The sequence below is a fragment of the Physcomitrium patens genome, chromosome 3 (genome assembly GCF_059467195.1).
Source record: "Physcomitrium patens ecotype Gransden chromosome 3, ASM5946719v1, whole genome shotgun sequence".
Classification (NCBI taxonomy): Eukaryota; Viridiplantae; Streptophyta; class Bryopsida; order Funariales; family Funariaceae; genus Physcomitrium; species Physcomitrium patens.
Genome location: NC_143412.1, coordinates 13,669,301 through 13,741,389, shown reverse-complemented (window position 1 = coordinate 13,741,389; position 72,089 = coordinate 13,669,301). Strand labels below are relative to the sequence as shown.

Below are 72,089 nucleotides of genomic sequence, written 5' to 3'. Positions count from 1 at the left end.
CAAGAATTCCTTTGTTTTATATACAACCCAGCTCAACACTCTCAATTCTTCCTAAGTAAGCATCAAGAGTTGTAGGAGTGTGGTGGAGAAGGGCACCGCCTTAGCAAGATCTAATTTTTTTTTGAGATTTTAATTACGAATTATATTTTTATAAATTTATTTTTTTTGAGATTTAAAAAAAATTATGCTTATAATTAAAATTTGTTAAAATTTAAGATCAAAATTTAGATTTCATCTAAATTTAAGATTAAGATTTTTAGAATTGCATAATATATATTTAAAATAAATTTCTTTGAATGAATAATAATTGTGAATTAACAAACACTTTTAAATTAATGTGCATAGTGAAATTTAAATGCATTAGGATTCAATAGTATTAAAGATGTTTTATTACATTTACATTAAAGATGGAAATTTTTAAGTTACTAATATATATAGCAAACATAGATACCATTTAATAATTTCTTATAGAAATATATAAAAGATAAATTTATAATTTGATAAAAATTTATATAAAGAGACATTTTTTAATTCTAGGTTTATAATAAATCATCAAAAATCCTATAAAGATTTAATCTTTAGATATAATAAAAATAATTATTATTTTTATACAATTGAAGATAAATATATATATATGAATAAATATTAAATAAACCTAAAATTTTATTAAATTGACCTACCCATCTTAACCATTATGGAAAAAAATAAAAATAAATAACCTCTAAATTTATTTTTTTACTATTAAATTTGTAACCAATAAAAAATAAATATATTTATTATAATTACCATATTCTTTATTATAATTAGTATCATAGTTGACTCTTTTTTTTTCTTGAATTTCTTACAAAATCTTAAATTTTTGTTTAAAAATGAGCAAGAGACATACCTCAAAACAATATCCTTATTACTTCCCTCATTTCCTTCTTAGTATCTATCTTATCTTGTCTATTGTCATCCATCTTGTCTATTTTGTCTATCTTGTCTTACATAGATTTATTTACTTGCACTTGAAGACATCTCTAAAGGAATTGTAAAAAAGTTGTATAAATGCATGTTGAGGGTTGTGCAAGAATAAGAAGGCAAATAGTTGATGTTGTGAGGTAGGTGGCAATGAGAGCTTGTAGGAGTGAAGGTAGAAAAATGGTATTGTAACACACATATAAATCTCATGTATTATTTTGTTTTGTAAAAGTGGTATGATGTTGGAGACTCTGGTGGTTGTTCATGGAATAGTTGGTAGAATGCCACTCTATTACAAATTATTGGATAAATTTTAAAATAATCAAGGTTAGATTAAGTCCCTTTTCAAAGAAGCTAAAGACAAGCAAATGCACTTGATGACCTTTGTAGAAGTGATATAGTATAAATGATGGAAGCTTACACTTGTTTTCAAAGACATGAATTATGAAGAATACACCACCATAAAGTAGAGTAGCTAAAATAAAGAATTAAACTAATTTGAATAGGATATGCATAATATTTGTTGACATCAAACTTTCACCAAGTTTATGGATAGAGGTTCTAAATACAATTAAAATCCTTGTTAATTTATCTCCTATAGGAGCCAATTCTAATATTATATTATATCAAAAAAATTATAATAAAAAATCTATTGTATCATTCTTTAGAATCTTTAGTTGTAAAAGCTTTATTTACAAAATTTAAAAATACTATGTTTTTAAACTATCTCTAAGAGCAACATAATATATATTAGTAGGATATAATAATGAATATAAAGCTTATAAATGCTATTATCTTAATATGAAGAAGATTTCAATTATAATAGATGTGATATTCAACAAAAATATCTTTTTTGCTCTAAAAAAAAAAACTTTCATTTTAGAAAGATACAATAGACTTCTAAAATATAATTCTTTTAGATCTAAAATTAATAAAAACAAATCTATACGTATCTAAAATATCTAATGTAATAATACTAATCACTTCTTTTTTAAATAATATTATCTTAGATCTTATTGACTTATCAATATTGGCTGAAAATTTAAGCGTGAATTTTAAGTCAAATACAAAACTTGAAGCTTTATTTATAACAAAAATTGAATCTTAAATTTTCACCACTATTACTAATTTTAAGAGAATAATACAAAAACCTTTGAAGTTTAGAGAATTAACAAATGTAGTCTAAACATATTGGCAAAGATATAAATTTCAAAGAACTAAAAGATCAATAAATTCTTGTATCACTCAAATAAATTAAAAAATCACTCAAAGATGGTATAATATTAAATTAAAATGGCTATTGCCAAAGACAAAAAGACCAAAAAGACTTGAAATAAGACTAAAGACTAAAAAGGTATTGAAAAGAATAAAAAAGGCTTTACTTTTGCCTCCATATATACTATCTATCTAAGAGCTATATGGCGACATTCTATAGGACTTTGAATATGTATCTAATTTGCAAGATACATGTCTTAACTTATAAGACAAGTTTGTTTTATATGTGCGCCATATTATTAGCTTTTATTACAAATTATATACATGTATAATACATGGCTAACTTGTTGGCTAAATTTATAACCTATTAATTAACTATAAACATGTATAAAATCAAATACGCATCTATGAAGCTTCTAAGAAGCTTTGCCATAAGCTAATATCAATATACTTATATTTATCTTCTATTTAGTACTTTTTATTTAGCTAAATATGTATGTCAATGATATTAATCCTCTCCTTCTAGATATGAATTCTACTAGGAGTAGTCATCATATGTTGAAGAAGTCCAAGATGCGGAAAATTATTTTTGTTACATACTTTGATCTTTGTTCTCTTTGAAGGTGGTTGATAAGTCATCTCAGCCATCAATAGTATTCTATACTAGAGTAGAATGACTACTTTATTATTTGATCATTGTTGAGGTATTTGTAACTCAATTTAAATAAAATATTTGGAACACTGTCAAGAGTTGTTTCGACCTCAAATAAAATCAAACATTAGGAGTGTCTTCTAAGGTTGTGATACCAAATGTATTATATCTTGCCATCTATTCAAAGAAGAATGTGTCATTCTTAAAAATCTTTATCTCTATTATGTCATCTTAAAAGTTATGAAAATCACAATGTTTGATCCAATAAGCCAATAAATACTAGTTCTTGAGTTGAATCTATTGGTTGTTGATTTTCTATCTCTTTATTGCCAAAAATATATAAAAATTACAAATAAAAATAGAAGATAGAAGATTACATTCTCTAGATCTTATTTAATTTATATTAAAGATTTTATATTCTTTAGCTTGATTTTAATAGATGTTGTCAATCAAAAGAATTAATATTTTTTGTTGCATTTATAGGATTCTTTGTTGGCTCTTATGTGCATTTACAAATATCATATTTTTACGAATAAACAAGATATTTTAACTTAATTTGGTTCCATCTTAAGTCTAAGATTTCTTCTACTTTGAATTCTTGATTATTATTGATTTTTATAAGATGTAGTGGCATTTGTCTTTTTTTTTTCTAAGATATTTATTATCTTACACAATTCAAGAAGAGATATGAGGAATATGAGATTGATCTTTATAGACTTTGGTAGATATAATCAATAAGCAATTAGATTGATTTGTTCACAAATATGAAATGATTTAAACTTATGATAATCAAACTTGTTATAAAGGTGGCTAGTCTTGATATTGCGACAAAATAATCATACCTTATTGCCAATGTAGAATTGAGATTGTTCTTTAGAATATGTATCTATGTCAATCTTTTGTCATTCTTGAGCTTCTTTTAATTGTACCTTAATTATTGTATATAGCTCAAATAAATAAATTTCTAAATTAATTTAGTTTATTTACTCTATTTGTCCATTGATTTAAGGATAAAAAGCCAAAGATAATTTTATGTCCATCTTTGAAATCTTAAAAAGAATTTTTTAAAATCTTAATATAAATTGATTCTTCCTATTTAATAAAATATCCTTGAATAATCTATAATACAAATAGATGTTGTTAAGAAAAAATTCGATGTTTTTTTACGTATGATAGATTTATATATGATACAAAATATACCATCTTAGTAAAACAATCTACTATTATATATATAAAATCATAAGAACCTAAAATTGAAAGATTCATGATAAAATCCATAGAAACAAAAGACCATAATTTTTTTAAAATAAGTAATGGCTAAAAAAGATTATAAGGTTGATGACAAGGATTTTTTAATTTTAAATAAATATTACATAGTTTTACAAATTCTTTAACTACCATCCACATTTGAAGCCACCAAAAATCTCTAGATATTAGCTCCAAAGTCTTATTTTATTCAAAATGTCTGATTGTTAGAAAGTTGTCACAAGCTTGAAGAATATATAATTGTATTTCATCTTTTAGAATGTATAATTGTCCCTCAAAATAGAATAGACTATTTTTATACTTAAACTTAGAAGTATGATAAGACTTAATAGAATTATTCTTAATATCATAAATAAGAGGATCAGAGGACATACTTGATTGAACTTGCTTGAAAAAAGTTAAATCAATAGTCAAAGTTGATTTCATTGCTTAAAGATAAAAATGCTCTAATTTCAAGAAAATTATTCTTTGTTGATCAAAAGCTGCATCTTCTTCTTTTGGTGTAAGATGAGAATGTTTAGAAAAGAAGTCTAATAAACCTTATTATTTTTTGGATCAATAAGTAATGTTAAAATCAAATTTAGATAAAAATATGCTTTAATGGGCTTAGCAAGAATTCAAAACATGTGCTAACATAAAATATTTGAGGTTCTTGTGATGTGTATATATAGTGACTAGACTAAAAGCATCTTTTAAATAATGATATCATTCTTAAAATGAATCTATGATTGCAAAAAGTTTTTTTATTGTAGATCTTCTAATTCATTTTATTTATTGAAAATTTCTTGGAATAGAAAGCTATCAAGTAGAACTTGTCATCTACTTTTATTTATAATAACATTATATCTATAGTAAAATAAGATGTATCTATTTCTATAAAAAAATGTATTAAAAAATTTCACATTGTCGTGATGTAATATGACTAATAAATGAAAGAGTGTAGAAATTATTATAACATAGGAGAACTTACTTCAAAGTATTAGAGCAAATTATTTTAGAAATATAAATAATAATCAAAAGGATAGTAAAAGTAAAAAGTACCAATATTGCCTTTTATAAAATGGCCTTCTACTTAATTTGTTGGACCATAAATAAGGCAAAATAAAGTAGATTAGGAAAATAAAGAATATGAGTATTTATAAGAAGAAGTTATGAGTTGATTTTAATAAAAATTAACTCAAAAAGATAAAATTTGATACTTGGAGATAGCAGGTTATCAACCTAAGTCGAAATCAGATCCCAAGGCACAAAACCAAGCACCTACGGTGTCGTACCGTAAATGCTTACAATATATAAAAATTAGTTAAAATATATTATATATTGACAAATCTAGATGTGTGTTAAAGTGATTAGTAGATTAAATTAAAAGGAGTTGATATAAGAAACCTTACTTTATTTATTTTTTACTTGTTTTGATTTTGGCATATATATATATATATATATATATATATATATAAGGCCTAAATATTTAGTATAAAGCTTTGGAAGAAGGTGGAAGCCTAAGAAAGAAAATCCAAACTAATAGGAGGCTAATTGAGAGGGATGAAAGTAAGGTATGGTCGGATGAAAGGAAGGCATGGTCGGATGAACGCAAGGAATGGAGAACTTCATCTCTATTAGTCGAATACCATGCCCAATGGGCTTTGAGGAGGCTGTCCATGACCTTAATAAGGATTTAGGCGACTTCAAAGAAGACATTTGGGAATTAGAAGCTAGAATTGTAAGGTTTAGGATTTGGGTTACAATTTGTGTACAAAAATTAGAAGATTTAGAATTAAAGTAAAGAAGCTATTGACATTTGAAGTTAAGGTATTAATTTAAGATATATTATTACTCTTTTGTAAATACAAAGAGTTGTATAGTAGTTTTTGAAGATCAAAAGGTACGGCTAGAACAATGATTTCAAAGCCTAAATCTTTTATGAAAGAATTATTGCTTTTGGAGTTCATAAAAAAGAGATATAAGGAGTCGAAGGCGATGCTTCTAAATCAAAGGTAGTAAGTGAATAATTTTATTTATAGTAATAATTGGAGCCATAACTTGAGTTTTCAAATGAATTTTTGGCTTAAAATTTTGAAAAATATTTTTTTTGTATTATATAGCTATATATATAAATTTTGTGGTATTTGAGCTTTTAAATTGTTTGATATAAAGAAAATTACACAAGAGTGTATAAAAATAAGGGTTTGAAGTGACTATAAGGATTTTTAAGATATCTCAAGATCCACAATAAATTTACAGTTGAAATTTGTTGTGAAAGTTGTTAAAAACATATCAGTACTTTATATAAAATTTGAGTAATTTTGGATGGTTGAATCAAGAGTTATAAAGTATTGAAGTTCAAGAAATTTTTTACATAAGGATATATAAGGATTTAGAGGATTTTATCATATTTTGGATGTTGTTGGTTACTTGAGGCTTATGTATTTGGTGTAATTACTCCAAAAGAAAAGTTTTATATATAAACTTAGGGCTTTCCTCATTTTGAAGCTTAATTGAGTAATTAGTGATAGTCAAGAGCCTAGTACTTTTTGAGGCAAACTCTCTCTACTCTAACAATGGCAACTCCGAGATTCTTTGGCAAATCAAAGACTAAGATTTGAGAGCAGACTAAATAGAATTTCTATGAGCATTTTTTTGTATGATTTGGATTTGTAATGACTTTGTAAGAGCTTTATAAAGTCAAGTTTGTTTTCAGATAACTTGGATTTTATGAAATAAAATAGAGTTGACGTTTTGGGCGATTTCAAGAATTTTGTAATAGATCTATAGATGAAATTTTGTGGGTTAATGTTTATAATTATGCTTAATATTTTTTGTGAATTTTAGCTAGATCTAATATTTGAATTGAGAATTATTGAGGTTTAAGTGGATCAAGGTCTCAAAAAGTAGAATTTTAGGTTTAGTGAGTGTTTTAAGATTTCTTATAATTTACTAGTTGGATTGGAATAGAAGTTGTATATTTAAGTAGTAGACTTGTTTTCTTTTATATGTGAGAATTTTGAGATTGATTGAATGGTTTAATAAGAAGAAATTGGCATTGGAAATTTTGCATTTAGATTGAAAAAGAAGGCCAACCTACACCCGAGTACATTATTGTGATTATCACCCATTTGAAGTTAAGAATATTATCTTGTTCCTTAGAAATTTTGAACTCAATCCAAGAGTTGGATTAGAAGAAATTGAGTGCTAAAGTTTTATAAATTTGAAGGATATTGGTTATTGCTACTGGATATTAGTTATTGCTACTAGATATTGATTATTGCTATTGGAAATTACTTATTGCTACTGGATATTGATTATTACTATTAGATCTTGGTTATTGCTACTAGATATTGGTTATTGCTATTGAATATTGGTTTTTGCTACTGGATATTGATTATTACAATTGGATATCAGTTATTGCTACTGGATATTGGTTGTTGCTATTAGATATTGGTTTTTACTACTAGATATTGTATTTTGCTACTGATTATTAGCTATTGCTATTGGATATTGGTTACTACTATTGAATATTGGTTATTGCTATTGGATATTGGTTACTACTATTGAATATTGGTTATTGTTACTAGATATTGGTTACTACTATTGAATATTGGCTATTGCTACTAGATATTAGTTGTTACTACTGGATATTGGTTTTTACTACTGGATATTAGTTTTTATTACTGATTAATGGCTACTGCTACTGGATATTGGTTACTACTATTGATTTTTGATTATTGCAATTAGTTATTGGCTATTATTACTGGTTATGGAATACTGCTACTAGATATTAGTTACTACTATTGGTTTTTGGTTACCTCTATGAATTATTAGTTACTGCTATTGATTATTAGTCATTGTTATTGATTATTGATTGCTGCCATTGGTTATTGTTACCAAAGCCAATTACTGTTACTGATTATTTGTTATTGCAATTTTTCTTTATCTTCCACAACCAAGTCGCCTATACATTCTCAAGCTAAATGCCATGTTATACAACATATTTGGTGAACTCGATGTAAAATACTTGAGGTGGAAGGTATTTGATTTTCTTGGATTATTTGAATTATAAAAAAAGAAGGCAAGAGAGTTAAAAGAAGAGCTATGGATGGTGCATCAATTGGAGCTACAAGTGGTAGAACTAGTAGAGGACAAGGTATATATTTTGATCCTAACTCTAGAAGCACGTTTGAGGCTTTTGCCTTATTTATGCAATAGCAACAGGTTAAAGATCGTAAAGAGAGTATGGCAAACAAAGCATTACAAGCAGTTGTGGACAAGATCAATCAATTTTAAAGAAAAGATATTACAAAATATTTAAGGTGTTATGTGAAGAAAATGGAATTGAAAAGTATTTCAGAAAGGGAGATGGTTCAATTATTTGAATTAGTGTCACGGCCATAATCATGTAAGCTAATAATTACATATAGAAATAGATAAAAGTAAGTAAAAGTAGATAAAAGTAAGTTAATTCTATAATATTTAATATAGAAGCTTCCTAAAAATTTCCTAGACGCTGCTTTGACTTCATAGGTGTCTTTAATTGACTTTTTGGATTAGAAACATGGTCAACAAGATGGCCATGTGCCACACATGTTGTTAGCTTGAAGATCAAGCTAACTATGTGGCCCACACATAGAAAAACTTGCCTTGTAAGTCAAGGCATGTGCCCTACAAAGTCAACACATATTGGAGGTCCTATAGAACGTCGCCACGTAGTCCTTAGTTAGAGAGTATATATAGAGACAAGAATGAAGGCTTCTTCACTCTTGTCAACTCCTTTCTTGCTTCTAGTCTAGTTTCAAGGGTCTCAAGTTTTCTTGTCTTTTGGCAATAGCTATTCCAGTTCCTCTTTTAATATATATATTTGTTTATATATATTTTGTTACTTCTCTTTGAGTAAAGGCTCACTTGTCTGAATTATTTTTTTTATCGAGTTCTTGTCCTTGACAGATTGACAAGAGTGCACTTACAATATCAGAGCTTTGTTTTTCTTGAGTAAGAGTGGATTACCCCTTTCTCTTGACAAGACATAAGCGTATTAGAAGTTTGCGGATTACCCACTTCTAAACTGATATTTTTCTTAGTATCTTCTTTATTATCAAGTCTTTTCTTTTTCTTTTGTCTTAAGCAATATCAGACAAATTTTTCTTCTTAGTATCATTATGGGAGAGCTTGTTGAAATGAAGAGTGCAATGGCACAAATGCAAGAACAATTGAGGGAGTTAATGCTTGTGATGCATCAACTCAATTCACCAACACAGGAAAGAACAAGAATAGCACAAAGTGGAGATATAGAGATGATTGGAGCTGCTTCAACATCTGCACCAAATCACATTCCTTCTCCAATTGTACAACACTCTATAAGCACTAGAGAACCAAGAATTGCTTTACTCGAGAAATTTGATGGTACAAGATCAAAGTTTCGAGGGTTCATCAATCAAGTACAATTGGCAATTAAACTTCAACCGTAAAGCTATCCAACTCCAGGATTACAAGTCAAGTTTATTGGCACTCTACTTTCTGGTTCTGCATTATCGTGGTTTTCGTCTTTTCTTGAACAACAAAATCCAATATTGGATAATTTGGAAGATTTTTTGGCAGAGTTTCGATCTATGTATGGTGAACACGATGCAACTTGTGTCGCAACAAACAAGATCCGAATTCTGCGATAAGAAAACCGCTCAGTAACAATATATGCTTCACAATTTTGACAACTTGCAATTGACATCAAGTGGGATGATGCCGCACTCATCAGTCAATTTCTTTATGGATTGCAATATAAAGTAAAGAAATTGATGCTCAACTTACCTGATCCTCAAACTTTGAGTCAAGCAATCGATTTTGCGGTAAAATATGACAATTGACTTTTTGAATTTCGATTCGAGAGTCGTACACGAGAACCTCAACGTTATTACTCAATGGCAACATCAGCATCTTTGCCAAACGTACATTCGGAAGTAGAAGACATGCAAATTGACGCGGTACGTTTTAAACCCCTAACTGAGCAAGAAAAGATTCGTCATTGTCAAGAAAGATTATGTTTATACTGCGGAGAACCTAAGCACACTACTCAACATTGTCCAAAGAAACAATGTAACTATAAAATGAGGGGTACGGCGGTCAAAGAAGACAACATGTCGAAAAACGGATTCGTCCTGCTACAATAGGGACTGTGCAGCTAGAACCTTGTATAATTCCTAATGAAGGTCCTATCCTCTCCTCAGAACCCTATTCTTGTTTTATAATAGAATTATATTTAGGACCTAAGAATTACAAAGCCTTTGCTTTATTAGATTCGGGAGCCTCAGCATGTTTTTTAGATGAACAATTTGTTAAAAGTCATAAAATACTTTTTGTACAGAAAACTAAACCCGTACATATAGAAGTCATTGATGGCCGTCCTTTGTCTTCTGGAGATGTCACTCATGAAACTCGCCCTATAAAAGTAACAATAAATGGTCATGTTAGCTACATAGCTTTTAACATAATTAAATCCCCGTCCAATCCACTTATTTTAGGTTTATCCTGGCTAGAAAAATATAACCCTCGAATAGATTGGAATTCTTGTAAACTTGACTTTTCCCAAAGCACTATTAATAGTTCTACCAACCAAGTAAAAAGTTATAAATCTAGTATAGTAAAACCCGTACTTGTAGGTGCAAAAGCATTTATATATGCAGCAAAAGAAGGATCAACTTTTGCTATTTATGCTGCACCTATTTCTGAAAGCGTAAAGACTTCAAGTGGCATTCCAAGTCAATATCAGGATTATCAAGACGTTTTTGAGAAAAAAAATGCAGATATTCTTCCTGAGCATCGCCCATATGATTGTTCAATCGACCTCAAAGAAGGAACTCAGCCACCATTTGGACCAATTTACAGTTTATCGCAAGATGAGTTGGCTGAACTTAAGACATATATTGACGAGAATTTAGCGAAGAATTTCATACACCATTCAAAATCTCCAGCAGGAGCTCCAATTCTATTTGTAAAGAAAAAAGATGGATCTTTACGAATGTGTGTTGACTATCGAGGACTCAACAAGATCACAATCAAGAACAGGTATCCATTACCTTTGATATCAGGACTCCTTGACCAGTTGAATCAAGCTAAGATTTATACAAAAATAGATCTAAGAGGAGCATATAATCTAGTACGAATCAAGGAAGGAGATGAATGGAAGACTGCGTTTCGAACCAGGTACGAATATTTTGAATATAATGTCATGCCTTTTGGACTCACGAATGCACCAGCTGCTTTTCAACATCTCATGAATGATGTATTTTGTAAATTCTTAGATAATTTTGTCGTCTGCTATCTAGACGATATCCTGATCTATTCTAATAACGTCGAAGAGTATGAAATACATGTTCGTCAAGTATTACAAAAACTTAGAGATGCAAGATTGTATGCCAAGATGGAAAAGTGTGTATTTCACACTACTCAAGTTGACTTTTTAGGATACATCATTTCAAATGATGGTCTCATGATGGATTCTAAGAAAGTCCAGACAATCATGGATTGGAAGATTCCAAGGACAGTAAGAGATGTCCAATGTTTCTTGGGATTTACTAATTACTATCGGATCTTCATCAAAGACTTTTTACGAGTTGCAGCTCCACTTACATGCTTGACCAATAAAGACAAATTCCAATGGAATCAAGAAGCGGAAGCAGCATTTGAAGCCTTGAAGACATCGTTTGTATCTGCACTAGTCTTATATCGTGTTGACTTTTTCAAGGCATTTTTTATGGAAACAGACACATTGGATTTTGCCTTCGATGCAATTTTGTCATAAATGGGAACAGATGACAAACTTCATCCGATAGCTTTTCATTCAAGAAAATTGTCAGCAACCGAGATCAATTATGAGATCCACGATAAAAAACTGCTTGCAATCGTGGATTCCTTTTAAGAATGGCGTCATTATCTAGAAGGCGCTTCTAGTCCAGTCACTGTGTATACAGATCACAAGAACCTCGAGTATTTCATGTCAACACACGTGTTGAATCGTTGTCAAGCTCGTTGGAGTATGTCTTTGTCAAGATTCGAGTTCATTATCACTTATCGGCCAGGAAAACAACAAGGTTTATCCGATGCATTGTCTAGATGTTCTTATTTTGCACCAAAAGAAGGAGATGTAGCTTTTGAGCAACAAAGAACGGTCCTCTTCAAATCGGAGCAATTTCATCTCCGAGCAATGAAATCAACATTGATTGTTGATTCAACTTTTTTCAAGCAAATCCAGTCCAGTATGTCCTTAGATCCTCTTGTTCATGATATTGAGAATAATTCTTCCAAGTCTCATGATTCTTCTAAGTTCGAGTTCAAGAATAATCTATTATATTTTGAAGGATGCCTATATGTTCCAGAAGAAGAAGCACGTTTACGTGTTCTTCAAGCACGTCATGATTTTCTAGCAGCAGGACACTTTGGATATAATAAGACTTTGGAACTCATATCAAGAGATTTTTGGTGGCCACAAATGTGGAAGTCAGTCAAAGACTTTGTACAATCATGTAATATTTGTTCAAGATCAAAAACTCTTTGTCATCGATCTTACGGACTTCTTCAGCCATTACTTATACCAGAACAACCATGGTCTTCTGTTTCTATGGATTTCATCACAGATCTTCCAAGCTCAAGATCTTATGATTCTATATTTGTGATAGTAGATCGTTTCACCAAGATGGCACATTTTGTGCCATGTACAAAATCTATCACAGGTGAAGAAACAACTAAGCTTTTCATTGATAATATCTATCGCTATCATGGATTACCTAAAGATATCATATCGGATAAGGGAACTCAATTTGTGTCGAGATTCTGGAGGACCCTTTTCAAGATTTTAAAAGTGGACATAAAGCTATTTTCGGCTTTCTATCCTCAAACTGATAGACAAACAGAGTGCGTAAACCAAGTCTTGGAGCAGTATTTAAGGTGTACCATCAACTACCAACAAGATGATTGAACAACCCTTCTGCCATTGGCAGAGTTTGCTTATAATAATACGGTACATTCTTCCACGCAACAAACACCTTTCTTTGCCAATTATGGCTATCATCCACGACTTGATGCTTTTGATTTTTCAAAAGTTGATAATCCTGCAGTAGAAGATATGGCAAATCGATTATCAGAGTTACATGCAATAATGAAGGCGCAATTGAAGGAAGCTCAAGAACGACAAAAGATAAACGCAGATGTATATCATAAGGAGCAACCACAACTCAACGTGGGTGATAAGGTATGGCTACTTCGTCGTAATATCAAGACCACTCGTCCTTGCGACAAGTTGGACTATCGAAGGCTGGGACCATTTTCTATTTCTGCACAAATCAATCCAGTTGCATATCGTTTACATCTACCGAAGACAATGAAAATCCATCCAGTATTCCACGTGTCTCTTCTTGAACCATACAAGATAGTGGACATACTAAGAAGACGACAAGCTCCACCTCCTCCTATAGAAGTGGACAATAATGAAGAGTTTGAAGTAGAAGAAGTCTTAGATTCAAGGCGACGTCGAAATAAAATAGAATATCTTGTCTATTGGCGCGGATATGATATTAGTGAACGCACATAGGAGCCAATGAAGAATCTTGCAAATGTAGCAAAGGTGCTGGAGGCTTTTCATCGACGACATCCATCAAAATCAAGATGAAAACCTTCTTTATAAAAGAAACAACATCTAGGCAAGATAACATTCTACTTTCAATTCTTGTTCGTAGCTTCGTTGTAGTAGTGGTGCTCAGGAGAGGGAGAACCAACAATTAGCGGATTCAACTCAAGAGCCTTCATTTGCTGACCTGCCGGACGAGACATTACGATTGTCACAACCTTCAAGACGACGCAATCGAGATGCAAATCTTCAAGAACGACATGTTCTTCCTCGAATAGATGGTGAGATACGACGCGTTTGGTATCACGATTTGGGAAGGGACTCCCGATGTTTGGTGATTTTACTAGAGGTAGGAACAACTCCTGATGGTGTTCCAAATATTCTATTCGAAGGAAGTTACGAAGGCCTCAACAATGATCAAATAACTGGATGGTCTTCCCGCCCTGGTATGGGACACTACTGATGGTTGAGAGGCCCTATCAATCATCTTTGAAGAGAACAGAGATCAGAGTATGTGGCGAATACAATTTGTCGCATCATAGATTTCCTCAACATATGATGGCCACTCCTCGTGGAACTCGTCCCTAGAAGGGGGAGTAATGTCACGGCCATAATCATGTAAGCTAATAATTACATATAGAAATAGGTAAAAGTAAGTAAAAGTAGATAAAAGTAAGTTAATTCTATAATATTTAATATAGAAGCTTCCTAGAAATTTCCTAGACGCTGCTTTGACTTCATAGGTGTCTTTAATTGACTTTTTGGATTAGAAACATGGTCAACAAGTTGGCCATGTGCCACACATGTTGTTAGCTTGAAGATTAAGCTAACTATGTGGCCCACACATAGAAAAACTTGCCTTGTAAGTCAAGGCATGTGTCCTACAAAGTCAACACATATTGGAGGTCCTATAGAATGTCGCCACGTAGCCCCTAGTTAGAGAGTATATATAGAGACAAGAATGAAGGCTTCTTCACTCTTGTCAACTCCTTTCTTGCTTCTAGTCTAGTTTCAAGGGTCTCTAGTTTTCTTGTCTTTTGGCAATAGCCATTCCAGTTCCTCTTTTAATATATATACTTGTTTATATATATTTTGTTACTTCTCTTTGAGTGAAGGCTCACTTATCTGAATTGTTTTTTTTATCAAGTTCTTGTCCTTGACAATTAGTCACTATATCAAAGATAAAAAATCAAGTAAAGTCTCTTATATGACAATTTGGAGATTCATGGGAGAATTTTTTTCAAGCATTGAAGGATGAGTTTTTTTTGAAAGATAGTGATAAGGTTACAAAAAATTCTTTTTTTGAATAGATTGAAAGACCAAAGAAGGATCTTCTAGCAACAAAATTATTAAAGAAATTTGAAAAGTAATATTCTTCTTTATCAAAGAAGGAAAGGTAATTATTGAATCTAAGTAAGGTGGAGCTCTTTCTTCAAGCAACTGATAGAGAGTTATAAGAGAAGTTAGAAATCTTACTTGAAGATAAAAAAGAAGATGAAGGATTGACAACAAATCAGAAAGAAGTGGAAGAGGTAGTAGGATTGTTGGCAAAAAGAGAAAGGAGAAAAGATAGGATGGATATTCAAAGACCATTACAAGTGTCTAAGATAAAAGTGTCTATTATCCATTCAACATCTTTGATTCAATCTTCAATGGCTACATCAAAGAAAGAAGAAATGGGCATTAATGAAATCATACGTGGGATGAGAGAATTTGTAAATAAAATTTGTAAAACTTGAAGAGAAGGATCAATCATCAAGAGTATCAACAAAACAAAGACTAGGACCAATAGAAGGTGTAGTGCATAGGTGCATGTGGTGTGATAGCATAGATCATTTGAGGAAGGAATGTAAAGATTTTATAGAGGTACTACATAAAAGAGTTGTTTTTTTTTTAAAAGATGGTATGATATACTTGAAAGAAAGTGGAGAAAAATTAAAAATAAATTTTGATAAAGGAGGAATGAAGGTGTTTGTTGAAGATACTTTTAAAGTACATATAATCTCAAGTAATGAAGAATCAATATATTGAGTGGAAGCAAATCGTAGTAAATATTTAAGTATAAATCTTGAGTTTTCAAGAGAATCTAGTTCTTTGTGGACAAGTGCAATGAGTTATGCTGAAAGGAGAAAATTTACTAGAGATGATTTAAAATGTATTGGTAATAATATTCAACAAATTATTAAGTGGGATGATCCAGTAGATAGATTATCTATACATGCTTATATTGCAAGGAATCAACATGAAGCGTTAATAGAAGAAAAATGAAGGAGAGATGAAAATAATGAAGGGCCTTCAAAAAAAACCACAAGGGAAAAAAAAGTACGACAAAAAAAGAATCCTATATATGAAGACACAACAGAGAACATTTTTACAAAAGAAAGGAAAATTAGAAAAGAAAAAGTAAAGGCTCTTGCTTATAAATTACAATCAAATATTGAAGCTGCTACAGATTTGAAGAAGGTATTAGAGGAACAGATTTTAAGTGAAAAGGTTGAATTCACAATTGGTGAAATTCTAGGAATTACAAAACGTGAGTTTCATGAAATTATTATTGATACAATAAAGAAAAATGACTATCTATAGGAGACTCTATTATATCAAATGTACAAGGAACAAAAATAATGGAAATCAATGAAGATGAAGAAGATGAAATATAAAATTTTGGGGATGTCTTACTAGTAAGATTTGTAGAAAATGAAGATGTCATTCAAGATTCTAGCCATTATTCTAGAAGTCATTAGGCAAGGGCTACTATAGAAACTTTGATAAAATTAGAAAATTTAGAAGAAACAATTATAACATTGATTGATTATAGTTCTAAAATCAATCTGATGTCAAAAGAATTGTATAAAAAGAGAAAATGGCCTATTGATACTGAACATGGGTGGATAATAAGATCAACAAATAATTCAATGGAATATTTGTATGGAGCATGTCCAAATATCAAGGTGACGATAGAAGATGTTATTCATGAACAAAATTTCTTTATGCAAGCCATGTCTATATATCCTATTATATTGGGACAACCATATATTAGTGCCACATGAATGGAGACAAAGGTTATAGATGATAGATTGGCTTATGCAAAGATAAGAAGTGAAGACAAAAAGAAGGCAGTATAATTTTTAATAATTTGTGTAAATCATGGAAGAAATCGGGATAATTTGAGAGAGCATCCTTTGCCAAAGATACACAAAGAATTTGAAGATCTTGAAGACTCAAAAGATTTTTATTAGATGCCATTGTAAAACAGGATTGCAATTGTAAAAAGAATGAAGGCTTTTAACCTAGTAGAAAGGATGAGGATATTATAGGATTATGATAAGATGGATATATCATATTCAAAAATATAAATAATTTTAGAAGGATAAATAAGAAAAATATAAAAAATATAGAACATGAGTTAAAAAAATGTGGTATGATTCATGAAGATGAATACATATCAAGGATATTTGAAGAATCTTATTTTAGTGATACTATCGATAATTTATAAATATTATTGAATGAAGATTTTGAAGGAAGTGATAAGATAATAAATGTATATTCTAAGCAATTTTATGATAGAATAAAAGAATATATGAATAAATATGAAATGAATATAAATACAAAATATAAGATCATTACAAGAAAGGTTAAACTAGTGGCATTGCTACTATAAATGGATTTTGAAGAAAGGATCAAAAGGGCTTCTATGCAATCAAACTTAAGAGATCTAAAGAAAATAGGTCATGAATTCAAGGATGGTTTGACAATAGATGGTTTAAAAATTGGATGTTATAAAATTTTAACAAAAGAAGAGGAGAAATGTTTTAAAGAAATACTTTTATGACTTGGTAAGGTATTTGTATTTGAATCACATGAAATAGGGTGCATTGATCTAATTATTGTAGCACCTATGGATATTTTTTAATTCCACATGAACCATGGAATTTGAAGCCAATTTTCATTCCAAAGGCCCATTTGCCAAAGCTAGTTGAATTATTAAATGAAAAGATTAAGATGGAAACTTTAGAACCATCTATTGCACCATATTCCAATTGGTAGTTCACAGTGTCGTATTATGTGCTATCTTACTTGAGAGTGCACCGGTGTCGTGTTGTAACACGAGTATATTGGGAAAATATAAAGGAAGAGGACTTTTATTAATGTTCAGTTACCTCGAATATTGGGAGCAACGACCAATTCCAATGCAAATATTGAGAGGCTAGGTTCAGTCACCCCATTACAGTCAACCGGGGCATATTGAAATGCTCCATTTGATTCCAATAATGGAAGTCAGTAGGAAGGAAAAGGACCAATTCATACGATGGGTGAGTCTGGTTCGAAGAGCCAATTGGATCCAATTTCAAGAATCCAATCCGGATCCTCTTATCCAATATGAGACCTGAATTGGTCGGACAACCTAATGCAGTCCAATTACGGGAACATGCGGGTCTTACTACTGGACTCTTATCCAATATGAGACCTGAATTGGTCGGGCGACTCAATGTGGTTCTGATTACGGGGTTTCGATTCTGTTTCAGGCTGTCATGTTCTCTGTGCCGTTTAAGGGAACGTTGTTTTCGGTAAAAGGATCTCTTAAAGGTAAAAATGGAAGAGAAAGCTCTGACGGCGAGAGCCAATTCCGGATCCAAGACGAAAGGAGCCAATTCCGGATCCAAGACGGAAGATTGAAGAAATTCAGAGGCTAGGGTTTGAAAGAGTGGAGAATTAGGATTAAAGGGGAGGAAGGTTAAGAAATGGGGGGGGGGGGTTTTCAGATTGGGGTTTTTGGATCGAAGAGCTAGCTTCAAGCTCTTTTCAAGGTCACTAGTTTGGTTTCATTAGGATTTGTGAGGGGAGAGCAATCGTTGCTCAAAGTTAGTGTTTATTTTGGTGTTTCAAATTTTATATAAAACATTGATGGTTTGCATTCTCAATCGGTTTGTGCAAGTCGTGTAGCGTCTATGGATCAAAATTTGGTATTGTCTGGATAGTTGGGTGTGCTAAGTATATACAAAAATTTGTGTTAATCTAACAATGCAATCAAGAGATATCTGGGTTTTAGTACAAAGGGTTGTCGGAAGTTGGCAGTCTAGGGTTGGATAGGATTTCTATGATATCTAAAGATCTACTAGTTGAATCGACGTAATTTTTGGCTTGGTAATAGAAGATTTGGAGATCAAGCGGCTATTCAATTTTGAGCTGGAGTTAACGGTTGACAAAGGAGAAATCACTTCTGGAGTTTCTACATCAAATTTCAAGGTTGCGGCCGAGTGTCATCAGTGCGGTTTTTTGGGCGTTTTCTTGCAATCTGTAAGTTGGGTTGGGTTGAAATTTTCTAAGCATATAGGAGGCTTATACTGGTATTTGGGTGCAAAATTTCACACTAAGTGGACGGTTGGATCAAAAGTTACAGCTTGTCAAAGCTCACTGGCTAGGATTAGGGCTTGTTAAGAAAAACAAAAATAACTTAATTATAAAAGAAATAAAGCAATTGGAATATAGTATGGTTAAAATGACTATGAAGAGTGTTTTTAAATACCTGGAAATTGATATTTCAATTATATTCTTCATACATGGATAAAATCTATTAGGGTTTCCTTGTTATCTGCAAAAACAACTATACCTTCCACAGCCAGATACCTAGTGTATTTCCGAACAAGACAACATGTAATAGGACACCGGGTGTCTGACTATGGAAGATAAAATGATGTTTTGCAAGTATTTGAGTAGTCTAGTAGGTTTCAATCATCTAAATACAAAATATTTTGGATTTCAATATAAAAGCTTACTCCCAATACAAAGTGCTTAGAAATAATATTTTTAATAACTTTGAGATATTATAAAGACAAATTCTTCTTTTATTTGTTAGTTTTTTTTAATTTTTTTTTATTATTATTATTATATATATATATTTTTTATTTTTATTTTTATTTTTAATTTTTAATTTTTAAACCCTAACTATAGATAGTGAGCTTCGGCAAGCTGTAATTCTCAATCTGACTACGCGATTGTTATAAAACTTCTACCGCTAGTGTCTTTATAATCCTTCTAAATGCTCAAGAAGTTTTGATCCAATCTAACTTATGGATTGCAAGAAAACGTTGTAAATCCACACTGATGTCCTTTGACCGTCGCCTAGAAAGTTGATGACGAACCTTGTCTTGCAAATTTTCCTTCTTCAACTATTAATTCTTGTTCAAACCTTATATGCAGCTCCGCGTTTAAGTCCTCGACTTTCCACTTCAAAATTTACCTTATTCCAGCTGATAGATCTCCAGATATTACAGAAACCCTAAATGACCCCAATATGCCGACTTCTGATACCTCTTAATACTAATAATCAAATATCCTCTATCTGTACCATTAGATTAATACAAATTTTTGCAAGCACTTGGCATACTCAACCATCTAGACACCTCTAAAATTTCAACCGCAGATGTTTTTCCAATTTCACAAAATAGTCAAGAGTACTAGCCTTAACTTTATTGCGAAAAAAACCCAATTCACCAATACAAACATTGACTTTGAGCAACGATTGTAAAATCCTCTTAAACCCTATGAAACTAAGTCTTATACCTTTTGAAGGAGCTTGAAGCTAGTTCTCCGACCTTGTGAGCCTAAAATCCACCACTCTATGGATTTAATACTACACAATGAGCTCAAGAGGTAGAATGGAAGAACTCCCAATTGTGAAATTATTAGGTTAATTAAAATGTGGGTGTTTGTAATTCAATTTAAATTAACACCTTCCAAGCAATGGTTACCGATATTAAATTAAAATATCAGATGAAATTCACCACACAAAAAAAGAAAAAAAGTAATTAATTAAGTTTTTCTTATTAATTCACAATAAGAATAAAAACTTAAGTTTAAATTAAAATTTAAAATTTAATGTTACAAGTTAAGTTAAAATTTAAAATTAAAATTTAAAGTTAATTCAAATTCAAAAGCTACAACCACAAAAAAAATCACATTGGAACTAAAACAATTGAATGACTGATGGAGGGAAGTCTGAGGCTCTTGAAACCCTTGGAATAATTGGGAGGCCAAGGGAGCTATTCACCACAATGAAACGTGTTTTAAGACCCAATGACTATCATTCATAACTTGAATTCCATGCATGCCCACCCACAAAATTCACAATGAGATTTAAAATATAAATGAAATTAAAATTAGGATTTTTGGCCAATTTTTAGCATGGCTTTGCCCTTCACCAAAAGAGGAGAAAGAGAGGGTTTGGAAAACCAAGCCTCTCTTATACAATTGAGTGGAGGCTCGTAGAAAGGTGACTACATCTCCACCCTTGATTTTTTAGATCCCTAATCTAGATCTACGGCCTTCATTCATCCAAGAGCCAATCTCGTTATCAAGGCTGATGGCCCTTGTAAGTGGTCAAGAATGCATTTTTTTTGTAAATCTAACTTCACTATTGTGTTCAAAACACCTTTTTAAGCTATGATCGACTACTCAAATACTCCAATCCATGCTCAATTATAATTTCCATGGAAGTTTTTACTTATAAGGATCTTGGCAATTTTTTTGTGAAATTCTTCAAAATGAGAATTTCATTACTTCTCTTGTATTTTGAAGGAGAGGTTGCTGATCTTGTTTTCTTCACTCCACGAGGTAAATCCAGTACCACCATTGCATTAAAGAGACTCCCATTAAGTAGAAGAACCACCATGCCCCTTAAATTTGCCAAATTTGGAAGAAAAATCCAAAATTACCATTGCTAACTTCCATAAATCTGTTAGAGAATTATAATTCCAACTCCTAAATCATGTGAATGATTATAGATGTATTCATTGGCTTTTAGTCAACCCTTATAGTAATGACTAACTATCTCTAAATTATTAAACTAACTAAGTTGTTATTCTAATTTTTTAACTCTTGTCACTTTAGTCCTAATTAACCTAATTCAAGGAATTAGGCTATGATTTATACCATGAGGGGTTGTAATCCTAAAAATTCTATAAAACTGAATTCTACTTATATAAATCCTAATCTAATATGTTTAATTATCATAAAATAAGAAAATAAAAAAAATTTAAATTTTAGAGTATAATTGAGACCTGACAAACCCCAAAAATCCTGATCTCCAAATGCCCTCTTCTTTTTTCTTTCTTTTCCTTTAACTCCATGAGGTCTCCTATTCTTCCGCCCTGGACTCGGAATTGGAACAGCAGATCGCACTTCCATGGAATTCTTGCCTCTAAAAAGATCTTTCCATGAAAAAAATATTTTTCCCGAAACGGCGTAGAGAACAAAACAACTTGAAATGAAACCAAAGCCTCCGTATTCGGGACCTCATTGGATTGCCCAACCGAGTCAGGTCTCATACTGGATAAGAGGCCCATAACAGGACTTGGATTGGATGTCTCCATAATTGAATCAAATTAGCCCTTCACATCAGACTCACGCGAATGTTGAATTGATCCTTTTCCCTTTTGCCGACTCCTGGTAAGAACGGCTTGGACACATTCCACCCAATTTATTGGAGAATCTTGAGGACCTCAATTTATCTCTTCAATTTTTCCTTGGCTTTGGATCTACTAATCCTGATTATTGAAATTGAACGGAGCATTATATTGTTGATAAGTATGTCTCGACTGCTTACTATTTCCATATACTAGCACGTAATTATCACTAGCTCTAGGATTGAAACATTCACTAGCATAATGACCAATCTGTTTGCAACGGAAACAACAAAGTGGACTTCTTGCACTCCCATCATGCATATTGGGTATCTCCATTGGTATATACATACTAGGCTTGTTCCATATAGGGTTAGAAAATGATTCTGGTCATCGCGTTGGTACGGAGAATACTTGGTTTGATGATGCCGGTGGAGCATATGCTGTTGTCACGTTCGGTGGTATAGCTTGCAATGAGGTGACATTAACTAGCTCTTGAATATTGGCAGTGGAATTGGCCACTGTTTCTAACATCCAAGATGACTAAATATTAATAAAATCTTTTTTATTTATATTTTCACCATATAGTCGTCTTACAACACGACAACGGTACCTAAGAAAAATAGGACATTGAGGTTTATTCAAGATATGCAACCAATAAATAAGATAACTATTAGAAACATGGGCCTCAGTCCAATTGTAAATGAGTTTGCAAAGATATTTGCAAGAAGAGCAATTTATTCTATGGGAGATCTTTATTTTGGGTACGATCAATTTCAATTGGCAATGCAAAGCAGAGATTTGACAACTATGAAGACAACATTAAGATTGGTCAAAATGTGTATCTTATCACAAAGAGCCACAAATTCTGTAGCATATATAATGAATGGAATGCATAAGAGATTTTATTTCAAGAATAACAATGCCTTTTTTAGATGATGTACCAATTAAGGGATGTGAAGAAAAAAGAAAAGATGAGACTTTGGATTCAGAGGGATATAAAAAGTTTGTAGCAGATCATATTGAGGATTGTAAGGAGATTTTGAAAAGGTTAGAAGAAGTTCATTTAATCTTATCGGGAATAAAATCAATGTTTGGAGTAAAAGAAGTTTTGGTGGTAGGACACATGTATAGAACAAATGGATACAAGCCAAGTATAGAAAAGATTGATATTATTAAAAAGATGAAAGAATATGTAAATACAATGAAAGTGAGAAGATTTTTAAGAGCATGTATTTTCTATCATATGTGGATACCTCACTTTGCACATATAACAAATCCATTGTATGAGTTGTTAAGAAAGAATCAAAAATTTCAATAGAAAGCAGAACAATAGAAAGCTATGAAAAAATTAAAAGAACTTCTTTCTTCATCTAGAACTTTGAAGAAAGTAAATTATGAAGGTGGAAGGCCAGTGGTATTAATAATTGATGTAAGTCCAATTGGAATAGGTTGGGCAATTGGATAAGATGTTGAACGAGGGAATAGATATCTAATAAGATTTGGAACAAAGGTATTGAATGCCAACCAAAGGACATATTTACAAATCAAAAGAGAATTATGGAGTATAGTAATAGCTATGAAAAATAAAAAAGAGTACTTGATTGGGACATGAATAGTTATAGAAACAAATTATCTATATTTATTAGACATGATTATAAGTTTTTCAACTCATTATTGCTATGTTGAAGTGGATAGCATATATCAAATCTATGAATCTAGAATTTAAACATATTGCAGAGAAAGAAAATTCAATTACAGATATGTTATCAAGAGCAAGGTATTATGATGAAGAAGAGATGATTGATTTGGAAGATGATGTGGATATAAAATTTTACACTAATACGTTATTAAAGAAAAAAGGTATTTGTTTGAATATACCATTCAAAGTATTTTTAAGATATTTATATGAAAATGAATGGAAAGATTTTGGAGAGTATTTGAATACATTAAAGTGATAAGAAGGTTGAACAAATCAAGAATTTAAGAAAATCCATAAAAAAACCTATGGATATTTTTTATGTGATGGATATATATGGAAGCATCCAAAAAAGAGAGACGAAGTATCACAAAGGGTGATATGTGGTTTAGAAGCTCAACAAAGGTTTATTAAAGAATTTCATGAAAGTTTATGAGTAAGGCATCGATATATTTTTGGATAACATTTACTAAGTTAAGAGAAAAATATTGGTGGAAAAGAATGTACAAAGACGTAGCACATTTTGTATGATCTTGTAAAATTTGCTAAGTATATTCAAATATTTGGCATCAAAATGAGTTACATCGAATATATCCTTTGGCTTTACATTATAAGTGGGTGGTGGATTTAGTGGCAATGCCTATGGGACTTGGACAAATGAAGTATTTGGTACTTGCACAAGAAGATTTATCAAATATGGTTGAAGGACGAGCATTAAGAACAAAGAATACTAAAGGTGAATGTCGATTTCTATTAGAAGAGGTTATTTGTCACTATTGTTGTTTTGAAAAAATCATGATGATAGGGATGAATTGGATGCAAAATAAGCACAAAAATTCTTTAATAGAATAGGAATTAAACTTCTTTTAACAAGAGCATATGATCCAGAAGGTAATGGTAAAAGTGAGCATGGGCATTCACCTATTGTTAAGGTATTAGAAAAGGCATGTAATGGAAAAGCACATGAATGGCCTAGACTACTACCATTTTTACTATGGACAGATTATACAACTCATAGTTCAGTAACAGATTATATGCCTTTTGAATTAATATATGGACAAAAACCAATAATGCCAATAGAAGATGTAGCACCTACATGGGATGTATTATCTTGAAAGAATGATGTCAATAGAGAAGAATTTTTAGCATAATAGATTCAACAATTAGAAAGAAGACATAATGATATTGAAGTAGCAATAAAAAAATTGAAAGAAGCAAGGAAAAAAAATAAAGAAAGATTTGATAAAAAAAATCGACTACAACTCAAGGCAATTGAAGATGGTGATTGGATATAAGTTTATGTTAGTAGCTCAGACAATCAATATAACACTACAAAGAATTTTGCAAAGAGATGGTTTGGACCTTATATTGTCAAAAGGGCATACAATAATGGAACATACTTGTTATAAGAACTTGATGGTATAGAATTGAAGGTACCTATAGTAGGCAAACAAATCAAGTTATTTAAACAAAGAGATGAAGGTATTTGTTTTAATGAAGAAAAAATTTTAATACAAGATATTGAGATTGGAATAAAAGAGCATATTTAAGATCAAGAATTAGACCGAGATAAAGAACATTCTACATCAATATATTGAAGAATCATTGGCGCATGCCAAAGGATGCACAGATCCAGGGGAGGTGGATGTCATGATTTAATATGACTAATAAGTGAAAGAGTGTAGAAATTATTATAATATAGGAGATCTTACATCAAATTATTAGAACAAATTATCTTAAAAATATAGATAATAGTGAAAAGACTAATAAAACTAAAAGATAGTAATATTATCGTTTACAAAATCACCTTCTACTTACTTTGTTGGACCATAAATAAGGCAAAATAAAGTAGATTAAAAAAATAAAGAATATGAGCTTTTATAAGAAGAAGTTAGAAATTTATTTTAACAAAATTAAGTCAAAAAGACAAAATTTGATATCCAAGGATAGCGAGTTATCAACCTCGGTCAAAATCACATCCTAAGGCACAAAACCAAGCATCTATAGCAACTCCGAGGTTTTTGGCATATCAAAGAGTAGGATTTGAGAGCAAACTAAATAGAATTTCTATGAGCATTATTTTTGTATGATTTGGATTTGTAATGACTTTGTAAGAGCTTTATAAAGTCAAGTTTGTTTTTGGATAACTTGGATTTTGTGAAATAAAATAGAATTGATGTTTTGGACAATTTCATAAGTTTTGTAATAAATCTATAGATAAAATTTTGTCGGTTAATGGTTATAGTTGTGCTTAATATTTTTTGTGAATTTTAGCTAGATCTAATATTTGAATTGAGGATTATTGAGGTTTAAGTGGATCAAGGTCTCAAAAAGTAGAATTTTAGGTCTAGTGAGGGTTTTAAGATTTCTTATAATTTACTAGTTGGATTGGAATAGAAGTTGTGTATTTGAGTAGTAGACTTGTTTTCCTTTATATATGAGAATTTTGAAATTGATTGAATGATTTAATAAGAAGAAATTGGCATTGGAAATTTTGCATTTAGATTGGAAAAGAAGGCCAACCTACATCCAAGTACATTATTATGATTATCATCCATTTGAAGTTAAGAATATTATCTTGTTCCTTAGAAATTTTGAACTCAATCCAAGAGTTGGATTAGAAGAAATTGAGTGCTAAAGTTTTGTAAATTTGAAGGATATTGGTTTTTGCTACTGGATATTGATTATTGCTATTAGAAATTGCTTATTGCTACTGGATATTGGTCATTACTACTGGATATTGGTTATTACTACTGGATATTGATTATTGCTATTGGATATTGATTATTACTATTGGATATTGATTATTGCTATTGGATATTGGTTATTACTATTGGGTATTGATTGTTGCTACTGAATATTGGTTTTTATTATTGGATATTGATTTTTGCTACTAGTTATTGGTTATTGCTATTGGTTTTTGATTATTACAATTGGTTATTGGCTACTATTACTGGTTATTGAGTATTGCTATTGGTTATTGGTCAATGTTATTGATTATTGGTTGTTTCTATTGATTATTGTTACCAAAGTCGATTACTGTTACTGATTATTTGTTGTTGTAATTTTTCTTTTATCTTCCACAACCAGGTGCTTGGTGCATTCTCAAGCTAAATGCCATGTAATATGACAACACAATACAAGATTGCTACAAAAATAAATTTTATTTTTAAGGCTTTAAAAAATATTTTTGCTTCTTTTCTCTATTCAAATTTAATTTTATATGTCAAATATGTTAAAAAGATACAATTTGAGAATTTTTTTTTATGAAGATTCAATAATAATTAGCAAATCTTAAAAAACATTATATATCTTTTACTATTTTTGAGATCTTCCAAGCTATGATAGTTTGGATTTTCTTAAGATTTATCATAAGGCTATTGTTGTAAATGATGTATTCTAAGTAATTAACTTAAATAATATACAATATATAATTTTTCATCTTGGCATATAATCTTTCATCTTTTAATTTTTATAATATACAACAAACATGAAGTTTATATTTTTTTATAGTCTTAGAGTAGATTAAAATATCATTTAGATAATAAACAATAAAATCATCAAAAAATTCATAAAAAAAAATAACATTTATTAGATGTTAAAAAATAGCTAGTATATTCTTGAGTAAAAAGGTATGATATTATATTTGAAATTCTCATACTTTGTTTGAAATATATTTTTTTATTCATCTCCCTTATTAATCTGTACCATGTTATATGTTCTTTATAGATCTATTTTTGTATAGATTTTTGCTTGATTCAATTGATGAAGAAGTTTTGAAATCAAAGGTAGAAGATATTTATTTTTGATGATAAACTTATTGAGTCCTTGATAATTCATACACTTCTATAGATATCTATCTTTTTTCTTTAGAAATAAGATAGGAGCCTCTATTAGAGATTTAAAATGATTTAAGAAGTTTTTAGCCAAGTTTTCATCAATGTATTCTTTAAATGCAGTCAACTTATTTTGTAATAAGCTATAGATTGATCTAAATGGTAGTTGAGCTTCTTCTTAAAGATCAATAGAACAATCATAAGGATGATGCTTTGAAAGAATATTTGCATTCTTCTTTTCAAAATTGTCTTAATAATCTTAGTATTGGCTCAAAATACTACTTGAAACTTTTTTTTCTATCAAAAATAGATATGGCATATATAATATAAGCTCATCTTTTTTTTGCAACATATATGAAAGTTCTTGCATTTATCAATAAAGATTTGGATGTATTGGATTTATGGATTTTTACATAGCTAGCAAAATCTTAGACTAAACTAAGAAAAAAATTAAGATTAGAAGTAATATAGTATATTTGAGAATTATAATTTTCTACTGACAATAATTCTAAAATAATTAAATTAGAAGAAGATCTAATCACATTAAATATTACTAAAGTGTTATGATCTTTAATTGCTACATCTAAAGGAACTATTTTATGGATAATATTTTTACAAGACAATAAATGACCATCTATGACTTCTACATGTATTGGTTTATTTTTTGACTAAAAATATTTTTTTATCTTTTTAATAAAAGCTTTGTCTATAAAATAAAATAAAATTATTTTATCTAATAAGATAAAGAATTAGTAATTTTTTTATTATAAAAAAACTTCTATTATAAAATAAAATGAAGTATTTGAGAAAACAATAGAACCTTTATTAGATGTTATGTAAGATTTTAGCTACTTGGTCTCTATTGTACTAGAAAAAACTCATCTTTTGACATATCGTCTTCTTTGGTGACTATGCTTCTCATTTTGTGATTACATTGTTTTTTTGGATAATTTTGAGTAGTATGTTTAAGTTCTCTATAATATAAGCACAATTCTTTTTGCTCAATAAGAGATTTGAAATATATTGTATCAATTTATATAGGTTTCGACTTTGATAAATAATCTTTTGCAAATTTAAAAGTTCTTGCTATGACTTGATTTGTACCTCTTCAATCAAACTTTTGTTCTTGGCATCTTTTAAAGAGTCAATTGTTGCATATAATGACTTAAGCAATCAATTGCTCCATTAAGTTGCTCTTGGCATTGTCAAAAATTGTCTTTCAATCCATATCAAAATTGATTGATAACAATTTTGTCATTCAAATCCACTTTACAAACAAGGTTTTAGAATTTTATAGCATATATGATAGTTGAACGTGATTTTTATTGTAAAGATAGAAGTTTTATTTTTGCTATTATTTTTTAATTAATTTCTTTAAACATGGCCATAAAAATTTTTATAAATAAATATAGATTATAAAAGAGTCATGAATCTTTTTCCAAAAAATTTGTAAACTAAAAGAGAGCACTTTCAAATAAAAGTACATATATAAATCTAACTTGAATAAATTCATTAGAGTATTGGAAAGAATGCAATCTTAGAAAGAACTTTACTTATTATAAAAATCCTTAAAACTTTGATCTTATTCCATCAAATCTCTTTGGCATACTTATCCTTGCCTCCCTCATACTTATAGAAAGAAGGCTTGTTGCATTCAATTGTGAATATGATCTATTTGTCTTTTTTAATTGGACAATTTTTTGGCATAGAGTTTGAATTTTATTTTTGATTTCTTCTATAGATATAAAAATAATATTTCTATAGTTTATATTAGAAATACGTGAGATTTTGATTCTAAAAATATTGAAAAGATCATAAAAATTTGTAATTGTTGCAAATCTATTATTAATTCTATTGTAAATAACATCTATAATTTTTTTTCTATAGATGACTCAAATAAATTCACAAATTAAATTAAAAGAGGGTAATCTAAAACCTCTAATATCAAATGAGTATTTCTACAAAGAGAATTAATCTATTCTCTTTAAAAAAAACAATCAATGTTTAGAAAATTAAAAGTTAGTTTAAAGGTGGATAGTCTACAATCTTCAAAATACAATAATAGAAGTGGAGTAATTCATTTAATTCTAAAAATAAAGACTAAAAAGGTATTAATAAGAGTAAAGAAGGCTTCACTCTTGCCTCTATATATACTATCTAACTAGCAGCTACATGATGATATTCTATAAGACCTCTAATATGCACCCAATTTGCAATACATATGTTTTAACTTGCAAGGCAAGTTTCTTATATGTACGCCATATTGTTAATTTGTACCATAAGCTATCTACACGTACAACACATGGCTAACTTGTTGGCAAAGTTTCTAATCTACCAATGAACTATAAACATGTCTAAAATCAAATACATATCTATAAAAATTTTAAAAAAAATTGCCATAAGATAATATCAAATATACTTATATTTATTTTTTATCTAATATTTTTTTATCTAGGTAAATATGTATGTCCATGATACATATAAAAAACCACAAAACTATCTTAAGATAGTACAAAATCCAAAGAGATGTGAGACAATAGACAAAGAAATATCTTTTATTCTAAAAATTAATATTTAGTACATATTTACCTTGCTATAAAAAAATACATATATATCAAATAAGTAAGTCTATAAATTTAAGGAGCAAAAAAATTCAAAACAACCTATTTACAAAGCCAAATTAATATCAAGAGATTTTGAATAGAAAAAGGGAATAGACTTCAATAAATTTTTTGTGCCAATAATAAAGTGAAATACTTCATAAGCTCTTCTAGTTCTTTTTGCTCAATTAGATTAGAAACTACATTACTTGGATATTAAAATAACTATTCTAAACAATGATCTTTTTAAAGAAATTTATATGTTACAATATGAAGGTTATATTGTAACAAGACAAGAAACAAAAGTATATAAATTCCAAAAAATCCTATGTGGCTTAAATCAAGCTTTTAGGACATAGTATTCTAAAATTAATAAATATTTGTGAGATCAAAGACTACACAAAGCTAATACAAATTATAATTTTATATTACATAGTTAAGAATTGAAGACTATTCATTTTTGTAATGTATGTAGATGATTTATTAATAACATGAAATAATACAAAGAAAATTAACTAACTTAAGAATCAATTGATGAATAAATTTGTAATAATAGATATTCATAAAATAAACTCCTATTTAAAAATAAGATTTTATTATTTCAAGCATGACTTATTTATCAATTAAAAATCCTATGTTGACTAGCTTCTAGCTAAATTTGATATGCTCTATTGCAATATAAGTCGTATACATATAGAACAAAACAATAAATTGGTTAGTGACATGTATGTTGAAATTATAGATATTAATATCTATTGTCACATAGTTAAAAACTTATGATACTTAATAAACTTTAGATCAGGCATTAGCTATGTAATAGGAATCTAAAGTAGATTATGACAAATTTACAAGTACTACATCTTGAAGCTGCAAAAAAAGTTTTGTGCTATTTGAAAAGAACTACTAATTATCAAATTTTCTATTGATATAGCAAAAATAGCAAATGGAGATTAGACTAATGATCAAAATAATTATAGTTCAACCTCAGGTTATATATTTTAATTAGTCTAATTACTTGGATAAGTAAGCATCAACCAATTAGTCTAATTACTTAGATAAGTAAGCATCAGCCAACTGTTGCATTGACTTCATCAAAAGCAAAATACCAAACACTTGGTAAAGATTTAAGAGAATCTATGAGGTTAAGGAAACCGTCAAGTAAACTGGAGCTTCTCTACAAAAATATTCCAATGACCATCTGATATGACAACAATAGCACAATTAATATGGCAAACAGCCCAATATTTTATCCAAGAACAAAGCATGTAAAAGTTTCTTATCACTTTGTTAGAAAACACGTAAAGCTAGGTGAAATGAAGGTAATCCATGTCGTTCACATATTGACCAAGCTGCTGCTGAGCAAGAATATTTAGAATCTTCGGACAAGACTTAACATCATATCACAGAAAACTCTTCAATCAGATCAATAAAGAAGCTTTAGTCCTCAACCACAACGGCAAACACAGATGTTACAAGACCACCTTGCTTCACCAATGACGTCAGCATACATAATAATTATTTATTTACTAAGGTCTATTTTGACAAAATAAGCAGCATCCTCCCACTTCACACAAAACTACAGAAATAATATCTCAAATTCAAAACGCTCCTGTGACAAGAGATATTCAGTCTTTCCCTTTTCTACCTTAGATTTGTAACCATGAGTATCTAATCTAACAATCTGTAAAGCTTCCCGAGCAAGTGACCTCCCAACCATATCTCTCCACAATCTACATACTCTCAGACGCCAAAGAATTGAAAGAGTAAGTGGAAGGTGGGGAATTATCTCTCTCTTTACGGAATTAGTTTGTCCATGAAGCCCAAACTAATTGAAGAACGTCTTCTTCCTGTAAAAATGTGACCACTCCATCTTTGATGCTGCGCCAGATGCGAAAAAGAAGTCTCTAAACTTGATGAAGGTTCACTCTCTTGACTTGATTCAGCAATAAATTCAGGCAACTGGACTGGAGAAGAACCAAAGCCATCCCAAGAACCGTCTGCAACGCTCAAGTCACTCTAACAGTGTGCTAGTACTTCCGCTTCTCATAGTCTCGTAGGTCCTACCTAACTCCCGATAAAACTGAACATCAAAATACATATAAGTTAAAATCGTTATCAATAAAATGTGTGAAGTTGATTACTACTTTTATCAGATGCAGCAATGGCAGTGGGCAATCGAGCTTGAATCGCTAGCGGAATTGGAAGTCGAGCTGGGGACTCAACAGGAACATAGAACATGACCTTATCCGCCTCCGGGTCGGCATAAGCCTCAGCCAGCACGGGTCTGAAGTAGTCTCATTGAATGACACCATCCAAGTAGTCTCATTGAATGAAGTTCCTTCCTTGCCGTGTTATGCTTTACACCATGCTTCAATAAGAGTTGTTAAGGTTTTGAGATTGGACAAGCAAGCGTCGTAGCAACAGTTAGCTTACTTGCAATTGACTATGAAATGGATTGCTTACAGCGAATCGTAAAGGGCGTTGATGAAAGGAACGATGGACACTGAAGTAACCCTCCGGTTAGATTTCCGGCACGGACAATTCATGACAGTGACTATGCATCTAGGGCTCATCACTGAGGATCGCTCTCTCATGTACTGCCATTTCACAAACTTACTCACGGAATTACACGGAACTCAATGTTAAGTTAGTATAGTTGGATTAGAATTAGGATGTTGAATGATTTCGTATGGAAATATATGACATTGCATTGTGCTCTGAAGTGTCCATCGCACTACAAAATACATAGTACACAAGATTCCTCAAAGTCGATGCAAACTTCGCCCAACATCTTAATATACAAAATTGTTGTCTACTAAGGTCTGTTTCAATGATTTCAAGCCGAATCCTCTAACTGCTGCTTAGAGGATTTTCCACAGGCTCCAGACTGTTCTCCCTCACTCCGAGTTCACAATATAACACGGCGATCCAATGGATATCTACCAGAGAACAGCTTTAAGCTTGATTATTAATTGAGTTTTGAAGAGCATTCGTGGCATGGTGAAACTGGACTTGGTTATTACTTGTGATGTAAAGCGCATAGTGATATTTAATGATTTTGATATTATGCTGAACTTGCTGCTGAGAGCAAATCATACGCAAGTCATGAAGTCATGCATCCTTCCGAACATTGTACATTTCTACACAAACAGCATATTTATTGACAGTACAACGTTCGTCAGAGAATATGCTCAAAACAAAGTAGTCACACCAATCAATAGATACTACATGCTCACTTTAATGACAAATTATTTCCGGCATACTATTTATTTACCATGACTTTAATGTGAATTCAACTAAGTTTAAGGTAATTCTGACAAAAATCAATGTTCAATTTTTGTAAATGACAAATTAACAAGTTGATGTGTACAGAAGAGGTACATGATAGCTGTTGATGTTTACAAAATCTCATATTTTGGATGTATAGCGTCATAGCCACCACCTCAAATTACTTCATATTGGTAACTGCCGTGCTAACATATAATTCCAGCAGGGAACATACTGTTTCCATCTTTCGAATATTTTAAAAACTGCATTTCAGAATAGTAATACATTTATTTTATTTTTTTAAAGCAACTCCTTCAGCAATTGAGGTTTCTAGAAGTTCATGAGATGCCAGAGAATGTCATTAGACATCATTTTAGCCTTCAATTGACCAAACAGTATATTCAGCGGCTGGAAACCCTATGCTTGACAGAGCTAGTAGACGTGATTGAAGTAACATCGGTAACGATCATCATAACTGCAGTAGTTAGTAAGAGAGCACTCACTTCTGCAGATGCTTCAGTTACAAACAAGTTCCACCGAGACGATGAGAAACACAAGTGATCGGAGAGCACGATCTAAATCAAGGGCGGTGAACCTGTTATCACTGTGCGCAAATTGTCTCAGCAGCGTGCACAATTTCCTTTACTAGCAAGGAAATCAAGGGTTCTGGGCTTCATCAGACAGCGGCGAATAGAAAAGCATCTGCAGGGGACATCTATAGTGTGCGCTTGTCAATCGCAACTGGACTTCGTCGTTTCGGTGGCGAGGACGTAGTGGAGGTCTCTACCTCACTACGCGATTACTCTGGCACTGGACTTTGGCATTGTTTTTCACTTTCACTGGCACCGCGGTCGGACACCAGCTTTGCGTAAGCTCCCCTTCTTCTTCATTGACTGCGTACCTTCGAGTGCAGAATCGTAATCAATTGCAGATGTAGCTGATCTAACGTGATGCGGAGTTGAAATAGGCGAAAAATCCAGCTAATTCCGAATCTTGTGTACATGTTGCAGTTACATCGGGTGCCCAACTCATTGCTTGGATTTTGTAGTGTTACATTAGAGCCAGTTCCTAAGTTCACCGGAAGGTGAGTGATAACCATACTCTAGCTGTGCAGAGACCCATTCCCTTCTTCGCCGACCATGGCATACAGGGCTCGCATCGTCAGGGCACACTTCGAGTACACCGACCAAGATGGTGTAACCCATTCATATGCGTGCCAGGAACCCTCGCACTTCTTTTTCTTGAGGGAGACGGGGAAGGTGCAAGCGTGGATCTGGTAAGCCCATCTCTGCCGATTTTTGTGAAGGAGACGGTTTATTGACACCCTGGGTAGTGTCACTGCAAGCTAGTTTTACTAGAGGATTTAAGGTTTGCTGAATTGAGCGTGTTGAAATCTTTTCTTACTCGAAGGTGAGCAAGAGGTGTAGGTTCCAGCAGTCGCGACAATGTTTAAGAGTGATGCTGCATTCAACATCTATGTCAAGGCTTTAACACGGAATACTGTCCAAGGAAATGAAGACTGACTCCTCAAGTTTCTATAGTCTTAATTCGAAAGGATCTCTCAGTTTCGAAATCACTGGCTAGGTTAAGCCTTTGGGTTAAATGTTCGAATGAGTTGAGTAGTTCCATTTCTGGATTTGAAGACGATACACAAAGGGAATTGTAGTAGTATCAAAGTAAAGATCAGCTACTGCAAAGGAATCATACCAGTGCTGGATCCACGCCTTTGTCTATGTTTGAATAATATCTATCATAATTTCGCGGTCGCTCAAAGGGAACTAGCATAAAGTGAGTTACTGCAAGGTATGTAGCTGGTTATGTTCAAGGATCAGAACTCCCATCACATCTCTTTCTGCAGCTTTCGGAGTGAGTAATTCTTGCAGAACAGGTCAAACTTACTCGTGTCCTTAAGTTTGAAGTTACTTTGGAGGGTGACTTCTTTCATTTGTCATTCTTCCTCCTCTCCATCATGTCTCCTTCTTCTCTCCGTTCATTCGTGTTCTCTTTCTTTCTTTGTTTCGTTGTTTCTGTTGTTATTAAGTTGCATAATTTTTAATTTCTAGTTTCTTTTCTTCCCTCCCGATTCTTGATGCATTGCATGCAGAATGAATCTATGCTGGTCGTCTATTCCGTCTAAATCAGCAAAGTCAAAACTTCCGCTTGAACTAGTATTACACAATAAAGAGAGAAAAAGTACGGAGTCTTTAGTGCAAAAGTTGGCAGCAAGGAAGGGATCCATAGAGCAAGACAAGTTTACTCTGAAAGCCATGAGCTTTCACTTTCATGTGTATACATATTCCTACTTAAGTTGATGTGGATATTGTAAGTCCTTTCAGGCATCCTCAAGGAAATAGACGCGGGCCGAGTGTTGGTATGGTCTCCTTTCAAAACTCTTATGTGCACTAGAACCCTTGTCAGAATCTCAATGGAAAATCAGAACATAGGTGCTACATGCTTAGATAGTTTTCGACCATACAACATAATATGTGCTTCATTATCAGGTTTCGAAATCTGACCTTCATTTGCTGTTCTAGAATACGAATTTCAGCAACTTTAATAGTCCATTGTTTAACGAACTTCACTTCTTAGATTATTTCTTAACAACTGTGTTTTTACGTACATTAACAAACACTCCCTTCACGGCGTAAGGTTCTCTTGTTCCCTGGAGCTCTTAGGTTTGCACATGCTAAATTCTCTACCGCCCTCCTCAATTCGATTGAAGCAGGGTATTATGATAGATTCCAAATCGCTGCGAGGCAGCAGGACAGAGGGAACTTGAAGGTTAATCCAGGACGTCCTCTGAATTACGATGCCTCCGATTACGAGGCAGACCAGCAAATGGTAGGCTTTTCTAGTTTCAGTAATCACTCTATCCTATACAACTGAGTTTCTCAACACACTGATATATTTCTGTATGTACCCACACACACCCACACAAGTGTATAAATATGTATATATATATAAATATATATACACACACACACATTCATTAACATCGATTACTGCACTCGAATTGTGATAACAGCCTTGGAGCGCAATGACGAACAAAAACTTCATCCACATGCTTCGAAGTGAAGGACACAGCGCATACAACGTAGTGGACAAATCTGCATGTAAGCAACAATTGACGAGATTCATTTCATGGGGTACTCTCGCTCTACTTACTGCATACTCATGCCAAACTAAAACCCTCCCCTCATGCTTTGATAACTGCAGGCTTTCGTTGGATCATCCGAGAGATTCAGACCAGAGAGAGCGATATCTGCTCCTTCCTTAACAAATGGAAACAAAACAATGAGGCAGCAAGGCGAAGGTGGTCTTATTTAATTGCAACTGCAAGCAACGAGCAGCATTGAAGAATGATGTTTTAGCCTCCTGGAGCACCATCTATTGTGAACCCAGACTCCTATTTTTGATACAATAGGTGTCTCTGGCTTCAACAAATTCTGAATGTAATTTTGAACATATTGTAATCATTGCTGGATCATGTTATACTTTGTGCCATGGTTTTGTGGCACAAAGTGCAAACATGTCATCCCTGGCGATGCTTGTCATTATTTCTTGTTAAATGTTAGTGGTAGAAGAGAGAAGTGTTTTATTGTTATCATTGTTATTTAGTCCAAGTTTGTACCTATTGAGATATGAAGCTCATTCGAAAATGTGGATGAAACTAAAAAAATATAACAGTTAATGGATGCTTGGGGTTTTAATGGTTGTGAGACATGGAGGATATTATATTACTATTGACAATGCATATTTCAGAGATTTGGAATATCTAAAAAAAAATTGTAAGAATGTTTTATTATTATTATTATTATTACCCTTTACACAATTTAATATATCTAAATAAATTGATTTAAAATTCTTCTTTTACAAAAAGAAAAAAATCAAATTTAATCAAACGAGGAGTTTCTAGTACAATTATTAGTTAATTATTTTCAAAAATCAAAATGAAAATGATTTTATTTTATTTTACAAAAAATAAAAATTCATATTACTTATCTTCAAATTACGTGGAATCAACTCATCCCTTTCTGAAGCAAACTGTGTCCTCCTATATTCACTAATGGTTGTATTGAAAAATATATAATTTGATTTTTTTAATGTAATAAATATAAAAATGTAATTTAAAAGATTTAGATAATTCAAAAACTCATCAACTAATAGATTTACAGTCATTTTAGGTATTTTTGCTATGTAATTAGATTTTTTCAATATACATAACAAAAAAATTAATGTATAAGGATGTAAAATAAAATAAAAATAAATAAAAATAAAGATATTTTATACTAAAATACAAAGGAATTTTTAAATTTTTAATTAAATCCGTAAAATACTATAATGACTATTAATGGGATTTTTATTATTTTTCACATAGCAAAATTTGAGAGCAAAATTGATAAGATTTTTGAGCATTAGTTTTGAGGGATTTGAGTGTATAACAATTATATAAGAGCTTTATAAAGTTATGGTTGTTTTAGATGACTTTGTTTTGTATTGAAAAAATAAAATAAAATAAAATAAAATAATGAAGAATTGTATGAGGTTTATAGTAAATCTATAAGTGAATTTTTTTCAATTTGTGAAAATAGTTGTGTCACGAACATATATATTTACCTCAATAATTACTTATATGATTAGGTAGAAGTAAGTAAGTATAGATTAATTTCATAAAGTCTTTTAGAAAAGCTTCCTAGAAGCTTTATAGATGCGATTTTGACTTTAGATGTGTTTGTAGGTTGAAAACTTGGCAAACAAGTTAACCACGTATTGGTAGCTTGTGGAACAAGCTAACCATGTGGTGCATACATAGATAACTTGCCTTGCAAGTTAAGACATGTGGCTAGCAAAGTCAACATGTTTTGGAGGTTCTATGGGACATTGCCATGTAGCTCCTAGTTAAGAGTATATATGGAGGCAAGAGTGAAGCCTTCTTTACTCTTGGCAATGCCATTCTAGTCATTAGTCTTGTTTCAAGACTTTCTAGTATTCTTATTTTTGGCAATAGCCATTCTAGTTAATATTACATTACCTTTTGAATGACTCTCTAGTTTTCTTCAAAGACACAAGAGTGTATTGAAGATTCCCTTTCTTTAAAATTCATGTTCCTGATAAGTTGTGCTAGATGTATTTTGTATATTTAAGCGTGATTGGAAAATCAAATACATAGTATTTGAAATTCAATTGAATTAAATTCTCAAAAATTAGATTTTGAAGATTAGCAAAAATATCTATGATTTTGAATAATTTATTGTAGAATTTATTGTAGAATTTATTAAGAATTTGACTAAAGTTTGTCAGAATTTACTTAAAATTTAGTTAGAAATTTTAAGATTCTATTAAAAATTTATTAAGAATCTTTAAGAATCTAATAAAAATTTGATTAGAATTTAATTAAAAATTAATTAATAATTTATTTTAATTAAATTAAAATTTATTTAGGATTTCTTTATAATTTTTTAAAGATTTCTTATGATTTTTTAAAGATTTCTTATAATTTTTTTAGGATCTAATTAAGATTTTTTTGAGATTGTTTGAGGTTTATTTAAAATTAATAAGAGTGTGATAAGATTTTTTAGATTCTTCAAGATTGATAAGAAGAGATTTTTAAACATCTTATGTATTTTATTTTATTAGGTAGTAAATCTAACTTCAAGATAAAATCAAATCTTTCTAAAGATAGATACCTAATTCATTCCTCAGCTAATTTTTATATAATACAATGATGTAATTGTATTTGGTTGTATTTGCCTTCTAAAATAATTCCTACCACAATTTTAATGTTATTAATCTATAATTTAAAAAAAATAAAAATAAATAAATAAAACTTCTTTTTACTTGAATACTTATAAATTATTTTAAAAAAAATACTAAAAGAAATAATAAAATTAAAATTCTTATTTAAATATACCAAATTATAAATTATAAATAGCTATAAACAATCACATATATAAAATATTACAAATATTTTGAATAAAATCAAATAAATTTTTTATATAATTTTTAAATATTTTTTATTTGAAACTAATTTTAATATTATATCTTTATATCTTTTAATCTTTTTATATTTATTTTTTATTTTTTATAAATTTTAATATTAAATTAATAATAATAATAATAATAATAATAATAAAATCTAAAGAATTAATAAAAAAATTAGTTATAATTTCTAAAAAAAATTATGATTTTATTAGATTTAATGTTGTTTTTGTCAATATGAATTGTTTATTTTTACATCAATCAAAAAAGAAAAAAAGATCAATAAGGTGACAATACTTAAAGAAAATAGAGACCATATCTACATATTATTTTTAACTTGTATTAGCTAAGAAAAATATGGATATTTTAATTTATAAATATATATATATATATATAATTTATTTTGAAAAAAATATCTATTATTTTTTAAGAGATTAATTAAAATTTTTCAATATTTTTAATAATATTAAAATTACATATTCAAACATCACATATTAAGAGATTCAAACTTAAGGTTTTTTGGACAATATTTTATCTGTGATGATATCTCAAAGTATTACATGATATTTCAAAATATCACTTGATAATCCAAAATCACCCACCTTATAAGGTAGGTGATTTTGAAACCTAAATATTACAAGAGGGATGTTGAAATATCACAAACTTCTTCTCTTGCCTTAACTGTCTTCCCTCAGTCATAACTATCATAAATTTTCTAAATCACCAAAATATCAAGTGATACTTCAAAAACTTGAAAGGGATAATAAAGTTTAAATGGTGATATTTGGAGAGGTGATATTTTGAATGATTTGTTATATTTGAGTTCCCAAAAACCAAAAATATGTAATATTTGGTTATCCAAAAAATATTAAGTTTGAATCCCCTTATTTAGTATAATTTTTACACTCATAAATGAATATTTAATATTCTTATTTTTATTTTTAATATTCATATAATTAAATTTATATTCAGATCTAAATCTTAGAAAAGAAACACACACAGGCCTTGAGAAGACAAAAAGCGCCTTGTTTGTATATTCAGTTGGGGTGCAGACATCAGTGAACCAGGCAATTGCAATCAGTATCCAAAACGCTGTTGAAAACCCACCTTCAGAAAGGGCTGTAAAACTACATACAACTATCTTAGTTCATGGGTGGTAGTAGTATACGTCATGGAAGGCACTTTAAAGCTGAACTTGTCCATCTCAACATTGTAGTGAAGAGATTGATTTTAATACCAAGGATTGTTTTATTACATGTGAATAAACAAGATCAGGTTTAGGGTTTAGGGTTAATTATTAAATGTATTGAAATCAGGGTTGATGTTAGAGTAAGAGTTTGAATTTTTTATTTGTTAAAATTTCTATGTATTTAACAAGAAAATTATGTACAGAATAAAAAAAATTAAAAATCTAATCAACACCCACATTTGTATTGTGTACCATTAAAAACACTTTAAGATATTGATTTTTTAATTACATTGGCTAGCTTGGTAATAGTTGAATAAAAATATCTGTTAATTTCATACTTTCAGAACACCACTAATTGATTTTGTGGTCTGATAATACATGCTAAAGTTTCTACCTTGTGACAAGTGTATAACTTCTTTTATTCGTTTTTTTGGCCATTTTTGCAAAAATAATGGAAACTTAAGATTTTTTTTGAATATCGTTTTTTTTTTCTTTAAAACTTAAAACATTACAGCATTAAATAAAGTACCTTAAAAATCAATAAGTGGTCTGCAACAAAACTAGAGTAATTTGCAGAGTAATTTATCTTTGATAATATATTTTCAGAATTTGAAAATTCATAAAAATTTCATTGAAAGAATTACAATTTTTAAATGCCTATATATTTAGGAAAATGCTATCATGCTCTCTCAAAATTAGTTAAATATTCGCAATATCATATTTTATTATATTTCCTTTTAATAAAAAAATACTTTATTGATGTATAAACATGTGTATACACATACAAGTTCAAATGCAAGGAATCATTGCAAAATGGGGGGGGGACACTTCTTGGTTCAAGAGGTGTGTGCCAAGAAGTTGATGTTAAATTTAAATTTTCCTTTTTTAAATTTAATTTATGTATATATATACATATATACATATACACATATATAGATATATAGATGCTTTCTGATTTGTAACACTTGAAAAAGCATTACTGGACCTTCTGTATCATCTGCACCTAAGGATAGAAGAACTTCATAATTGGTTAAGGTAAGCTGATTGGTTAGAGCGTTTGGATCAGCGAGATAGGAAATGACTATGGCCATTAAGTAGACAAAGTTAATCTTCTTAAGTGCAGGGAATGCAAAACAGTGAAACTATGGAACCATTTTAAGTGCCCAAGTCTGTCTGGAGATGCACAGTGTAACGGTCGCTTGGAATAAACCAGCTGTGACTTTGTCGCATTCGACTCCAGAACAAATGAATATATCGCCGTAGTCCCTCATTCTATTCAACTGGAACGTTTTGGACATTCACTGAGAACATGTTACTGTGTAATGAGAAGCCCTCTAATCGAGACTTGCGCGATTATAGATACACAGCAGCAAGAAACCAAGAGAAATGATCGTTTATCTCGTATTTCTCAAATTCTATGAACGAAAGAACTGACAGACCAGCTGGCTGGAGAAAACCTAACGCCAACTGGTAGAAGAGCACAGTGTATTATCCAATCCGAATCTGAGAGTGATGAGGAATGATGAATGTTTGGGAGTCTCCAACGTTTACATATGTAAAATGCCTCCTGATCTAACAACTTGTGGTTTAATTGGAAGCCTTTTGGTGAACAAGTGCTCATGCCAATGCTGCAGCGTTGAACTTCCCCGAGATAGTTCACGTTTGGGGAAAGCCTGATCGCCACGGACAAACTTCTATAAGGTCATTACTATCATTGGCCAAAAATCTTACTCCTGAAAATCCCATAACACCATCCTTGGACTCGGCACTTCGCATTCATGCAGACGCAATCCTGTAGGTGTCCCAGCCAAGGGACTATTGAAACTAGTATGATTCGCGTTGGTAGCACTGCTCGAGCTAGAGTACTGTCCACCGTACCCTGGCAACGTCTGCTGGGTTGTCATGTCCAGAACAGAACCAGGGGTGCTAGTCGATGACGTTGTGGATGGCCCACTGAAGTTCCTGTAGCCGAAACTTTCTGGCAGAGGTCTCTGTTGATTGTATCCGAGATTGATCCTCACATCCAACTTACTCGGCGCTGATGTTGACTGGGGTCTCGACAAATCTGATCCCTGCATGTAGGAAACTTCAGCGTGGCTTTGAGCGAGCTGATTGTGCACTTCGGAACTGAACCGGCTGAGCGGCAGTTGCGAAGCGGCGCAACTGGGAGAAATCGGTAAATGTGCATCCTGTGAAAGTGCGCTCCTCGAAGCTGACCAGCGCGTGCCATCGGCCCTTTGTTGAACCACCGGTCTTGTTGGTGAATCAGAGATGGGCGCGTTTGATCGGAAAACATTAATTACCTTTCCGAAATCCGTGTTGCGATAGTCGAACTGATCTGACCCAGCATTCGGTAGTGACGACGCTGGCAACGAGCACCCAACCTGGTCCACCTCTTGGAATGATGGGAGAGCACTGGAGCGGGCACCCATGAATCCAGACATGTTCGCTTCGTTCATCTGAGCCAAGGAAAGGTAGGCAATACGACCGCAGGAACTTTCAACTACAGTGCCTGCTGTCCTTTGTTCAATATCGCTCTGGTGATGATCCCCAGTGGAAGCCTGATACCTGTGTTGGTTTAAATGCTCAAAGTCGATGGAATCTGGCGGGCTGTTTGATCGTCTTGAGAGAGCCTCCTCGGTACTGCTGCTCTCGTCCATGCTGTGCGAACCGGAGTTATTGGAACTTTTCTGAACTATGTCACCGGCGTGGAGTTCCGACATGGTGAGGTCTTCTGTGCCTTGGACATCGCGACGATGCACATCGTTCAAAGACTTGTGAAGCATGTACTGAGACGCAAGTGCGGGTTTGGCTTTTCCGCATTCTCGAACAGCTTTGCTGACCAGATTATCTCGAAAGCACCTCCGCGCCGCTTCCTCCGCTACCTGAGAAGACTACACGATGACCAGTCAGACCTAGCTACAAGTACAACAAGACATGGAAGAGCTACTCCAAAATTCGGAAGTGGAAAGGAACGAAGGGTGCCAATAACACTGGTGACGACGATGCACCTGATTCCCTGTCCCAGAAGAGTTAGCTATAGTGCCAGCTAGATCCCTGAGTAAATCCGCGATTGGCTTGTGTGTGACCGGATCGATGCCCAAATCGCAAAGTTTCTTCTTCAACCGTGTGTTCCAATGGTTCTTGATGTCATTATCAGTTCTACCAGGCATCTGTGCAGCAATGAGAGACCATCTGCATGGACGGTCACTTCTCAGATAAACATCTCTTCTCTCCAGTTTTCAGGAGTGACTTGTCAGATCAACTTCAAGGCACCCTTGAAACACTGTAGGTTTAATAACTCATCTAATTTACCAAGCCCCTCAAATACCTATGAACTTCATGACAAGTAGGGAATCAACTCGAAGGTTCCATCTAAATTCAGCTAATTTACCTGCTTCCATGAGCTGCATGTAGCTTTACGATGAGATTCTCTTCCTCTTGGGTGAAACTACCATGCCTGATGTCAGGTCGTAAATAGTTAGTCCAGCGCAAACGGCAGCTCTTCCCACATCGTTGCAGACCTGCATGAGTGTATCAAGGTTATCAATCGAAGTTGCAGTCCTTCCGAAGTCCCAATAGCTATATGGCTGTGTGCAAGGGTTTAGTTGCAAAAATTTGATCACAGGAGTTCCGAGAAAGGCAGATCATGACGATTTTAATCCCAAACCACGAAGTCTATGAGCAATCTCGACATGGGAGTGTGAGGGGGCATCGAGGTGTCCGAAGGTTGAAGTTCAGCAATGCTCAATAGACCCCAACCGCGATAAAATTGAGACTAGTCAAAACACGCATCACGAGTGCGCTCTAGATAGTGTGGCTTGTGCAACCCGTCTCTCAACAACCAATCTTCCAGCTGGGGTTTGGTGTTACGCACTGTCGAGTCCAAGGTACCCACGAAGAATGCTCAACCCTTCAAGATATTTTTATTAATAAACGACTTGTGGGAGGAAGGTGATAATCAACCCAGCAAAATACCTGCTTTCTTTCCAACGCTGCGCCAGTGGCCAGTCCCGTAGGTTTCCACATATTTACGAAGTTTTTCATCTTCCTCAGCAGCCCACGCACCTTTACGAACGTCTTCGTTTGATTTCAACAGTCTCGTCATCGTTAACAAGCACTTGGTTTTCTCCAGTCAGAGAGTATCTTGAGGGAGGTTCTTTCCTAGTTGAAGATACAATTAAGTTATATAAGTGCGAAGAGGTCAATGGTCTATTCTTTGAACCCTGTGCACTGTGAGAGATAAACAGAAGCAGTGAAGAGAACTCCGTTACTACACAAACTTGGAGACCACTGCAGCCTGACTAGGATGAACTGCAAGAGACAGTGTACACCTATCACCAGACACCTTCGGCGGGATGGCGAACACGACCTCGAAGCACCACAAGCCTGGAAACAAAGACGTGTTGGTTCAAGTGATCAGTGGATCAACCAGCCCGGATGACCTACCACAAGGAACAACTAACCAAGACGGCGTTAAACTGCAGGCTGCGTAGGGTTATAAATCCCGAGAATAGAGGGGCAGCGAGCTGGTCGAGCGCTTTCGGTAAGTGTACGCGAAAGAGTGAGACCACTGGAGCTGAAGGAAGAGCCCAACGAGCACGAGGCAACCAACTATTAGACATTCAGGCCAACCTTCACAGTGCGCCCGAGCGAGGCGCGGGGCCTTAGCAAGACTGCTTGCAACTCTCACAGATGAACACGCTGAACTAGTCACGATCCGAGCAAGTTCGCGGATACCTACAGTTACGTCGAGAATACCACTTAACTACAGCCAGTCTCATCGACAAGCGCCGCGCGCCCAGCACACACACGACGTCACAAACTTCGGAATTCAACAAATTGTGTGCTGGTGATTTGTGCCTCTGCGTTGTACAACATTCTCGCCTGATGTCGACGACCAAAATGACAACCATAAACAAATGAACGCTCTAGACGCTATATAACCCAGCGACGCCACGACCGCTCTTCCGCTCTCTCACTACCTCCAACAACTTTCCCTTCCCCTCCGTCCCTCCGTCCCTAGAACTGGCTCCCCCCTAGAGATCTGTATGCCCCCATTTGACCTACCCTTTGCAACCCCTTCATGGCTTCATGGATCCTCGCCTCCTATGCTACGACACACCCTCCATCATGCGATCATTGCTAGAGTGTAAGTCTCGCTCCCCAAGAGCAACCCCCCCCCCCCACCCCACCTCCCGTTTACTCTCGCCACGTGACCCTCCTGACCCCCGCTTGCCCTCACCACACCTCATCAATGCAGCACCCTCCTTTTCCAAGTATTCCCTTGCATTACCAACAACACATTTAACTCCAAAAAAAAAAAAAAAAAAAAAAAAAAAAGTATAATATCTGAATTATGAACTGAAACATTTCTCTCATGAATTTTGCATAAACTGCGTCTCCTGGAGATGCGCTGCACGCGGTCCCCTCGCAGTGTTGGCCTTCATTTCAATGTCCCGAGTGAAGTCAAGGCAACCTGTATTTTTTGTTTTTTTGTTTTGTTTTAATGTTCATATTACTGTTATTTTCTGTTTTTCTCCTATCTTTTTTACTAGCGTAGATTTTGCGGTTGTAAATTGGTATACCTCACAGTCGGGTTGTGTGCCGATACCAATGGCGTCACGAAGGCCCCAGCAATGTCCAGTCCACGTCGCAAGGCAATCAACGCAAGGGGTGACATCAGCTTGGGCTGTGGAGGTGTGGAAGATCTGGCATCGAGGTCCAACTGGGTCCGCCGCGAGGGGTGCCGCCCTCGTGGATAGATTTGTCTGGGCATCTCCTCCTCAGGTCATCCGGCGTCGTCTTCATATCGGCACATTTTAGGTGGAAAAAACATTTGCATTGTTCGCAGCCGCTAGAATTGCGTTTTGGTGCCGTTTCCATGCGACGCCTTGTGCCGCCGGGGATACCAGGCTCCTGCCATGTCTTCAGCACTTTCCTGCAGAGAACTTACAAAAAAACATGCACCACCAAATAAAGAAAGAAAGAAAAAGAAAAAAAAATGAATCACTGTTACAAATCTGCAGAATACTGGATTTATTTTGTGGCGCTTCCCCCGCTTCAATATTTTTTTTTTTTTCTGCATCACTCTAGGTCTGCATTCAACTTGCTTCAGTCTAGTTGCCGCCACTTTTTCTACAAACTTACTTATATGTATCTATGCGTGTGTGATTATATATATACATGTCTGTGTGTGTGTCTCTCCTGGAAGGTTTTATGGATTCTTCCTAAACCTGCCGAAAACAATGCAGAACGTGTAGTGTTTTTACATTCTATTTTTTCAATCTTTTTTTAAAAAACCACCATGATCCATTAAAGACAAGAAGGGCAAGGATTGGGAACGAAAGAGAGGGTGAGTGAGTGAGTGCTAGAAAGGGGGTTAATTACCACCAATTCACCGAAGCATCTGATGCGTCCTTGCAACCGCAGCACCAAACAGTTTTTTCTTCTTCTTCCAGCAGCACCAAGAAAATTGATCAGATCCCAGTACTTTGATCTCTGAGTTCTATCGCATATCTGCAAGGATATCATCAATCCCAACTGCTTCAATCTTCTTAATTCTTCATGTTTGAAATAAACCCACCCCCCCCCCCTCTCCCACCACCCTTCAAAAAATAAAAACAAACAATAGAAACAAAAATAACCAAGTTTAATGTACAGTACATTTCTCAGTTAATAGCACACAACTTACAATACCAACTCAATGAAAAGCCTAAAAGATCCACAATAGGTACCATGCGTGTTATATATATTATAATGTCACAGTTTTCATTGGATACATAGTCATAAAGAAGAGGAGGAGGACAAGAGTGAATGGCAACTTTGACAAGGTTTATATAGTCATACAGTTGAAATTTTGGTATAATGTTTTACAGCTAATGAAAGAAAGATTGTGTTTATGCAATGAATTGATGCAGAGATTCAAAAATTGCTCAGTTGACTGCCTTGTTATACGCATTTTTATTGTGCAATTGGGGACTTGTCATGGGTGGCATAACTGATCAAATTTAGTAAAGGTTAAATGGAGGCCCACATTGTGTGATGGCCATGAGACCATTCTGAGAAAAAGAGTGATCCCCAAATGCTGTATGCACTTTCTGTTTTTTGTTTTTTATTTTTTTATTACGTATTGAGATGGATCATGTGAATGATTGTGACCATTCTGTGAAAGCCCTTTAATTGAGGTCTTTGAGTGTAGGCAAATAGTATACTGCAACAGGATATTGAAACAGAATATGCAACAGGATGTTGCAGGAAATTTAGCTGAATTTTTAGGACTAAAGTTTTATGGATTCTTTTCCTAATTGAAAGATTAATTGAATCCAAAAAAAAATACCCTCGTCATCAATAATTACAATTTTTTTTTAAAAAAAGTTAAAGTGAACTTAAACGTCACAGTTTGATCATGTATGACTGATTGGAATCTGTTGGATTTATTATTTTAAAATTATATCAAAGTGAAAAAGCGTGCAAGGAACAGTCGATGGGCTTTTCAAAACAAAAAAAAAAAAAAAAAAAAAAAAAAAAAAAGGCCATTCAAGAACAGTAAAAACAAACCACTTTGTCTTATTCTCCTCAAAATAGGATGTTCTCAAAGCTACTCAATATTTTACATCAATAGGAATAAAAATACTAAAAATACCGTCAATTGTTTTCTTCATCCTATTTATTCGCAGAAACCCACAACATACATATAAAATAAAATAAAAAGTTTTATAAAACCCAAGAAAATTACCATTAATAGTCACGAGTATGTATATATAGTAGGGAATGTTAAATAGACTTAGGTATTTACTAAATCGACATACTGATAATGAATGTGGTTGGATTTCATTGAATTTGGATCTAGTAATGGAGAAATGAATCTAGAAGTCATTTTTTTATTTCATGACGACTGACTTATATGCTATCCTATTCAAACAGCAAAAGTAGCTGGGTCTTTAAGGGCAGCACCCAAAACTGCTCAAATTTGTTTGAAGATGTGGCAAATGATGTATTTAGATGGAAATGAATGGCCCATCTGGCATTCCACAAATGCTTGGTAAGGCAACAAAAGAGCGAATTACGATGATGGGGGACCAGCATCATTCTTTTTCTGTTGCCTCCCATTCATTGGAACCTTCCACTGATCTATACATTCCTTTGTTTCTATTTTGCAGTATTTGTGTGGTGATTGTAGGTTTGGCTCACTGTTGTTGGTCCCCTGCTGCACCAAAGCTCTTGCATAGACTACATCATTATCCATTGCATGAGCTTTTTCATGGAAAAAAAAAAGAAGCTTTAGAATGATATAAGTAGTTCTTTTTGGAGACCCATGTCAAAGTGTCACTCATAATGTGGATTTGTATTATGCAAAGGATACAAGCATATGGGCTTGCAACAACAACCAAGGGAATAGGGGCTTAGCAAAAGAGACAGCAAGAGCATTGCTTATATATATATATATATATATATGTTTTAATGTTTGTATGCGTGTCAATGTGGTGTGAATTAGGTCACACAAAACCATGCAAACCATGCAAACCATGCAATCAATCAATCAGTCTATCATGTTACCCACACAAACTGACAAAAGTTGGCAAAGAGTGGGAAATAATGGTTGAGAAAGAGCCCACCTGTGGCCCCCATTTCTATTTCCCACCTCTTCAAGTGTAGTGAACAAAAAGACTCTCCCTCATCAACAAACAAACAAACAAACAAACAAACAATAACATCAAATAAACACAAAACACAAATAAAATCCATATTTCACATTGCCAACATAACCAATATAGTCCTTTGAATGAATGAGAAAATGAATGAATGAACTCATTGCCACCATGAAATAATTGCTCACCAGCACATACAATAAAAGAGAGAGAGAGAGAGAGAGAGAGAGAACAACATGGAGAAAGTAAGCTATGAAATCATCATACAATCACTAGCCAAAAAATGCCTTTTTTGTTGTCATCAATGAGTGTGGAATTGTATACATGGCTATTAGATTGACTACATTTTAAGGTTGGTTTCACACTTCGTTCAATTCAGTGTTGAAATCTCTACAAATGGAGATCCATTAAATATTTGATGAAAAGATAAGAAACAAACATGTGCCTCTTTGTTATCAATCTCTTTTGATATCCAACCATCTTCTGCTTTGAGCACAGCATTGTCTTCTCTTTGTTTGTGTTTTTGTTTTTTATTAGCTGAGTTAGATATTTGCTAAAACTGTAGAATAAGAGGGGAAAAAAAGAAAAAAAGAAAAAGACAAAAACTAAAATGTGATCAAAGACAATATGTAATGGAACAATACCTCTTAATAAAATTAATTAATTGAGACTGTGTTCTTTTCAAAACTTTCATGGATTTGTATGCAACATTGTAAGTTGTAAATTGGAAATTTCTTGATGATAAGTGAACCTAAACATCTGAATATACTTACACATAAATCTAAGTTTTTTAAGATTAAGGAACTAACTCTTGGTAAATCTTGTACATGATTTCAAGAGATTGATCATTATTAACACACACACACACACACACACATATATATATATATATATATATACAAGTTTTATTGTGAAATATGCATATTTATGCAAGAATTTCTAAGCCTAATAATTAAAATTATTCATTTCAAGATATTGAGTGTAATTTTTTAAAAACAATTCTCAACACAATCTTGATAATTAATTTTATCAAGATTACAATATTCCACTTCTAAAATTTTATGAAATGATATATTTTTTAATTTTAATATTTGTGAGAAGCAATAAAATCACGCAGGGGATTTTATGATTCTATATCTTCAAGAGAGATAATTTTCATCTTCTTAAAACAATTAATGACTAATAAACATTAAAAAAGTTATGTATTATCTTTATAATCATTAATACATAGGACAAAATCCAATATTGGAAGGTTAAAGAATGTCAATTTTAGGAGAAATCTGGATAACAGTCACAAATGTTCACAATTTTAATAATTTTGTGTCTAAAGTACAGGCATTGATTTCGTATCAAACCAAAAAATTAATCATATTTAATGTTATTCAACATATTTATATATTTTATTCTTCAAAAACTACTGTGTATAAAATTTCAGGCTGAACTTAAAGTTAAATTCATGTTTGAGATTCTATTATATATTACTACATATAATTTATACGAACAATTCTATGATACATAATGTACTTCCATTTATTAATAATACCACCATTTACTATCCAATTTTATTACTTTATGCCATAATGTATTTACAGTGTGGAAGGTTCCAAAACGGATTCATTTTTGTTATTAATATTATCCATATCTAATAATTAGAAAAAGAAACATTATCATTTGAACATGGTAACTCTATTAGCTCAAAAATATGGATAAAGCATCAACAAAAGAAGATTAATGTTAGCCACATCTTCTCGAATTATTTCATGGTTAAACTAATAGATGATAAATAAAAACAATAAAAACATACTTGTGTAAGCTTTTGAAATGTGTGCACGCTTTTTCTCTTTCTGTTGTACGAACAATTCTATGATACAAGTAAATACATTTTATTTTTTATTTTTTAATAGAAATTCTGAGGATCATTTTTGTCTCTTCATAAAAATATAACTCTTTAAATATGTTTTAAAAAAATTATGTTTGTACTACAATTTGGTTTCTTCAAAAATGTTTTATTTTATAAATATTTTGTACTTACATGCTTAGAAAACATGGTGAGAGGCATCATTTTTATTTCCTTTTATTGGTTGAACCTTAGAAGTTTCACTTGGTTAATTCTATGCTCAAAAATATTATTATAAATGTCCTATAAAGAAAAGATGAGGTGGAATTTGTTTCTATATATATATATATATATATATATATACATATCTACCATGGATAGTATTATTTTCCAAAAACTTTGTTGGACACATTTTAATAGGTTTTGTAATAAGAAAAACTACAAAAGCCATGTCACATTTGCTAAAATTGAATATTATGGAATTTTAGAAATCAAAGTATTTAAAATTTTTATGATTTTTAGAATCAGCAAATAAATTGGCACTCTTGGACTTGTAGAAAAAGAACATCGATGTTTATTTCAATGTTTATTTCAATGATTTCTTCTCACTTTATACCATATTCAAAGGCCAAAGCTTATAATAGAGAGTTTTTTTTTAATTAAATAGAAAATCTTAAGAAGACTTTTGGATCATAGGCTTTTAAAGTGAGATTCTAGGTATAAATTTACTAAACTTAGAACTTCAAAATAATTATTATATTTTCTAATTATATCATAGAATTGATAGTATATATAAAATTTATAATTAAATACTAAATATTAAAATTCTATTCTCTAAGGCATCAAACACTTGATTTTTTTAAAGCATCTATCTAATTTGAATTTGTTTTTCAAAAATTTATTCATTTAAATTTATATCTATTTTAATATTTATTTTATAATAATTATATTTAGAATTTTATTTTTTATATTACTTCTAAGATATATGTATGTTCTATTTACTATATTTTTTGAAGTTTTAAAAATTTTCAAAAGTTATATTATCTTTAATGTAATTATTCTTTTTGTATTCATATTTATAAAACCCTCATCTTGAAATTTTCTAAATTAAACACATGTATAGGTATTGGAAATTAAATTGTCTTATTTAATTTTATTTCTATTCATAATTTTTTTTTAAATATTTTTTTTGCTTTTACTTTTTGATAATTAGAGCTACATATAGATTCTACATATTATTTATATCCATATATATATATATATATATATATATAGATTGATAGATAGGGCATTACTAATGCAACCAAAACTTTCCACATACTTAATATATTTTTTTAGTTTTTAATTCTAATTCAAATCAAAATATATTTTTTTATTTCTAGTATTTTTACTTTTCTTTTAATTTATATAGAAATCAATTAATATTAATAAAAAAATCAATTAATGAATTAATAAATTTAAATAAAATATGGCATATTGTGATGGTAATAAAAATAATTGTGGTGGAATTAGCAATATTATTAGCAATTTTGTGTGGTAAAGTTCTTAAAATATTTTTAAAAAAATTTGAAAAAATTAAAAAATTAAGAATTTACAAGTAATAAAATTAGGGTGTTAATGCCATCACAACTTATGCTACTGCCACTACAACTTAACATCTACTATATGTCATCATAATTTTTACTAATACCACCACAAATTTCCCTAAACTTGTATTGTATACCACAATGTGTTTTTTAAAATACTAAAATATACATTTATAAAGAATGTACATTTTATCCTTTGTGGTATGTAATAACAATGTTCCACAAAAGAGCAATGTGGTGTGTAATGTAAGATTATAGGAGCTTGTGGTGGCAATAGCAACATCCTAAAATTAACTATTAGTCTCAGTTTTAAATTTATCTATTGGTACTTTCATAATAAAAAAAATTAAAAATAAATGTAGTGTTTTTAATTTATTTAATTAAAGACAAATTTGATACATGATGCTTATTTATTAATAAACATAAACTCTTAAGTTGAGAATTAGGCACTATTAAATTAGAAGGTTGTATAAACTCTAACTGCATTAGGTCAAAATCAAGTATTGTCTTCAATATTTTTAGGACTTGCAAACATCTACAATTTCAACAAATAATTGAAATATCATGTAAATAATGATATTAATGAATAATTTTTTTCAGATGTTTTATTTAATATTTTTTAATATGTACATACATGTATGTATATATCTATATATCATTTTAAAAATATTTCAAATTTATATTTGCAACACGAAAGACACTTAATTGCTACAAAAGATTTATTTGATAATCTGTCAGAAACACCTAAAATGGATTTTACAAAAACAAAAATATTCTTGCATATCAACGTAATGCCTCCAAAGCACAATTTTGACTTCAATGTAATTTTAAAATATTGCATAATTTTCTCCATTGCTAATTAATGCATAGAATCAATAATAATAATATAAGCTGGCTTATAATGTTCACAAATAATTCACGATCCATGCCAATGTCTGCTAATGAAAGCATCAGAGGTTTTATTTTAGCCTCATTTGGTACACCGTCTATTTCTCCTAAAATTTAATTTGTTCTTTTGTTTTTTTGTTTTTTTCAATTACCATTTTTATGAAGAAAAAAGAAACTGCATGTATCCTTTTTGTAAAACTCTATCCATGATTTTTTTTCTCTCTTTTCTATTTTATTATGTTAGTAGAGTAAAAATTTCCCTTTTAGTATCATGTTTCTTTAAAAAGAAATCACCAAGCTATTTGGATTCATGAAATTGTTCATTACTACCAATTAGTTTGCAAGATCTTTGATCTCATTGATATGTAACAATATATTTTTGTCTCAGTATATTTTGCAAGAGAAGAAATTTAATCCAATAAAAATGATACTGAATATTAGTTTTTTATGCAAAAAGTGCAAAGGTTTTTCTATGTTTTTTCAACCCTCCAAAATTGATATGATTAATAAGATAAGTATAACGTTTCTTTTCCATTTTTAGAATTTTAGAATTTTCTTACTTCTTCTTGACTGTAGAATCTACAATACAAAGATGGTCTTTGTTTCATTTTGTTTTTTACTTTATTTTATCTTTTTTCCTCTATGGTATAATGTCCTGTAGATTGTATGATATCATGTCAATAAAAGAGAAAGTACAAGCAAATTTTCTCATAACATGATGCAACAACCTTCTTGTTTTTCAAACAAAAGCATCTGTTAATTCATAATGTATTGAAACAATTAAAATGAAAAAAATATATAAAAAATATATAAAATCAACATAATATTATACAAAAAAATAAATGCATAAGTTTGATAATTTATATATATTCATATACACACAACTTATATTGCATCCAAAATTATCTTAATTACCCAATTTCAAGCACCAAAATAGTTCAAAGAGTCACTCAGCTACCACCAATAAAGTTGTTTTATCCTACCAATTCCCAAAGAGAAACCAAACTTGCACAAGATTAGAAGTATTTGTTGAGGTAAAAACTATGTTATTATTCTAATCATCAACACAATATCACCCATTGAAGAGTTTACTCATATGAAATTTGGCTTGCCTTATGCCACTTGCATTGTACATTTCAAGAATTAACAGTACAAACTTTTAAAATCTGTAACAATTCATGCCTAGCCCCATAATCTTACACATTACATATTCTTAGTTATAAAGCTTGGTGCCTTTTCTCATCTACATTTTTCCATCATATTTTTCACTTATTCATTTGTTTATTTTTGGTTCGTTTGGTTTGTATAAAACAATACCATGTTTTCTAATACAATTCCAAAAGGATTTGCTATGTAGGTCATGTCACTGGGTTTGCGCATTCATTTGTGCATTGAATGTTACCAACTTGGCCTTAATGTATAGGCAACCCTAACAAAGGCAATTCACATAGTAAAACCATCTAATGGACTTTTCAGAATCGGTGATGAAAATTAAGCTAAAAGAAGAAAAGAAAAGAAAAGAATAAAAATGCATAAATGAAAAAGTATATTTAGTGTAAAGAGGAAGAAGCCCCCGTTGAAAGGGGATAATAGAAGCTTTCTTGCAATGCATCTGATACGCAATTGACTTTGTCGCATGGGGTTATGTTAATGGCTGTGCTTCAAAGGGGGGGGGGGTTTGAAAGGATCATTGGGCTTTGGGGGGTTTTGGTACAGGGGAGTCCTTTTGATTTAAATGACTGGTCCATTGCAGTGCAGTGCTGTGGACAAGTCTTTGGCCCTAACCCATATCCATGTGGGTGATGTTTGACCTAATACACACACACACACACACATATATATATATATATATATATATATATTCCCCAACCCCCCACCTTCCCCTAAACCTGTTCATTCAATCAAGGGAACCACAGCTTTTGTTTTTTCTCATTACTTTTCCAGAACCATGTTTTTGGAGTGACACCATTTTGACATGATTGAGTCCTTCAATGGACTGCCTACAAGAGACCAAATGTACAAAAAGCAAGAAGAAGAAGAAGAAGAGGAAGCAGCAGCAGCAATGGGAAGAGCTTGAATGGATGAATATGATGTCTGTGCATGAACTGATGGGGGATGTGGCCACATAGAAACAACAGAAGTGGAGGGAGGGAGAGAGAGTGTGGATTAAGTAACAACCCCCTTTATCTTATTTTTTCCTTAAATATATATATATATATATATATATGTATATAAATATATAATTTCATTAGTTTATTTTGCAATTTTTCCTTTCCCCTGCAGCTGAAGCTGAGACAATGGGGTCCAGACAGAGACTGACTAATGACCTTCTTTTCTATTCTCATGGGCTCTTCATAGACAGAGAGAGTGTGTGTGTGTGTGTGTGAGAGAGAGAGAGAGAGAGAGAGAGAGAGCAATGGGGATGATTCCTCTCTCTGTAAGCCTGCTGTTGGCAGTCTCTTTGTCGCAGTAGATTTTGCCTCGTTTGTGTGCAGCTTTTTGTCACCACCTCTGTCTCTCACCCCAACCATGACCTTGTCAACCCTCTCTCCCTCCCTCGCTCTCGCTCTCTCTCTCTCTCTCTCTCTCTCTCTGTGACAATGCTTTGTCACTCTCACTCTCGCTCTCTCATGTTTCTGTGTGTTTGGAAGATGCTGAGGTAGAGGAGGGACCCTGACCATCGCCATCCACAAGTGCAGCATTTCTGTGTTAAAGATGTAAAAACAGAATCCTGCCTCATCTGAACCCAAAATATAGAACTAATAAAGGTCTCACATACACACACACTTACACCTCCCAATCTCCATCATTCATTTACCATGTGCACATCCCAGTCTCCAGTCATTACTTCATTTGTTCCTCCCTCAGGATGAATGTCAAAAAGGGAAGTGAGGAGGTACAGAATTTCTTTGTTCTCTCCAGTCTTTCCATTCTTTCATTTTTTCCTTGAGATAGCCATTCAGTTTTTCTTTTTTCTTTTTTGTGAGAGTGTGTGTGTGAGTGTGAGTGTGTGTGTGTGGCAAGACAAGAGGGCCTGCCAGAGATGATGATTTGGAAGTGTCCCACATTCCCAGGAATTCTGTGGGCCTGCATTTTGTGCTGGCCCCCAAAGGAATGATGGAGACAAGCCTAGCAACAAAACAAATGGCAACCAGCACTCTTAATAAGAAAATCCACACACACCACATCAACAGCAACAACAACTCCACAACAATAACCATATTAATAATTTTAAATATGCTTCTGCTAATCACACAACACTGACTTGTAGCAGCAGCAGCAGCAGCTAGTATAGGCTTAGCTATAGCTTTAGCTCAGCTGGTGGGATACATCCCCAGCTTTTCGTGAAGTTGAAGCCACCAGGGCTTGGTTTTTGGGTAAAGACACACCCCACAGCTCTCTCATTCCCCTCATTCTCTTGTGACATGATGCAACAGCCCCAGCCCCAGCCCCCCTCCCTGCCCCCCTCTCTCTGTGTCAGCCTGGACGGTGTTCGTGCAATGGGGCCTTGAGTGACTCCGGCTCCCCCGTCCCCCTCCCCCTCCATTATCATCACAGAAAAATACATGTTGCGCATGCTCCCATAATATGATCCAATTCATAACCAAGAACTTGAAAAACCAAAACAAAAAACAAATATGATTAAAAATGATCTGATAAATTTTTTCATTTGGCAACTTCCATGGGAATCATGGGGCTGAGTACATACTCAGCAGAAGTACTGTTTTTTCTGATGTAATAATGATATCCATAATGATAATAGCAGTATTATTAATAATAATAATAATAAGAAGAAGAATGTGTTTTAGTGGCACATGAATGGGGAAGAGAGTTTTCAAAATAGGGGGCACACAGACAGTTGGGGATTTGTGATGATTTACTAACTCATTAACACAAGGCTTCTCATATTACAATGTAAAAGACTTTTTCCACATTTGGGTACTGTCCATTAGCTATCCCAGTTAGTATTGACTGCTCAAATAGACTGTTTTTGCCCACTCACATGTAGAAAAACACACACACTGAAGTGGTGATTTAAAAAAAAATAGAAACGAAAATGGATGTACAAATGGATGTGTGGAAATGGATATGTACTACATCAAATGAATACCAACTTAGAAATCATGCAACTAACACTAAATATGCAGATTCTGGACAGAGGGGAGTGTGTAGTTATGTGACGGCTGGATTGATGCTTGTGTGCAGTACTGGGTTGGATGCCCATCATGCCCTAATGTTCTACCAACAAACACCCTCTCCAACTACTGCACAGTTAAGGTAACAGAGCCATCAATGCTGTGAATACAGGAATCTGCTGTAATGCAAATCCTTCCTTCCTTATTTATTCTTTGCTAAATTTTACCTGCACTTGGCTGGGTGAGAACAAAGGGCAAGGCAGGGAAGGTTCAATTCCCAGATGCTGGTCTCTCAGCTCAAAGACACACACCTCAAGACAAAAAGAAGAAATTGTTAACATAGAAGGGGGGATGTGGAAGGGTCCACTCAGTAAATGAAATCTGCAGGAATATTGCCACCTAGCTGCCAGACCTGGATCAGCCTTAATATTTGCTTCTATTGGAAGCAACCTCCTCGATCTCTTTCTGGAGTTTTATTGTGAAGCTGCTGTGTGAATTTGATTTGTGCACACCATTCTCAGAAAACACAATCATGCAATACTGTTAATTGTGCATGCAGCTTTTAACTCCTACATGCATATACATACATACATACATACATACATACATATCATATATATAATGCTCGACGGAATGTATTTTCTGTGTCTATTATATGATCACGAATCATGATGTTACTGTAGTCAGGGCTAGCAATTTCAGAATGTGTGAAGGGGGGGGGGGTTAGAATTGTGAGTTTTTTTCCAAACTTGATGATGATGAGCTCTGAGCTCCCACCAGACTGTGAAATCATGGTCCCATTTTGTGGCAGAGCTGCAGCTCTAGCCTCACACTGTGTTTGCAATGGCAGGCTAGATTTTGTCAAGGCAACTTGTGGGAAGTTCTGCACTATTGGATTACAAGGGACTGCCACGAATTTGCCAATATCTTGACCAGGATCATGATGAGGCAACTCAGCTGTGGTTATGGGTTATGACTCACCCTAAAAGATTTTTATTGAATTGATTTGTTTATTGAGGCTTTATTTAGTGACAACACTGCGGATTCACTGACACACAGTTCCGCAAGATTTGCCGACCAGCTAGGAGAGCTTTTTTGTTTTGTTTTGTTTTGTTTTTTTTTTGTTTGTTTACCTCATTGATTATGCTCACTGAAGTGTCCCTAGTGATTTTGGATTCAACCCAGAAGTTGATACCAGGAAGGACTGGAGCTCCACCGTTGTTATTCTATTCCTTCAACAGCGTTTCAGCAGCAAAAATATTAAAAAAAAGAAGGGCTGAGCATCATGTCAAGAGCAAATGCTTGCAGAGAAAGCAGACACACTCTCACGCACACACACCATGGAGCCAGGGAGCCGAGACAAGTGAGAGGCTCTCAGATGGTGGTGTTGCGGAGGGGAAATTAATGCTGTTGCTAGGTGACTGATCCCCGCATACCATCACGGCATGTGAGCTACAAATGAGTGGGGGGAGCATCTTGAGGAGTGCGAAGTGGGCTTTGCATTGAATGGAGCCGACTAATCTCCAGCTTTGCATCTCTGTGAGCTTTCCTCACTGGCAGCAGCTTTTCTGTGTTGCAGGGGTTGTTCAGGTTATTGCTGGGAACACACACGGCATGCATTCTTGCACAGGATTAATTTGACGTGGGTGAGCTCTCCAGAGAGAAGAAGAACCAGGAGAAGTGGAGGTGAAGAGAGTCTGGTTTTGGAGCAGAGACTGGTGTTTTCTGACAAGGAGACTGTCTTCAGACCCCTTTGTTCTTGTTCAATTCATGACAATAATCATCACTTATAAGTGCTTGTGCACGCTCCTCATCAGAAAATAATCATGCTCCTTAGTTGAATACCTTCAAGTGCCTCTTCCCAATGCAGTTGCAAATTACGAGTATTCTCATAACTCCTTCCATTGGGGACAGCTAGATCTCCTTTTCTCCATTCCTTGATCATTATTTCATCGCCGCGTCCTCTCACTCTGTCCCTGCCACCGTGACCCATGCACTAGTGAGGTGAATGTGTGTGTGTGTGTGTGTGTTTATTTTGATGCTTGCTAAATATTCATTCCCTGACATTGTAGGGTTAACTTCTGGAATAACCTAAAACTTTACCCTCCGATTGAATCATAGTCGGAACGGTTCTTCACTTAAATGCATTATTGAATGCAGCGATTGTGGGCTGCAATGTTGTACTCAAATCTTCATGTAGCCATTCTTGAGTCCACTGCGATCAAATATGAATCTCGAGTTCTTCGTCAAGTATAATTTGCATGAAGTCTATTAAGATGAGTCTAGAAATTTTCAATTTCGCATCTTAGCTAGGCTGCCATGCCCTCTCGACATCATGAGGATCCTCACAATGACGGCCAACAAGGAGATAGCTGATATTTGAGGTAGTGCGCAAGTAGTTTTGCTGTTTTATTTTTATTTTAAAGGAAAAGGCATTATTCAATTGCAAACGAAACTCCCGGCATGCTAAGGAATTGAAATCACTTGCAAGCAAACTATGACTATATTTAATTGAGCTTAGATCCAAAGCTCTCACGAAAATCAGAAAGAATGCTTACGCACATAATCACACAGTAGAAGCACTAATTGAGTTCCCCTATACAACAGTGCTCAACTGCTCATTTGATTGTGGTTGTAAAACATTGCAGCGTTGAATATACCCCGACGGCAAGTTAAAACCATGGAAATGAGAATTTGGCTACAACTATCATCACGTTGTATTCTTTCTGTCTTTCATCTTGTTTTAGGTGTTTCGAACAACAGAAGGTTTCTCGCGAAACTTAAGCTTCATTCGTGATATTATTAGCAAAAAGCTGGCATGAAATTTCTTATTCAGTTGGTGGCGGCCCTAGCGGTGACGGCTTGAACCTTGCAGCCAGTTTTGTTTTGTTTTATTCACTTTGCTTAAGGTGCTGCTTCGGATAATGTTGCTCTGATACGAATGTGCTTGCAAACAAATCTCGTGAAGAATCGGGATCATTGACAGTGGCGGCAAGAGGAGAGGGTAGTGTGAGCGAGGTGATGATGGTTGCAAAGCAATATCGATCTTCTGCAAAGCACACCCGTGGCACGTATGGGCAGAGAGAGAGTTATGACCACCTCCGGGGGTGTAGACACAAGCACCCAGGTGGATGCTGCACAGATCTGTCAGGAGATGTAGGTAGAGAGCAATTCCGCCAAGAGACCGATGCAACAAATGGGCAGGCAGCACTCCAGGGTGAGGTCTTGTCCATCATTACCCCCTACTTTGGTAGCCTGATCCTCGCACGAGTGCTGCTCGTATCGGGTACCGTCACAATTCAACTACTTCACATCTTGATTTCATATCTTGTGGAATGCTGCAGGCCGCTGACAACGCGGCTTGATTTGGCGTAGGAAGGGAGACAGACCGCGTTGACATCAGAGAGAGGGTTCCGAATGGTACTAGGGACGATGGAGGAACGTGGTGGTGATAATCGTCAAACACACGGAAGATTGTGGGCTCTGGGCTGCTTGATTCACCGCATTGAATGCCTTTTGGGTTTCATGCGCACGTCGGTTGCGTTTGAAACAGGGCAAGCACATCGGGGAACCCAGCTGATATTCATGACTGTGGGTGACGCAGGGTTGCGAGCCCCCGAGCAATTGAATAAGTAGCGTATGCCTTCGATCGTCTTCAGTAAATTGGAAGGATACGGCTGTCGCCGTGTGTGGCTAATGGAGATGCACAAAGCATCGCTTCGTTCTCCGAGATACTCGCTGCAAGCATCTGGAATGATGTAGTGAATCTCATTCATGTCGCCACGTGAGATTGTACACAGATGGAGCCATCTTGCAAGGCACCAAGTGTTCGATGCGAATCTATGCCCGCTAAGGTTATCAGCGAGAGATGGAGGAATTAATTATCTGTATAATGATGAAAAGCAATTTGAGCTGATCAAATCGGTGAAGCGCCGCATGACGACATGGATATCTCACTGATGATTTCACTCTTCATGTCCTCACGGCTCACCTCGAGCTGTGTACACCAAATCCCAAAGCAGACTGAGGAATAGCCATAATGTTCCCCGAATCTCCAACCCTAATCTATTCCCTGACCCGAAACTCCCAGCCCCAAAACCGATTGGAACCTTCGCAACGACGGTGCTGCATCGCTATTAGCTTGCGAGGTCCTGGTCCTGATCACTTCGAGATTTCTTGCTCGTTGGAAGGTCCCCTCGGAAACCGTCGGTTTTGCAGTGATGATGCTGCACGAGAATGGCTGACCTCCTGGAGGGTTTTTTTAGACAACTGAATGTGTAGACGACGGTTACTAGAACGTGGTCTCTACCATGGAATTGTGTCGTAGCGTGAGAATATGGATAGAATTGTACGAGAATCAAGCATCCAATTGAACTAATTAACTTGAATGGACGTCGTTGATAGCAAGCTTGAACTCTGTGCGGAAGGGTGTTGTTGTCACTTATCCTCAAACTGGTCGTCGCTAGAACTACCCTGTTCATGCTCTCAATCTTGTCTGGCACAGCTCATCGACGGGTTTTCTAAATCTTTCAGGTGTGGCAATCGGTCGAGGGAAGATGGTGCTCACCAAGCTATTGTTGCCAATTTTGCTCCTGTTAATTCAAACTGCGCCATCGGAAGCTGGACAGGACGGGTGGGATAAAATTATCACTGGCCTTGCTGAATTTGATGGCCCTGCATTCCGAGACGAAGTTGCTGAGCCCCTAGTGCAGATGAGTGCCAATGCTTATAGGTGCCCTGAAGTCATTGACGTTCCGAGGTGGATTCTGTCCTCGAAAGTAGCACTGGTGGCGCCTGCCGGAGGTGGAATGCATGCTGTCGTTTACGAGGTTAGCAAAATCCACACAGATTATTTAGGGTTTCGTCATCTCTTACCTCTTGAGTCGGTGTACACCGTGCTGTTGTGGACGCTACATTTTGAAATGTGTGGAGCTCTGATGTAGTATTGTAGTATCTCAATGTACTTGCCTAGGAATTGATGGCTCTTTGACTCCCGCGCCCTGGGGCACTGGCGTTCAGGGTACTCTCTAAGTCAACTTCTCTTGATTTTGGTCGCGCAGGAAGAAAGTGGCGGTGCACAAGGTCGCATTGTGGTGGCATTTCGAGGCATCCAAATAGGGGCGACTACAGATTGTGATGCTGACATGTGTGCAGATGAGCTCCTATGGACTCTGCCGGGTGGAGACAATTGCTCACTCCCCCTCGGCACCTGTGATAAGTTTGATGAAGCTACCCTAGACTATTTCTCGCAGGCGGTTGAGTACACACGGAAGGTGATCTTTTAAGTATAGAAGAATGTCTGAAAGCTTCACGTCATGTGTTGAACGTTCCGCAGCGTCAGTTCCTGGCATCCATTGCGTGTCATGTTGACGCCAGTTAGGAATTTCTTGATCATCTTGCTCATGAATATCTTGATCATCTTGCTCATGAATATCTTGATCATTTTGCTCATGAATATCTTGATCATCTTGCTCATGAATATCTTGATCATTTTGCTCATGAATATCTTGATCATAGCTCTGTGGTTTTATTGAATACCTCGTTCATCGTTTGTGGTTTTGGTTCAGGTGATTGCTGCGTATCCCTCTGCATCGCTTTTGTTAACAGGTATGCACTCTTTTTTCGTCATTGAAATGCGTTGGCAATCTTAGCGTAATGCTGTCTATGTGTTGAAAAATGTGACTACGTTAATAATTGATGTGTGAATTTATATGATTAGGAACAGGAATGTGATAGCTCCTTGGAAGTTTGAAATAAGTGTCTTGAGCTTTGAATGATGCGGGTACGCGTTGCTGATGATTTGAAGTAGCTTTTGGCAGGACATAGCCTGGGAGCAGGTTTGGCAGTTTTAGTTTCTGCAGCCTTGTCCACTCACCCAGCAATTCCTGTAATTGGTTTCAGGTCTGCTCCTCTATTATCCTGCATTCATTACTCCTCATACTTCTACAATTTTTGTTCCACCGCAGTTTAAATGCCTTATTGCACCCCTTTGGTGCAGACGTAGTGAGTTCCATTTGCTCTCGTGTGCCTTAATGTTTGCAGCTCAGCAGGAACTAGAAATGCACTGAAAGTTCGAAATTTGACACTCGACGCTGATCATCAGAAGAGAATCATCATCATCGCAGATCAGTAAGTGTAGCTTTACCATCACCAGGGAAAGCCTGTGCCACATTCACTTGAAACAGTCCTTCTAATTGGTATATTTCTGTGCCTGAGAGTATCAGGCTTTTCTTTTACATTGGTGTTTTCAATCTTTTGTACTTTCCTCTCTTTGGATCTCGTTTGTCTTCGACGCCTTCTGTTTTAGTCATGGTACCGTAAGCTTTTGGTGCAATTCAACTTTTGAACCAACATGACACTAATTATTGTAGTTTGGGTTGCTTGATGCAGGTGGGATGAAATAATGAGAACCTCATGGGACCAGCAGCTTGGTTTGCTGTGCTTTTACCAGACAGCATTAGATTCTAATTGCAAAAAGTGTTTCGAGTCACCTTCTTGTATATTTGGCACGGTATCATCGCGTCGGAGACTGGTTGAAATTGAAAGCGTCACTGATGCAGATGATTGCATGCTATGCTTCCTCAAGACACACTATTTAGCCAATGTTATGAATACAATACAGAAAGGGACGCGTCCTGTTTGTGAATATGTGGCTTAGAATAGGGTACCAAGGAAGTACATCTGAATCATGAATAAACCAGCAGCAATTTCGTTGCTATTCTCTTGTTTGTAATCTTTGATATATGAAGGGCACCATCCATGAAGTACTCCACAATGTATGCACTCTGTGCATAAAGCACTGCACATGCTAAATTTTTAATTCTGATTTGCATTGCCAAATGCAGCCGAAAGGATTGGTCTAGACGCTTCTCATCCCTTTATTTCCTTTGAGGTTTTCAGGTGGCTCGTTGCAATCTTATCTGCACTATCTGAGCTCAACCTACCTTTCATTCAATCCCTGTTGCTGCTTGCACTCATGAAGACTTTTGTGCATCCTTTGGGTTGCTGCTATAATTTCACCAACTCGTCGTAAATCTATTTCCTTCGCTGCGCACCATATTGTGAATAGAGGGACATTTTTCTTCTGCTTCATGCTACTTCGAGGCCATTTTGAGGTTAAAACTGGGCAGCTCTGGGGGATAATTGAACGCCTGCGACCAGAACAAGATTTTGTTGCAGCCACAAAAAAATTCCAGTACAAAACTGTAATAGATGAAGGACGGTCATCACTATTCAGATTCGTTGCGAGCCGTGACGCCTGGCTCTGGTCCCACGTGCGATTTGTGAAATCCTTTCAGAAATAAGAAACATGGATGCTAAGAGATCGTCACAAAAACAGTTGATAATTAGTAATAGTTGATTATAATCATCAAAGAATTACAAAAACATCCATAATAATTGCTATCACATCTCTGGTGTCTGTCCTAATTTATTATTTATTTGCTTGATGCCCTTTGAATCTCATCGCACATCGCTCATACTCAGGAGCTTGGTACACGGAGAGTTCTAAATGAGGTTTGATGAAAAAGCTAGACAGGGCGAGCACGATGAAGCTCCGAAGAGGACCGCCGCTCAGGGGGGGTAAGCTTCGAGAGTAATTGCAAGGCATACATCAGTGTTCAGAGTAGGATTTTTGCTCAATCGTAAGAGAGAGGGAGAGTAACACCCGATCCACCCTGACTGCCTTCAGCGTTTACCGCGGCAAAAGGGACACTTCGGTAGAGCAGAGAAATTTTAGGGTTAGTGAGTGCGGTAGGGTCTGACCCCTCTTCTATCGGGTAGCGAGAGGGCGAAGTAAGTGGGCTCTTCTGACCCAACAACAGCCGAGTAACTTGGGCAAGTGGTAACCAATTAAAATGACAAAATACACAAAAGTGCTAAAGGCAAGCTTGGACCATGCCCTAGAGGTTCCTACTACTTCACAAGTGGAATAATAAAATAGGTGGAGATTAGAAATTTGTGATGCATTAATGCAAGTGTCTTTATTATCAATGCCTTCAACCCGGTTACAAAAACAACAATCCATGTACATGTGGATTATAACAATCTACCTATTAAGTGTAAATTTTGTTTGTCCATCAAGCACTTGGTTTGAAACCACCCCTTAGTGTATAGCCATTGTCAAAAGATAAGATGTGAAGGTCAAGCATGGAAGGAGTCAGGTGCCAAATCATATTCAAAGACATAAGTGGGACTAAACCCATAAATAATTGATGATCAAATGATATCTAAGGCCTCAACAATACTTGCTCTCTTGCCTAACATGGTAAAAGGTACAATGGCCACATATACTTACATTGAGCTCTATACTTAGTTTGAGTATGTTGGCAAAAGATAGAGAGGTAACTTTATTATGGCAAAACCAAACTAAGGGAGATAAGGTGGTTATAACAAATCTGCAATAATAGAGTTTGCAGTAGGCCACTTGACTCAACAAAGAATAATTGAGGGGACAAAAATCCTCATCTAATATATCAAAGTTTTTGAATATTAATGAATTAAATGGGGCATGTAATGAATGGATGAATTGAATAGCAAAGAAAGCTTAGATCACAAAGAGGAGCACTGAGAAATAAGTTGAAAAAGAAGAATCTAAGTAGACCTAGTATTACTAGGAGGATCAAGAGACAAATAAGTAAGGATAGAGATTAGAATTAGAACCTAGAAGAAGGAATTCGCAACATCAAATAAAAAAGTGAACAATAAATAGTATTTGAAGCTTATTGCATATTTAATCCTATTATTTCAAGATTGATTATATGGCCAAGGATTGATGGTTTTTATGACACAATCCATAGAATAAATATACTTATTTAGCTGATCAATAATACAAAGAAATCAAAAAATGTCTTCCTTAAAATAGTCCAAAGCTCTACTCCTTGTGCCACTAAGCAGTGAAGACAAACACCTTCTAGAAGTTACAAAAGTTTTACCTTGAAAATAATTTTTTCCATCAACTAAATCATAATACTAGCCATTTTCACATAAAATATATAAGGTATGAATAACTTGGCTAAAGTCAAAATTATTTGAAATTATCCACAACAACATCAACATAAGGTTGATATTTTTTGCATTCAAGAACATAAGCTTAGTAGATTGAATTTGGAGACACTAAAAAAGTGGTTCTAGCTAAGGGCGGCCTTTTTTGGGAACAAAGCCATGGTTGTATATAATCATTTGATAGACAAGGATGAAGCAAGGAGCGAGGGAGGAGAGAGGGTTTTTTTTTTTTTTTTTTTTTTTTTTTTTTAGTTATAGATTGTTCCCTACCTCTTACATTTTTTTGATTCTTTAGATTTTTCATAGTCGGAGATGGCTCTTTGGATTTGTCTCTAAAGCTTATTAAGTTGTGAAATTATAATTTTGAATTTATATGCCTTACATATAATATAAGAATGAATAGAATTATAAAAAGAATTAATTGAAGTTTTGCAAAACGACTCCAAGTAGGTACTTATAGGTGATTAGAACAATATTGAAAAAAAGAGTGATAAATCCAACATACAAGGATTTTTACTCTCAAGGGAAGAATGATAAATATTTAATATTCTCACATCTTTGCTATAAGTCTTAAACAAACTTTTAATAGTCTATTTTTTGCATTTCAATTGAGATAATAAGAATCAAGAGGCAAATAAAGCTATGGTGAGCCTTGATCACACATATGTGTTTACCAAATTAGATGTTAATACTACCACTGTGGACTACTTGATTCTTATTGATAGCATCTATTTGAACTACCTTGTGGATTGAAGGCAAATCTATTTGCAACAAGTACTAAAAAAAGTCTTGGTATGTCTCAAGTGCCTAATACTTAGCCTTAAAAGAAGTCCAAAGAAAAATCAAAAAAATTTGGCATTCTCACTTATCTTTTTTTTTTTTATTATTTTTAGAAAAATCAAAAAAAAAATATAAAATTATAAGGTATACTATATCTATAAGATGGTAAAATGACAAAGATAAGAAGATCATTTCCAAAGTGAGTTGGGCAATGCAATCGGAGGACTACAACAAAATTTGGAGGACGACTTTAATTAGGGCTAGTTAGCTAGTTGTATTGACAGGCTACACTAATTCAAAAGTTAGAAGGCAGAAGGATAAAAATTTCAAGCTAAGTTAAAATAGAAGAAGGTATGTAAGAACTGCCATACATATTTTTTTTTTTTTTTTGCATATATAGAAAACAGTTTGCGACCACATATATTGTAGAATTAACATATGAACATAACCAATTGCAAGTTAGTACAAAAATGATAACTCATATATATCAAACCTTCTATAGCAAAGTGTATAAGTGATGAGAGATTACTTGAGTTATGAAAAGTTCTATATGAAGAATAACAAAATTGTGTAGATGGCTGGTTGGAAGAAAGAACAAAAGAAAGCTGAAAGAAACCAACTACACTTAAAGAGCTAAGAACAACACTGAATGCTATGCAAGGAGGTAAATCACCAAGATTAGATGGATTAATATTAGAATTTTTAAAGCTTTTTAAAATCTAATAAAGTTTCATGGACATACATAGATATTCTAATAAATAATTATGTGATTAGGTAGGAATAGGTAAAAGTAAATAAAAATAGGTTCATTTCATAAAATCTTTTAGAATAGCTTCGTAGAAGCTTCATAGTTGCTGCTTGACTTTACATGTATTTGTAGTTGATTGATAAGTTAGAAAATTTGTCAACAAGTTAATCATATGTTGGTAGCTTGTAAAATAAACTAATTATGTGGCACACATATAAAAAACTTGCTTTGCAAGTTAAGATATGTGTCTTGCAAAGTCAACTCATTTTGGAGGTCCTGTAGGACATTGTGACATAGCTCCTAGTTAAGAGTATATATGGAGGCAAGAATGAAGCCTTCTTCACTCTTATCAATATTTTTTTAGTCCTTTGTCTTGTTTTAAAACTTTTTAGTCTTTTTGTTTTTGGCAATAGTCATTTTAGTTTAATATTATATTATCTTTTGAGTGACTTTCTAGTTCTCTTTAGTGACATAAGAGTATATTGAAGTTTTTTTTCTTCGAAATTTATGTCCTTGATAATTTTGATAAGAGTGCTAACATACTATTTTTGTCTTATTTAAGAAGTCAATGGATTATGCCACTTCTATTGTTGTATTTTAAAGGTTGTAGACTACCTATCTTTAAACAAAAAATCTCCTTTTCAAATACTAATCTTATCCTTAAAGAGAGTGGAATATCCTTCTTTGTAGAAACTTTTATTAGAGGTTTTGGATTACCCTCTTCTAATTTAATTTTAATTTTTTTTTTGAGTTATTTATGGAAGGAAAGATTATGGATGCTACTCTTGGTAGAAGTAAAAATAGATTTGTAACTATTGCAAATCTTCATAAACTTGTCAATACTCGAAGAATAAAAATCTCACGTATTTTCAATATAAATCATAGAAGTACTATGCCTATACTCAAGGAAAAAGTTTAGAGTCTACAGTAAGAAGTTGTGCAGTTGAAGGAAGCAAATAGATTGACCTCACAACCAAATCTAGGAAGTTTTGTTTTTATAAGTATGATAGGGACAAAGATTAATATGCTTGAGAAGTTTGATGGAATAAGTTCAAAATTTTAAGAATTTTTGCAACAAGTCAAACTCTGTCTAAAGTTGCATTCTTTCCAATATTCCAATGGATTTACTCAAGTCAGATTTACATGCACATTTCTATCAAGAAGTGCCCTTTCTTCATTTTTACCTTTAATAGAAAAATATTCGTGACTCCTTCATAATTTGAATTCATTCTTAGAAGTATTTACGGCCACATTTAGAGAAAATGATCGAGAAAGAATAATAGAGACCAAACTCTTATCTTTATGACAAGGATCATGGTCAACTACCATATATGCTGCTGAATTCCAAAACCTTGCTTACGACGTGGATTAGAATGATAAAGCCCTTATCAATCAATATTGATATGGGTTGAAGAATAATATCAAAGACTTATTACTGACAATGATAAAGACAAAATCTTTGAAACAATTTATTATTTAAGCCATTACATGTGATAATTGATTATTTAAAAGACGTCAAGAATAAAGATATAGCTGAAGAAGAACAAATCAAATAATGATGGTAGCTCCTAAGTTTTTAAAAACTTACTTAGAACCAATACAAATTGTTACAGTATATTTTAAATCCTTCATAGAATAGAAAAAGAATGGACAATGTGAAGAGGGCTTATGCTTATATTGTGTAGAAGTTAAATACACTACTCAATATTGTTCAAAGAAACAACACAATTACAGAATAGAAAGCATGATTGCCAAAGAAGACAATGTGTTGGAAATAAATTAGTCCAACTACAATAGGGACCATACGACTGGAATCATATACAACATCTAGCAAAGGTCATATTTTCTACTCTGATCTCTCACCTTGTTTTACAATAGAAGTTTGTTTAGGATTGAAAAATCTCAAAGTCTTAGCCTTATTGGATTCAAGAGCCTCAGCTTGTTTTATAGGTGAAGACTTTGTCAAAAAATAAGATATATCCTTAGTTAAGAAAATCAAACCTGTGCATGTAGAAGTAATAGATTGACATTCATTATCTTTTAGAGATATTATACATGAAAATATTCTTGTAAAAGTAGTAACTAATGGTCACAATAGTTTAGTAATATTTAATGTGATTAAATCTCCTTTTAATCTAATTATTTTAGGATTATTGTGGTTAGAAAGTTATAACTCTAAGATAGATTAGATTTCTCACAATCTTAATTTCTCCCATAGTTTAGCTCAAGGTCTTACTAGGTAAGTTGAAATCTATAAGTCTAGTATATTAAAATCCTTATTGGTAAGTGCAAGAGCTTTTATGCATGGTGCAAATGAAGGGCCATCTTTTGCTATATATGCCATGTCCATTGTTGATGGCAAGAAGATATTAAGTGATATTCCTAGCTAATATTAAGATTTTTAGGATGTTTTTATAAAGAATAATGTAAATATTCTTTCAAAGCATCGTCATTATGATTGTACCATCAATCTTCAAGAAAAAACTCAATTACCATTTGGACCAATCTATAGCCTATCATAAAATGAGTTGGTTGCATTCAAAGAGTACATTGATGAAAACTTAACTAAGAACTTTATATGCCATTTTAAATTTCTAGCAGGCACTTCTATCTTATTTGTGAAGAAAAAAGATGGATCTCTATGGATGTGTGTAGATTATCAAAGATTTAACAAGATCACCATCAAGAATAGGTATCCTCTACCTTTGATTTTAGGACTGCTTGATCAACTAAATCAAGCAAAGATCTATACAAAAATAGATGTATGAGGAGCATATAATCTAGTCTGTATCAAAGAAGAAGATAAATAAAAGACTGCTTTTCAAACTAGATATGGACATTTTGAATATAATGCCATGCCTTTTGGACTCACAAATACACCAACTAATTTTCAACATTTAATGAATGATGTCTTTTGTGAATTTCTTGATGATTTTTTTGTCTGTTATTTAAATGATATTTTAATTTATTCTAAGAACACAAAAGAGTATGAAGTCCATATTTGTCGTAAATTATAAAAACTAAGAGATGCAAGATTATACGCAAAGATGGAAAATTATATATTCTACACTATCTAAATTGATTTTTTTGGGATACATCATTTTTAATGAAAGATTTATGATGGATCCAAAGAAGATCCAAACTATGATAGATTTAAAGATTCTAAAAACAGTAAGAGATGTGTAGTACTTTTTTGAGCTTTGCCAATTATTATCAAATCTTTATCAAGAAATTATTTCAAGTTGTAGCTCTACTTACACGTTTGACATGTAAAGACAAACTTGAATGAAATAATGAAGTCAAAGCATCATTTGTTGCTTTGAAGAAGGAATTTATTTTTGTACCAATTTTGTATCATGTCAACTTTTTTAAAGCATTCTTTAAGGAAACACATGCATCAAACTTTGCCTTGGATGGAATATTGTCACAAATGAAAAAAAATGATAGTCTCCATCTAATAGCTTTCTATTCCAAAAAAATTTCAGCAGTCAAGATTAACTATGAAATCTAGGACAAAGAACTTTTTGCAATTATAGATTCATTTCAAGAATGACATCATTATCTAGAAGGCGCTTTAAGTCTAGTCATGATATATACAAATCACAAAAACCTTGAGTATTTCATGTTGGCATGTATTTTGAATTGTCACCAAGCTTGTTGAAACATGTCATTATCAAGATTTGATTTTAAGTTCACATATCGACTTAAAAAATAACAAGATTTATTAGATGCTCTTTTTAGATACTTTTATCTTGCATCAAAAGAAAAAGACATATCTTTTGATCAAC

The 72,089-nt window shown here is 33.3% G+C and overlaps 3 protein-coding genes and 2 long non-coding RNA genes across 8 annotated transcripts; 4 read left to right on the top strand and 1 right to left on the bottom strand.

The window, feature by feature from the left end:
• Positions 1 to 34,009: 34,009 nt before the first annotated feature.
• On the top strand, positions 34,010 to 37,306 carry LOC141045231 (uncharacterized). 2 transcript variants are annotated; one of them, XM_073532993.2, is made up of 6 exons: positions 34,010 to 34,372; positions 34,619 to 34,780; positions 35,841 to 35,875; positions 36,230 to 36,345; positions 36,530 to 36,617; positions 36,721 to 37,306. In XM_073532993.2, exons 2-6 carry the CDS (start codon positions 34,644 to 34,646, stop codon positions 36,858 to 36,860), a joined length of 516 nt encoding a protein of 171 aa, XP_073389094.1. In that variant the 5' UTR covers positions 34,010 to 34,372; positions 34,619 to 34,643; the 3' UTR covers positions 36,861 to 37,306. The 2 variants fall into 2 exon arrangements, with proteins under 2 accessions (XP_073389094.1, XP_073389093.1); XM_073532992.2 differs by having other exon boundaries at positions 34,515 to 34,780.
• Positions 37,307 to 41,918: 4,612 nt separating this feature from the next.
• Positions 41,919 to 45,790, bottom strand: LOC112279541 (uncharacterized). 2 transcript variants are annotated; one of them, XM_024514091.3, is made up of 4 exons: positions 44,651 to 45,790; positions 44,067 to 44,196; positions 43,684 to 43,867; positions 41,919 to 43,566 (listed from the first exon to the last, which is right to left on the bottom strand). In XM_024514091.3, the coding sequence occupies exons 1-4, from the start codon at positions 44,778 to 44,780 to the stop codon at positions 42,400 to 42,402; spliced, it is 1,611 nt and encodes a 536-aa protein (XP_024369859.1). In that variant the 5' UTR covers positions 44,781 to 45,790; the 3' UTR covers positions 41,919 to 42,399. The 2 variants fall into 2 exon arrangements, with proteins under 2 accessions (XP_024369859.1, XP_024369860.1); XM_024514092.3 differs by having other exon boundaries at positions 41,919 to 43,557; positions 44,651 to 45,788.
• Positions 45,791 to 52,574: 6,784 nt separating this feature from the next.
• LOC141045243 (uncharacterized) lies at positions 52,575 to 53,567 on the top strand. Its single transcript, XR_012217238.2, has 2 exons — positions 52,575 to 53,312; positions 53,485 to 53,567. It is a non-coding gene; the product is annotated as an uncharacterized LOC141045243 (long non-coding RNA).
• A 6,635-nt stretch (positions 53,568 to 60,202) lies between these two features.
• LOC149989517 (uncharacterized) lies at positions 60,203 to 61,458 on the top strand. Of its 2 annotated transcripts, none has more exons than XR_016502131.1 (2): positions 60,203 to 60,987; positions 61,146 to 61,458. It is a non-coding gene; the product is annotated as an uncharacterized LOC149989517 (long non-coding RNA). The 2 variants fall into 2 exon arrangements; XR_016502132.1 differs by having other exon boundaries at positions 61,115 to 61,394.
• A 197-nt stretch (positions 61,459 to 61,655) lies between these two features.
• LOC112279512 (uncharacterized) lies at positions 61,656 to 64,503 on the top strand. Its single transcript, XM_024514026.3, has 7 exons — positions 61,656 to 61,918; positions 62,304 to 62,599; positions 62,831 to 63,043; positions 63,338 to 63,377; positions 63,590 to 63,671; positions 63,813 to 63,899; positions 64,161 to 64,503. The coding sequence occupies exons 1-7, from the start codon at positions 61,810 to 61,812 to the stop codon at positions 64,426 to 64,428; spliced, it is 1,095 nt and encodes a 364-aa protein (XP_024369794.1). The 5' UTR covers positions 61,656 to 61,809; the 3' UTR covers positions 64,429 to 64,503.
• Positions 64,504 to 72,089: the final 7,586 nt, after the last annotated feature.

What these genes read in the sequence shown, in the direction of transcription:
- LOC141045231 (XM_073532993.2), top strand. Translation starts at nt 34,644, where the DNA reads ATGGCATACAGGGCTCGCATCGTCAGGGCACACTTCGAGTACACCGAC. An exon ending in TAGACGCGGGCCGAGTGTTG is followed by an intron (nt 35,876 to 36,229) that starts GTATGGTCTCCT and finishes CGATTGAAGCAG; the next exon opens with GGTATTATGATAGATTCCAA. An exon ending in CGTAGTGGACAAATCTGCAT is followed by an intron (nt 36,618 to 36,720) that starts GTAAGCAACAAT and finishes TGATAACTGCAG; the next exon opens with GCTTTCGTTGGATCATCCGA.
- LOC112279541 (XM_024514091.3), bottom strand. Translation starts at nt 44,780, where the DNA reads ATGACGAGACTGTTGAAATCAAACGAAGACGTTCGTAAAGGTGCGTGG. An exon ending in CAGCGTTGGAAAGAAAGCAG is followed by an intron (nt 44,197 to 44,650) that starts GTATTTTGCTGG and finishes ACACTCATGCAG; the next exon opens with GTCTGCAACGATGTGGGAAG. An exon ending in CATGCAGCTCATGGAAGCAG is followed by an intron (nt 43,868 to 44,066) that starts GTAAATTAGCTG and finishes CCGTCCATGCAG; the next exon opens with ATGGTCTCTCATTGCTGCAC.
- LOC112279512 (XM_024514026.3), top strand. Translation starts at nt 61,810, where the DNA reads ATGTTCCCCGAATCTCCAACCCTAATCTATTCCCTGACCCGAAACTCC. An exon ending in CGGTTGAGTACACACGGAAG is followed by an intron (nt 63,044 to 63,337) that starts GTGATCTTTTAA and finishes GTTTTGGTTCAG; the next exon opens with GTGATTGCTGCGTATCCCTC. An exon ending in ATTCCTGTAATTGGTTTCAG is followed by an intron (nt 63,672 to 63,812) that starts GTCTGCTCCTCT and finishes TAATGTTTGCAG; the next exon opens with CTCAGCAGGAACTAGAAATG.